The following is a 72,089-nucleotide window of genomic DNA, read 5'->3' on the forward strand; positions in this document are numbered from 1 at the left end:
ATTCTCTATATAAGGAGGAGGGAGTCTCTACATACCGCATCGGCATTGCATGTTCACTAGACCGAAACAGGTTGAAAGATCCGTTTCCCTTCCTTCCATTCCAACTTTCACAGCACAGTGTCAGGGACCCATATAGCCGAGGCGGTAAACGCACGGGTATTCAGCATGACCATGCTGAGGGTGACGGGTTCGATTCCCGGTCGGTCCAGGATCTTTTCGTAAAGGAAATTTCCTTGACTTCCTTGGGCATAGAGTATCTTCGTGCCTGCCACACGATATACACATGCAAAATGGTCATTGGCAGAGGAAGCTCTCAGTTAATAACTGTGGAAGTGCTCATAGAACACTAAGCTGAGAAGCAGGCTTTGTCCCAGTGAGGACGTTACGCCAAGAAGAAGAAGAAGCACAGTGTCAATCCATCGAATAACGTTTACGAGTTATGCAATCAAGCGAACTGTGCTGCATTATCCTCAGAGTAATAAGGGCTTGTTCACAAATATCACAACGCTAGAGGGAGCCGGGGCTACACGTTCACATGCAATACGTACAGCTTCAACAGCGTGGTTACTTGGGTGTCATATCCATATGACAGCTTTGCACCATCAGCACGTAGTTGCCGTATCAAGTCTTTAAATGCCAGCAGGTGTTTTCGCATCGACGAACTATCATCTTCAAACGGCTCAACTTCTTCCGAACCAGGTTCTGAGTTTCCAAAATTCTCCGCAAACGTGTTTATGAACATTTTTGTTCGCATAGCCTTGGCCGGCTTTTTCTCTAACCTTTCTTTTGCATCACGTTGGCAGCTGCTAACTGACGTAGTGTACGGTTTGGGTCAAAAATTACCCTAATGCCAAAGGAGGATTAATATAACTTTGAAACACTCATCAGCGAGTAATCCGATCAGCAGAAATTTTGCGCGATTCAAAATAAGCGCAAATACGCGGAAATTCTAGTTGTGAAATGAAGGTCCTCCCCAGAACTGCGGGATTCCGTTAACCGCTGCGTCTTTTCTGGCTGGGTCCATAACCTATTGGGAACTTCGGTGTACGTAAGGCAGCATCCACTTATTACGTAACGCCATATTCTTAAAGTATATAAATGGCAGAGGATATCAAATGCTTCGACTTCGGAATTCAATTTGGTATCAAATCCGCTATGAATGTGTGTGGTTTATGGGATATACGATTGTGCAAGTTTCTGAGTAGATATCATGATTGACAAATGCTAGGTGATAAAGATATAATATAACTTATTGTTCCAATTACATACTTAAAAGGCTCTTCTAACTATTAACCGATTGTAATATTTGGGATTAGTTCGATAATAAAAATAAAACTAAATGTTAAATACAAATAAAACGCATCACATGCGTTCAAAGTACGTTTCTATAAATACTAGAGTTATGTAACGGCACCATATTCCAAATATGAGCTCTACCTTAGCAGCAAAGCTTAAAATATAGCATTTAAAGTTCTATTGTCCTACAAATTAACCTAATCTCTGTTCTGTTTCTTCTGCTCCCACGCTGTTTGCATTGACCAAATACTGAGGGGTCGCATATATCCGATGGCGCGGTAATGACGCTCAGCGTACAATGCCTCGGGTGTTTCGAAGTTCATGCCAATTTTCTCGGACAAGGTCTGATACATTCCGCCAGCAGTCTGGAAAGCTTCAGTGAACATTCCCTCGTGAATCATGGTTGATGCCAAGGCATACGTCACACCGGTCCACACTTCCTCGCCTTGCACTGTGGATGCATCCGCCCTACCGTCCTTATTGGGCTGTGTGCTTGGCACGTAGCCATTAACTGCTCCCATGTTTCCGCCGCAGAAACGCATCACATTGTTATCGTAGATGGTTTTCAAAGCTGTTCGCACGTTCTCTTTCGGAACAATATCATAATCAAATCCACAACACCGTAAGTACCAATGACCGCACAGCTGGTCCGACATGATAGAATTCTTTGATGCACTTTGACCATCAAATCTATAGTAAGATCCATTCCAGAGCTTCTCCTCAAACGATACCTTACCTTTCTCCAAAATCTCACGGAATTTAACACAGTCGTCAGCTTGATCTAGTAAATTTGCCATCACAGACATGCAGTGCAGACTGGCCAGCCAAAGCCCACCGCAATAAGCACTGGGCCCATCCATGACCCAAGTATCATACGTTTGGTCTGGACATTTGCTATTCTCTATAATACCGTCATTATCCCTGTCCCACTCTAGCGTTTTCTCAAGCACCTGTTTGCATGCGGGATACATGCTCTTGAGATATGTCATGGCGTCCATTAGATAGACCTTCCCATTGGTTTCATTGATGTACATCGAAGCGGATTTCCTATTCTGTTGTTTCTCTTCTGGCGAAACCTTGTTACGATTGTCCTGAACGTACGTCTCGTATATACTTTCCTTGTCGATAAATTCTATCGAACTGAACTTACTGGCATTCTCCGCGTTCAACTGTGCGTAATGATTGAGCGTATAGTAGTCCCGATACACCTGCAGGATGAACTTTGTGTTGAGGTCCCTCCATTCGGACACGTCGTGTATCGGATAGGCGTTGATCAGGTCGAACGGTTCCTCATCTGGGAAATGGAAGGAAAGAAAACAGAATGCCGTTACATGTTACTTAAGAGGAAACAGAAGCATAACTTGATAAAAGATCAAAGCTCAATGGATGTGATTATAAAGAAACTGGTAGTATATATTTCAAAACTATTGTGGAACGGGAGTACCATACTGATACCTGATAGCCCATTATCATGGAGCACCTAAATGACTTCGAACTGACTGATGACGTTGCTCTCTTAGCTCAACAGCGCTCTGATATACAAAGCAAGCTCGACGATCTTGCCAATCGCTCCTCAGCGGAAGGTCTTACCATCAACGTCAACAAGACCATATCGTTGGATGTAAACACGGTCAACCCTTCCAGCTCTACGGTAGCTGGGTGTTGGCGCCAATGCCAAAGTGACGCCTTGACATGTCCGAACATGCTCACCGCATGTTGCCAAGTTTTGTTTTATTCCTGCCCGACTGCCTCCACAAAGAACATTTCATTCGCACACATACGCAGGCACGGCATGAAAATTATCAATAATAGGCTCCGCCTCTCCGCCAGCAAGTGGTAAACTGCTGCAGCCAAGCGGCAAACCGCTGCTGCCAACTCAAAACTCCCTAGCATATAAGACGCATAGCATTAAGAAAAAGTGTCAGTTTTCATTTGTACTCCAAGGTGTCAACATCGAATAAATAGTTGCTAAGTCAAAGCAGTGTTTTCCGTTCTTTTTGCATCCGACCAAGGCTCCAGAGAAGATTCCCTACAGCGGATCCGAAACCACACAAAGTGGTCCACCAGAGAATACAGTCCACCGCGAGAAAACTTCCATCTTGAAGCTGTGTTGCGTGCAGTATTGGCTTGAGTGGCATTTTCCCCACCGTCCTTTTCAGGGCACAAGAGTTGTTCAGAGCCACAAGATAGCCACCACCCGCTCTTGCGAGAGCATCAGAGTTATTCAGAGACTGCACTCGGCGACACAAGTTTGAGGATCGGACAGTTTTGCGTTCCCACTGGAGCCGGGCTAGCGCTCCAACACTGGGCAATCAGTGAAGAATGTTGAAAGCTTCCAATATCTTGGTAGCCAAATGGCAGCCGACGGCGGCACTAATATCGATATAGGTGCACGATTCAAGAAGGCGAGGGCTGCTTTTGCGAGTTTATTTTCAACTCGAACGTGAAATATGTGCTGCTATACGCCAGTTAAACCTGGTGTGTATCAGTGGAGAACACTTAACGGCTGCAGGTCTTCATCAATAAATGCCTGCGGTATATAATTCATGCATGGTGGCCTCACAAGATCTCCAACTTGGAGCTCCATTGTCGATGTCATCAAAAGCCGATAGCGACAGAAATTCGGGAGCGAAAGATGAGGTGGCTCGGCCACAGCAGGGGTGGAAACGAAATCAGCATGCAAGCGTTAGATTGGAACCCAGTAGGACATTGCAGCAGAGGCAGACCCAGAGGCTCATGGCAGAGCAGCCTCAACAAGAAAATAAAGGAAGTCGACAGAAATTTGATCGGGCCACAGGTCAAGGCGATGGCTGGCAATCGCCCTGGATGGATATCTTTCAATTCGGCCCTCTGCACCACCGTGGGTGCCCAGGACTGCAAGTAAGTAGTAGTGTCAAGAGCCCGTGATATGAAAGATGCTCGACGAACTCGGACAAATTCAAGTGCATCCAATGGTAATTTTCGAGGATATTCAAAGGCTGTGGTGTGGATTTCCGCCAAAATCTAGAGAATGAGCCGGAAATCGAAGTTTATCAGACACCAGACAGTCAGTCAACCAGTAATCGTATAAGATGATGCATGAGATGATAAAGTGGAGGCCATATGCGTGCATGCCTTCATTTAGGCGCATGTAAAATGTACGCATATCGCCTCCACTTTAACATCTTATTCAACATCTTATAAGATGACTGGTTGACTGGGTAGCTCGTCCAGCCGTAGTGTTCCAAGAAGCCCATCGAACTCGTGTTGTGCCGTGGTATACTTTCTAACGGCAGAGGGGATGATCAAACCATTGATATACATTGCTTGTGCTGACCACAGACATGCAAAGTTCTGTGAATGTAATGCCTTCCTTGAACAATGGAACTTACCTGGATCGCCCAAGTCATGTGGCACCGAGTTTTTAATTTTTCTAGGGATAGTCTTCCCGTCGTAGAGATGTTTCCGCCCGTCAGGAATTTCACGATTTATTGTATCTTTGTAGTCATATTGTAAGCTTACCTAGAATGTAGAGGAATACATGATTAAAGGCACAACTTTAAATAATTTATCATCAACAACTATAACCTACTTGTAGATTTGGCCAAAGGCTAGCTAGTGCGTGAGAAGCATAGAAATGTACATCGTACGTGTTGTACATGCGATATTCGTGCCCCTCAAGATAGGCGAATCTCCCATAGGCCAATCTGCGTGGTAGAAATATCGATTAAAACGCAAGACATCTCAACCCCCTAATGAGCATAACTGACCTAGGATCGTCATATGGAAGCTCAGCATCGTCTGTAGTAAGCCAAACGCTACCGCCATCGGCAATGAAATACAGTTCGTTAAAAATGGCACTCTTGTACCAATCTGGAAGGTCACTGCAAAAAAGTTTTCAATAGTTGATTTCCAAAGATGTTGGGGAAGCAGATACTCCAAAATAAGCTACCTATCGTCCAATATAGGCCGCTGCCACTCGTTGATCAGTGTTTCCCATTTTCCGAAATTTTGCAGAGCGTAATCCGATATCGATGGTCCCGCATCACCCGCTTTGCCAAAGTATTTGGTATAGTACTTGTAGTATTCTTTTGTCTTCTTACCAAACCGTATCTTTGGCATATCCCAGACTAGGGCAAACTCCAAGTCGGAGCTACCTTCTGATTGTACTAGAATTTGTGCGCTAACAGCCACAGCCACATCCTTTGCTAGAAATAATAAAAAAAAAGAAAAATAAAACACCTGAAAATTACATTAACCAATCAAACTAACTTTTCGGGGTTTCTTCAACTGAAGTCTCCGTCAACTGTCCGTTTTCCTTTAGATCATTCCAGAGTTTGTCGCCACTTCCGGTCGGGTCAAACTTACTGCACCGTGTAAGGTTGATTTCCGAGGAAGTCTTACAACTGATACAATACGTGCACTCCATATCCGCTATGGTTTGCTTAATACTGACACCTTTGGCCGAACCATGCGAGAATTCGGCCGTTTCGCTATTCCCTTCGGCATCCTGCTTTTTGTTGCCGGTTCCGTTTTTGAACGTGAACGTAATCGTGACCTGTCGATCCTTGCCGCAGACGTTTTCTACCGTCCACACGAAGACGGCCGCTGGTAGAGAGCTCTCCTTGTAGTCATGGGGAATGATGGGCGAAATCTGACGCTGAACCAGCTTGATGCCGTAATCGCTGAGATCATACTCGGACCAAGAGCGAGGGTACAGGGCCGTGTAGTTGCACTTCGAGGAGTTGATGTTGGTCTCCCAGCTGGACAGGGGGTTCTTCGGTCGGCTGAGATATAGGGAAAGTATAAAGACTCTTGTATTAAGATAATTCGAAATAAATTGTAAAGTATTTAAAATCTGGAATAATAAGAGCTCAGAATATGTCACAAAAAGGATACTCTAACCCATTCGAATCTTGTTGAAAATATTCACATTTGACTTTGTGATTGGTACACTAGTAGCTCCCATTACGGACGGGCTTGGTGGTCTAGTGGCTACCGCTTCTGATTCGTATGCAGAAGGCCATGGGTTCAATCCCTGGCCCGTCCTTTTCATCCTACTTTGTATCTTTATATCCACTTTCTCTCACTCTCTCTTCTCTACATATACAACTCATGTACACGGTGTACAATAAGTTCGGATACACAGTAAAATTGAATTTATTTCCCATCTGTAATTCTGATTTTCAAAGTGAATGTATTAATTGAAAGCTCACATAATACTGATCAAGTACAGTATATGTTTTGAAACAAACTGTCCTTTATCCTTTTGTAATAATTGCAAATGTGTCTCAAGATCCTTTCAGCCGGCACGCACGTCTGTCATTGGTATTTCGTCTAGTTTTTATTGAGTAATGGTGTTAAGTTAAATCAAATTAGGTTGTTGTCCTCAGCATCAGTGGTAGCAACTATGGCCATACGAAATAATCTATAAAATTCAGATTGGGTGAAGTACGGATTCATTTTATTTTGATCTTTAAAATTGCTAAAATTGCCGCTGTACCTGTTTTAATGATTTTTGTTTTGTCAAAAAGCAAGGCTGCGTTACATCTCAGTTTAATCTATCATTATCTTTTCCAAAACTTGATTATATCCCTATTGTGGCAAATTTTAACCAAAATTGGCTTTATATAATGTATTTATGCCTTTTTCATAGATTTAAGCATATTTTGACTAAACTTGCAAATTTATCACCATATCATCACTGAAATAGCAGTGTAAAGCTTTTGTCTATTAATTTAGTTATTCTAATTTAGTATAGTGAGATTTAAACTCAAAAGTCAACGTTTTAGACTTCTGTAGCTTGAGCAACTTATCGAAAATTATTTCAGCGTGCCGGAACTAACAAACTTTAGATACATCTAAGGCTTATAAAAAAAAAGTAGAAAAAGACTTTATTCAAAACCATATACTATATTTGATCAGTGTTATATGACCTTTCAACAAATACATTTACTTTGAAAATCTGAATTACAGATGTGAAATTAATTCAAGTTATATGGTGTATCCGAACTTATTGAACACCCTGTATATTCATATGTTCATAGCCATCGCTAGAACCAGAAACGAATTGAAAAAAGTCGTTTCCCTCCCTTCCAACTTCCACTCACAGCACAGTGTAAATATAACGCCTATAAGTTATGCAACCAAAGCGTGCTGTGCCGCTTGACCTTATTCACCTTATTCACCACACAATCTATCACGAACACTATAAATAACCCTATCCATGGATCGCATCACCGACCCAACGGTGACTCCCATATCTCCCATCCTTTCCGTCTAACAAATTTCCCAGTCCGTGCGGGTTGTGGGGACGCAGAGTGCTCTCGGTCTCTAGTAGCAACAACCAGTACACTCTAACATTCCTTTCCCTTCCCAGCTGACTATAAGGACTTGGCCGGCGCCGTTATTGATCAAATATGCATGAGCTGCAAAATTTGCACTTTGAGAATAAGTGGAATGTCCCTTATTCAGTTGGATCACAATGCAACTGGTACCAGTTCAGATCAATCACGGAGGAGCAACCATTGACATGTATAGTGTATAGTCAGAATTGATCGTTGATTGTTGATCGGTACACTAGTAGCTCCCATTACTGGACTATAAGTAAAGTATGAACATATAAGCAGCTACGATTCGTAGCCTACGAAACAATACCGACTTAATTGTTCTGCTGAGAATTTTCTCCAACAAAGGCGAAGACTTTAACCATAATAGGATGTTGGGGTCAACATGACCCAGACAGGCACGCTGAACGTGCATTACGACATCGTGGTACAAAAAAACCAAACATCTTAGGAAAACTAAAGGATTCACAAAGCAGAACATATATGTAAGCAACAGCAAGATGGGTTGCATGAAAAAGCAGCATTGTTCACATAATTGCGACTGTTACCGCCGTCGCCGGGCTTATGCACGCAATCCGCATGCTAAATTACTCATGAAGAGGGATATATGTACGTAATGTTTGCTTTCATCATCCCATTTATATTTATGTGCTAACAATCACCGAATGGCGCGGACGACGACAGGAAGTGTTCGCCGTGAAGGCGGGAAAGCGGATGTTTATTCGGAGATCTGTGCCGGGAAAATCGCATGTCTACACAATATATGTAAGTAGGTACATATACACAATAAAGTCTGTCGTCGGAGCGACAGCAGAGATGAGAAGTGTTTGGCAAAATGTTTCATGAGCCAAACTAAACAATTGTTTGAGTGTTTACGAATGTTCCATCCCGAGTGTAAGCATCCATAGAACGTTACTTTTGCACTGCCCGCTCTAGATGATTGCAAAAATCTCGTTCAAATGTATTATGTATATTGTACAGGCTTACAACGCAGCTACTATTTTATCGAACGTTTTTGCCTTTCTTGTACACCGAAGTGTACTTAAAGACTATATGTTCACTCAAAAAACGAATTTTCGATAGAAGGCTCGGAGGGTCAAGTCACATATACCAATCAACTCAGTTCGACGAATTGAGATGATGTCTGTATGTGTGTATGTATGTATGTCTGTGAACAAAAACAAGTTCATTCATATTAAGATATTTCCCATTGACCGGTTTCGGATTATAGCTCGGATAGAACCGGAATTTTATCGTATTGTTTGCTATTAAAAATGGTTCGGATCGGTCGAGGGGTTCCGGAGTTATGGCCATTTCAATGATGCGAACCAGCACCGGTGGAACTGGCCGTATATAAAACTGAACCAAGCCCCATCAAACTGTGGCGATTTTTGTAACCTTTAGCATGGTTGACAAATTTCATGCGAAAATGAACACTAGAGACCAGAAATTCCACGATGTCGGCTCCAAATTCAAGATGACAGCTGTTCAATAGAGTTTTAGGATCTAAAACCATGTAATATGGCTATATTTGCTAAGAGGAAGATGTCCGGAGTACAAAAATGGCAACCAGAATATCCAAGATGGTGGTCTAAAATCCAAAATGGCGGCTCCAAATTCAAGATGACGACTGTAAAATGGAGTTTTAGGACCTGAAACCATGTAGTATGAGCAAGGTTGCGACCATTCATTTGCAAAGATTTACATTCATTTGCTATTATCTCAGTTCAGAAGCATGCTATCGAAAAACAATGTATGGATGAATTTAACCTTGTAATTTTATCTGAAAGTTTGCCGAATAACATTGGGGTCGCAAACGTATACCAAAGTCATGAGCGAGCTGTGAAGGCAACTCTCCACGCGGTGAATGTAATCTTTGCAAATGAATGGTCGCAACCTTGAGTATGAGTATATTTGGCGACCAAAATATCCAAGATGGCGTATCAAAATTCAAGATGGCGGTATAACCTTTTGGATGGCAACTGTTTAATGGATGTTAAGGCTATAACCGTATAATATGGGTATATTTGGTATGGGGAAGACAACCGGAGTTCAAAAAAAGCGATCATAATTCAAAATTACGGCTGTTGAATGGAGTTTTGGGCTCTAAAACCATTCAATATGGGTGTATCTGGTAGAGGAAGAAGTCTGGAGTCCAAAAATGGCGACCAGAATTTCCAAGCTGCCTTACTTAAATCCAAAATGGCCGCTTAACATTCAAGATTGCGGCTGTTTTTCAAGGCTCAAAATCAAAAGCCAGATAAACGATATGATTTTTGATGCCATGAAATGGATTTCAGTAAAACATAGGAAAGTGCGATGTTCATCAACATGTCGCATTAGTTGTGTTGAAATGTGTTTTCGAAGGCACGAGAAAGGCGCCATCACCGTTAGGTGGATTAGTTTGGGTTTTTTGTAAGTGTTGTAATTAAAAAAAGATTTTGCTCTGACGTTTCCAAAACCTGTTTAAAAATGATCACATTCAAAAGATAATGTTTATGCAGAGCGTTGAATATCAAAGACCAGAATCATGATAACACAGAGAACAGACATCCAGGCTAGAACAAATTTCATTCGGAAAGTTGTGTAAGGATTTGAATCTTTACTTGAGTAAGGTTGCAAACCAATACACGATGACAATACTAATGCCACCAAACACCATATTGCCACAGTGAGTGGTGAATTGAAACATTTCAAGTGGTGAATTAAATTTGTATTAGAAATTAATCGATTGCAGCGCCACGCTATTGCCACTTGTGTTGCCGATTTCAAATGGCCGTTAAATTCCTTACACAGTTTTGAAACTGGACTTGGATGTCTGTTCTCTGTGATGATAATTGGACGATGATTAAGATATCAATTTCTTTGAATGATAATTATGATTATTTATTATTTTGTTTTCTTTTTAAGCTCCTCGTCATAACTTATCTCTGTTTAAAAAAAATAGTGGATTTAGGAGAATAGCTTCAGTTGGAAAGTTCAGCTTATCAACTATTTCAACTAGGGCGGAGGTTCCAAAACTTTTCGTAATACCAGGAGATCTCAGGAGCATTAAAAGGGGGTCCCAGAGGCTTTCAGGGGGAACGAGATCTCAGGGGCGTTTGAGGCGCTTCGGGGGCTGTCAGGGCTGTTTCGCGGGGTCTCCGGGGCGTTTCAGGGGGTCTCAGGGGGTTCCAAGGGCCCTCAGGGATGCTTCTAAGAGTCTCAGGGGGCTCCAGGGAAGTTCCAGAGTCTCTGGGGTGATTCTGATGGCCTCATGGAATTACTGCATTTCCCAGATTTCCGGGCATTCTTTTAGAAATTCCTTCAGAAAATCCAATTTCTTTAGAATTTTGAATTCTTTAGAATTCTTCCAGATATGTTAAAAAATTCTGCTGCTTTTACTTCGAAAATTTCTCTAGCGATTGTTTAAAAACATGTTTCAGGTATTCATGTTCTCCATGATATACTTCATACATTTTGCAAGAAATTTTTCAAAAACTTCTCCAGAAGTATCTCCAGCAGTTCTTCAGTTCTTACCTCAGAGCGTCCTCTAATAATTCCGCCAGAAATTTGTTTTGGGATTCATTTAAGAACTCCTTGAATACCTTTGTCTGCAGTTTATGCTCGGATTCCTGCAGAAATTATTTTAAGGCTTCTTTTAGAATTTTTCCTGAGGTTTACTTCCTCCAAAATTTTCTCATAAAATACTTATAATAGGAATTGCCCCAGAGTTATCTCAAGGAATTCTTTCAGGTATTCCCTAGGGGTTGCTCCAGAAACACATTTAAAGATTTTCAGATTTTTTGTCGTAATTTTTTTCTAGGAATTCTTCCAGAGCCCCATATCAAAGAGTTCCTTTAGGTATACCCCAGAGATTCCTGCAGAAACACCTCCTTAGATTGCTTCAGGAATATCTTCAAAAAAATTTTATAATTTTTTCTTGGAATCTCCAGAGGTATCTCATTTGAAAATTTATTTAGGAAAACCTTGAAAAATTTCTCCAGTATTTTTTGTGTCATTTCATGAAGCACTTCTGTGAAATCCATTGGCGTATCTAGGATTTTTTCCTAGGGGGTGCCTGGGGGGGTGCCAATTTCAGTGGCTCCAGGTTGTTTTGATTCTTTTATTGGAAAAAGAAATACCGATCCACCCTCAATTTCTTAGTACAATGGTATACTGCGTCGCGGGACAAAGTAGCCCGAAAGATTTAAACGCGCTATATTTAAAAGAACAGTTTTTTTTTTTTTTTTAAATCCGAACCGTTGTACTGACTTAACACTCTCCCCGCCATATGAGGTTTGAGAGCTTAATAACTTGATTACGTATAATACATGGAATTTGTATTTTCAGTTTGAACTTTACAATCATCACAACCCGTTTGTTTTGTGGATTGGATACATTGATTAAGAATACATTTTCGGAGCACTTATTAGAAGTGTATGTCTCGGAAACTATCCGTGTAACTTGTATTCATCGTGACATCCTCTTTGTTTTATTGCATGATAACAACCCTTATAAAATAGTTTTCAGGAACAATTGTAAAAGTCTTTTTTTTTTCTCCCCTGCTGTGGAAATTAAGCCACTGCGTCCAATAAGCTAAATATTTGTGGCATTGTAAGAGTTATAAATACTTGAAATTGCAAAATCGGGACATATAATTGCATTTTTGGTTTGACCACAACATTAATAGCGAACTTCGATTGTTCTCTTCGGGATTCTGATTCAATGCTATAATATAATGAAGAAATTTGTGTTTTCAGCGAAACATTGCTTTGGTAATTCCTCAGCGAATATTCCCGGCAATTTATTTGGAAATTGTTTTGCAATTTATTTTAATCAAGACTTCTTTCAGAAATCTCTCAGTAATTCCTTTGAATTTGGCAAATTTCTTCGGCAATTTCTTTAAGAATTTATTTGGTAATATGTCTGAAATTTGATACTAAACACCTTTCACGCATCCTTTGAAAATTTCATCGGAAATTACTTTGCAAATTTCTTTGGCAATTCCACTAGGAGTTTATTTGGCTTTATTTTGTTTCATTGGCAAATCCTTTTAAATGTTTTCTCGGGAGTTCCTTCGCCATTTTTTTAGTAGTTTTTCAAGCGATTAATGTTTATGTTTTCTATTGATATTCTGCTGTGGTAGTTCTTATATGAATTCTACTTTAAAAGCTCTAAAGTAATTTTGATGGATGTTTTTCCGGCAATTTCTTTGGGAATTTGTCAGTAAATTTTTCGTGAATTTCATAGGATTTTCTTTAAGCAATTCCAGTGGAGAATTTCTGAATTTCCAGTTCAGTAAATTTCGGAATCAATAAATTTAAATACAATTGAATCAAAGAATAACAAAAGTTATCACGATAAAATTGCCTAAGAAATTTGCAAAATAACTAAATAGGAAATTGCTAAAATAATTACGGAGGAATAGCCATAGAAATATAGAAAAAAATACAAAGCAATTGTTGATTGAATTCCCAAGAAACGTATCTAGCTGAATATCAGTTTCTTAAACTGAAGTTTGCTTAAGAGTGGTTTGTTCTTCTCCTATAAAGCTCAAATGTTTGTTGTGTTTCAATGAAGCTACCGTAGAAATTTCCAAAAAAAAACTACCATGCCGAACGCGATTCTTTTTCCACAAATTCATCTCTCATTTCATTAATTAGAAACATTATGTGCCTTCTAATTAAATACAAGTTTCTCCCGTACATTCCTATAGGATTTCACTAGAGATTCCTCCTAGGATTTCATTGGAAATTCCAACTATTCCCGAAATTCGTGTAGGGATTCCTCTAGAGATTTCTATTGGGATTTCTTCAGCTAGAATTTGATGAAGTAGGCCAAGAGGAGTTCCAGGTTTTAGAGTAATCTATGAATTCCTGGATGAGTCTTAAAAAAAATGACACACCAATTGTCTTGAATAACCCCAGCAAGTTTTTGAAGGAATGTCTGGAGAAATTATTTTAAGAATCCGTAGAAGAATTCTGGGAAGTATTACAGTAATAATGACTGGAGTATTCCTAGGAGGAATTGCCGGAAGAACCACAGCAGGAATAGCTTGAGAATGATGATTAACCTGGGCTTGTTAGGGGAATATCTGTAAATAAAAGAAAATCGGGTTAAGTACGGTTCCTTTGAATTCCACTAAGAATTTGCATCCTTTGACAGATACGTATTTCGACCTCAACTGTAAGGTCGTCTTCAGTGTCTTGTACTTGACTCGAGTCGAGTCAAGTACAAGACACTGAAGACGACCTTACAGTTGAGGTCGAAATACGTATCTGTCAAAGGATGCAAATTCTTAGTGGAATTCAAAGGAACCGTACTTAACCCGATTTTCTTTTATTTATAGCTTGAGAAATTTAGCTGAAATTCCTGGATGAAGGCCTCCTCTTGGCCTGTAGGAATCCCATGGGAAATTTATGAGAGAATCCGTGGACAAAATATCTTGGATAAACAAAATCCTGGAGCAATCACCGGAGAGCTTCTGAAGAAATCACAGGAAAAATCTCAGGAGGTATTCTTATAAGGATTCTGGGATGTATTGCTGTAGAAATCTCAGCTGAAATCCTGGAAGGAATTGCTGGAGAAAACTGTACAGGATTTTCTAGAGAAACCCCATCAGGAATGCCGGAATCTATTTTTTTTTGTCTTTATTAAAGAGATTTTCAGCCCTAGGCTGGTTTATCTCTGGGGAATCTAAAGAAAAAAATCCTTGGAATACCTGAGAAGCCTTTGCAAGAACCGGCAGAGGTATTCTGGAAGAAGCTATTGAGAAGGTCCTGAAGGAATCGCAGGAGGATTTTCTGGAAGAATCTCAGGAAGAATTCCAGCCATCATGCTAGGATAATTCGTATAGGAATCACTAGGAAGAATTTCGGGAGGAAGAATAGCTGGAAGAACCGCATGAATTGCTTGAGCAGTCACAGCTGGAATATCAGGAGGAATTCTTGGAATTTCGGGAGCTATTATAGAAGTTATTTCTAGAGAAATCCTAGAATCAGCAATGCTGCCAGGGATATCTTAAGAGAAGTATCACTACCAAATGCCTAGAGGAATACCTAAAGTTCTCCTTGAAAGAATCGGTAGAAGTATACTGGAGGAATCCCTGATGAAATCGCAGAAGGAATTTCTGGAGGAATCTCAGCAAGATTTCCCGAAAGTATTGCAGCAATTAAGTATGCCAGGAGAAATCCCTAGAAGTATTTCTGAAGGAGTACTAATGGAAATTGCTTGAAGAATTCCAGCTGAAAATCATGGAGGAAGGTCGATAGAAATACTTGGGGAAATCCCCTGTGGAATTTCTGGAAGAACCTCTGTAGAAAGTCCTTGATTTATCCTTGAAGAAACGTATGGAAGAATCAATGAAGGGATTTTATAGAAAAGTCTAAGGGAGATTTTCCGGAAGAATTTTCCTAGTAGAATTCCAGAAGGTACCACAGTGAGAATTTCTAGAGGAGGAGATACATTGCTGGAAGAATCGCAGCAGGAGTTGTTTGAGGAGTCCTAGCCACAATTCCCGGAGGAAGGCCAATATAAGCGCCTGGAGGAATTCCATGAGAAATTTCTGGAAGAACCTCTGAATGAAATCTCTGAAAGAATTCCTGGAAGAATCACCGGAGCAATTTCTAAAAGGATCCCAGGAAGATTGTTTGAATAATTCCACCAGAAATATCTGAAGAAATCCCAATAGAAATATTTAGAAGAATTCCGAGAAGAGTCATAGTAATAATTTCCAAAGAAATCCTTGCAGAATTTGCTGGATCAATCTCTGCAGAAATTTCTAGTATGTACAAGGGAAGTTTGTTGAAGAAATATCGGGAGGAATCCATAAAGGAAGCCTAGAGAAATCACTGTATGAATAGATAGAGGTATTTCTGGAGGAATCTATGGAGAAGTCTGTTGATTGTTCTTATAAATATCCAAAACGCCAAAACGTACAACAGTTAAGGTACCCCGGGGTAAGTAGGACCTAAAAAATGCTAGTTTGGTTTTGTCAAGCCAAAAAATTCTAAACATAAATAATTTTATAATTCCAATGGTTCTAACAGACATTGTTGGTCTATTTCTTCTTATTAACGGGCATCAAAACTATTTCAAATTTTTTAAATTTTTTATATTATGCATATAATGAAAAGTGGAGCAGATCTTCATTTACAGCGTATCACGGGGCAAGTGGGACCTATTCGGATTTTTTGTACAAATGGCTTAATATTATATTGGGAAAAATTTGTGGTATCGTGCATAAATTACGTAACACATATAATAACATTGTGGAGCCTCGTAGCCGTGCGGTTAGGGTCACCAAGCTTCTAATCGCACCATGCTGTGGGGTGAGGGTTCGATTCCCGCCCCGGGCGATGAAACTTTTCGTGAGAATAGTTTCTTCTCCGTATCCACTGGTGCATGCTCCGTGTGTCCGTTGTCTAGTGTTAAGTTTCGTTCAGTCTGTACAGCCTCTGGCTGAAGACGGTGTCCGTGTCTTTTTTTTTAAATAACGAATCACTGAGAAAAAAAAAATGATTCAACTCTAGCAGCTGGTGCAAAACAAATTGATTTTATTCATACAAAAAGCGCCCTAAGGTTGATTTCCGAAAGATTTCTAAACTTACGTTTCATACTACGTAGTTGATGAGTCTCGCCAAAAGATTTTTCAAGATTTACAGATGTTATGTTTTCCCTTACATAATTTTACGATTAATAAATAAAGATTGTTAAATCGTGAACTTCGAATAAGTCGTTTTCTAATTTTTTCATACTTTATGGCCGGCTCCCTAGCATTCAGAACCTTATTATGCAACGAAAAACGAAAAAATAATAGAAATTACTTGAACGAAAATATGAAAAAAGATGATTTCGAAGAAAATATGTTCTACCAAAAACCTTTATCATTTTAAACAATAGTTTCATCATCAGAATAGAAAAAAATAATTATAATTCAACGATTGATTACTTAAGGCGCCGATTTTCGCTTCACTTTTGTGTAAATTTCGACTTAGGCTGAAGAAAGCGAGATCAAACTATGAAATTGTGTTTGTTTACTCTCATAGGTCTCACTTGCCCCAGATACTGAAATGCACTGGGGCAAGTGAGAGCAGTTAACAAAAGGTAATAAATGAAAATAAATTACAGCTTTTTCGTTCAAAATAACTTATAAGCACTCCAAATATTATCCTGAAACCGAAAAAGTTTTACTTTATTTGTTATTCTATTTTTGAACGACGAATGTAGTACAGTACGTTAATCTCACTTAGTTAATTGAAAATTACATATGAACAACAATAACATATATGGTCTCTTTATGGTGAGAACAATAAAAATTTTTGAATTCAAAGTATCCGTTGGTGTGATACCTATGTTTTCTATGAAGAATGTTTGCCTTAAAACTAACAAATAAAAAATATATGGCTGTAGGTCTCACTTGCCCCGGATTCTCGCTTGCCCCGGGGTACCTTACATAAGTAATTCCGGGTGTGCTTAAGTTTTGTTCAAATGTGCCATTAATAAATATTGGAATTATTTAGTTTTAAATTTTAGGTGACTGTGAAGGAAAAATTCTAGGGGGTGCCAAATTTGTTCTAGGGGGGGCCAGGCACCCCTGGAACCCCCCTAGCTACGCCAATGGTGAAATCCATGAAGTAATATCTAAAAGAATTCCTGGAGATATTTCTGAAGGAATCCAAGGAGATATTTCTGAAGGAATCGCAGGAGCAGAACCAAAAAATCTAGATTTCTAGAACATCTAAAAATTTTTTCAGTAATCCTTGACGAAATTTACCAAGGGTTTCCTGGAAGAGCCCTTTAAAGAATATCCGTTCAAACTACCAAAGATAACAGTTGTTTATTATTAATATTATTAATATTTATTAAAGACACTTTACCAATTATGTGGCATTCGTGTCTGGAACAGTTGTTTATCATAGAACAAAACTTAACTCAAAACCTGTGTAAAAACTGTAAAAACCAAATACGTTGCTCACTGGCTTCCATATATATATTGCTGCAGTAATTTCTATTTAACAGGGATTATTTGCGGATCTCTGCGCCATCTCTAAATGGTTGCAAGTTAGTTTTCGTGATTGAAATGACAGTTGAAATGGTTTACACACATTTCGTATGTTAGCATAAACAACTGTGAAACTACTACAGAGACTCCTTTCTGGAAATATTTCTGGAGGAGATCCTAAAGAAGTTTGAGAAAGAATCCGTAAAGGAACTTTTAAAAGAATCCTTGAAGGATTTTTTAAATAAATATTATGTCCAATTTCTGTAGAAATCTCTGGAGATATTCTTTAGGAACAATATCTGAAAAAAAAGTCAAATTCCCGACGAAATTCTAGAAGGTGTTGCTGAAGAAATTCTTGCTGAAAAATTGAAATAATGCAAGAAAAACTGCTCGAGAAACCTTTAGTGGAATTCCTTCAGAAATTTCTTATGAAATATTCAGAGGAATTTCTTGTAGGAATCCCTCATCAAAATTAATGGATTTCATAAAAGAATACCCCGAAGAATGTCTAGAGAAACACCTAAGCTTCTGTTGGATATAATAAAAAAAATCTCATGAGGAATTTCCAAAGGCATGTACCCAAGCAACACACATGTTATAATAAAGTTACGACAGCGCAAGTTTTGGTTGTATAGAAGTTTATTTGACGTAATTCTAACATTGTGTTGAAATTACGTAAAATAAACTTCAATACAACCAAAACTTGCGCTGTCGTAACTTTTATATAACATGTGTGTTGCTTGGGTAGTAGTTCCTAGAAAAGCTATCCTGAAAAAAATTTCCGGTAAACTACATGGTGGAACACCCAGAAGAACTCCTGATAGAATCTATGCATGGATTTCTGCAGGAATCTCTGCTTGGAGCGGTATAGAAAACAATATTGAACAATCATTGAATGAATTTTTGAAGAAACTTATGGAAGAATTTCTTGGAGAATCCTCGAATTACTGTAAAAAAAAAATCCTGGGGATATTTCTGAAGAGGTAACGTCTATAAAATACGTCACGCTTTGAGAAGAGAGGGAAAATCAGGAAAGTGTGACGGTCCAAACACAGATTTCAAAGGTCTATACAAAAAGTTTGTCTCAGGGGGAACGGAGGGTTGAAAATGGATAATTTTTGCGTGACGTTTTTTATCAATTATCAATTATTTTGAAGGAATTATTGAAGGAATCTCTGGTAGAAATTCTGAAGAAAACATTGAAGATATTTCTTAACGAATCGCTGATGCAACTCTGATAAATATTTCTGTAAGAATAAAGAAGACTTTTTTGAAGAAATCCCTGGTGAAATTTGTAAGAATTCTTAACTATTGACTTTCGAAAAAATCGATGTTAGAATGTCTGGAATCCATGAATGGTTTTCTGAAAGAATGCCCAGAGACATTTTTGAAATAATCCATGGAGAAATTTCCTTGCTTGCAATCAAGGTTTTTTGGTGATTTCAATATCAGCCATGTTATTCCAAGGAGATTGAGAAACACATGGAGGCGCATGGTTGTTGATGCCTACATACGTTATCTATGTTAGGGGTTATTTCACTACGAACGATCATCGTTTAGGAGGGGGGGGGGGGTTGGTGTTCTGTAAAAATGTGACATTCCATGTAAAGGGAAAATGCACGAGAAAGGATGGACGCCATTTTCGAATGTTGTCATTAAGGCGAAACTGGAAGCATTTCCTCAGTTTTTGGTTTTTGATTTTTTATTAAATAACGAAGCAATATTTTCAAAATCGGTTTTCGTACACATGTAAGGACTGATCAATTTATAAAATGGACAACTTTACAAGACTATAAATAGAAGACGCGTAGTTTAAATTTAACCATCCTTCCTTTGTTGTTCAGTACATAATCTTTTATTATAGTAATCATTTTTGAATCTAATAAAAATAGTTTTATTTTATAGAGAATCGGCCAGGTGTTAAATGAGGTGAATTTTTCGATTGCTGAAAATTGAAAATATGTATAAAATTGTTGTTCACATATGGTATATCGTTTTTAATACCAGAAAAGTATGTGCCATGCTGCAGCAGCATGAGTAATAAACATTCTGGCACAATTTAAACTCAATTGGCTTCTTTAGCGGTGTTGAGATATTTCCATATTCTGAATCTGCATGCGAAACTGAGCCGAAATCCAAATTTTCATGAATTTTGGTGCCCGGGAACCTACTTAAAAATCAATTTAAAGTTTGTATGGGAGCGATTTGTCGAATCACCCCTCGTCGCATTTTGTACTGGGTGGAGCTGTCAAACAGTTACCCAGCTGTCAAAAGGTGATTTCAAAAAATCTCTTTGAAATTTATTTTAGGTACCAAAATAAAGTTCTAAAAATCTGAAAAAAATCATAGTGGCTCAGAAAAAGATGCTCTTTCGTATAAAATCAAAACATGGATACATTTTTCTTAATTTAAAAACCCAATTGGAAAATAAAATGTTGAGATATTAAAGTCTCAAGTGAGATTCGATTTTTTGAATAAAATTCAATTCTCGCGTTTAGTATCATACAGGCGTATCTACAATGATCGATTTCTCTTCGTCGATTTTCTCTTCGGCTTATTCCGGAAAATACGACTAATATTCGAATGATCTCTCGGTGTATTTCGGTGAAGGACGACTAGGACTAGCATCTAACACAACAAAAACAACCAAAAATGATTTCCAGGCCAAATTATAAGCCGAAGAGAAAATCGATGAAGAGAAATCGATCATTGTAGATACGCCCGTATGATACTGAGCGCGAGAATTGTTAAGCAAAAAAGGCATGAAAATATTAAATTATCAATTTTTTTATGCACCCAGTCGAAAGTGGGAATAATGTGGTTTTAAATGCAGAAAACTGCTTCTTAACAGCATTGCTGGTTTGGTTACTGTGAGCCATCACAGACACAGTATTCAAAATAGTTTCGTTCTTTGAAGGTTCTTCCAAATAACAATGCAACCTTAATGCAAATTTTGCATAACAATGATGTTGGAAATAAAAATTTTGCATCCGATTATTATTAAATAAGGTGTACAATAACATAGGACCAACTTTGTTGAAAATAAATAATAACAAGATTCGCTAGGGTCTAAAATCTACATCAATGGAGCAAAAAGTATGATATTTTTAAATATGACCATCTTTGTGGATTAAATTTTTGATGAAAAATGCAATTAAAAGTAAGTTTTTCTTCTGTATCATTCAGAGAGCAATATTCTACTACTCTGGACAAATTTTCAGCCGAATCCATGATGGTATTGCAACACAGGACCTAAATGAACATATTTTAAAAATTTCCTTGAAAACAAGGCAACTTGCTATATCAAGATGGAGACTGCTTGGTGCATTATTACTGACCAACTATAGAGCTTTAGCTTTAGTAGAATAGTATAAGATTCCAATACATTGAAAACTTCATGAAAATGTCAAGTATGTGGAAAGTTATGTCGAATTTTGAGAAATGGGTTTTTATTGATGTTTTACGAAAATCGCTTCAGTTACACAATACCTAAGGAACATTTTGCTTAATGTTTTATTTTTCCTACATTTGAGAATAAATAGCTATAGAAAGTTATACAAAAAACTGATAATGATTTTATTGAAAAATAAAAAAGATATCGTACAAGCAAGTTGTCCGTTTTATAAATTGAGCAGTTCTTAGAGTATGGATCAAGGTATCTTCTGATTTTTTTTTGTGGTGGAAAATATTTTTCGTTTTTGCAGAAACCATTTTTGAACAAAATTTCACAAAAAAATGTTTTCTGTAAAAATGGAAAACCTTTTTCACCACAAAAAAAAAAATCAGAAGATACCTTGATCCATACTCTACATGTGTACGAAAACCGAAAGTGAAAATAAAGCTTCGTTATTTAATAAAAAAAATAAAAAATCAAAATAGTGAGGAAATGCTTCCTGTTTCGCCTTAAGTGGCATCTTACCCCATGGCAGATGGCTTTTTTGCACCACAATTTCGTGAATGTTGCTGCTGAAGTATTAAGCAAATATTGTTTAGTTGCTGTTACTACTTTAAATGCTCAGCAAATGAGACTATAATGCAACAAGGGGAAACCAGTAAGCATAATTGAAATAAGAACTTATTCAGAGATTTTGGGCCTTAAGAGATTCAGAATTCATCATGCATTTAAACTTATTCAGAAAGTATGTCTTACATCAAAACTAATTGGATTAAGAAGGTGATGACGAATGTAATATATCGTTAGAATGAGCTCTAAACCAAATTTCCACGTGAATAAATCACCCTATCATTAAACTCGGTACCTACATATGTACAACATTGGCTCTATCCTGATCCCGTGTCGCGCCAACATAACCGTATAGACTAATAACCCCGTCTTAAAAAAAAACCACCATGCATACCTGTATGAGGAAAGCAAACTCTGGAAAATGGTCACGTTGTTCTCGTCCTTTATGGTGACGATGAACTGATTCGCGTGCACCGTGTTGTACTCGTACAGGCCCGGCTTGAGCTGAAACCGGCAGAACTCGCCGGCGAATCCACGTCCAATCGTGCCGGCGCCAATGCCTCCAATCGGTGCCCCATAAATCTGCTTTCCATTCTCGGTGTACCAGTAGTCCATCAGGACTTGACGGTTTTCGCGTGACACCTTCCAGTAGTAGGGGATGTATCTGTGGGTGAAAGTGGAGAGAGACGAGAAATTAGAAATCGAATCAATTAGGACGATTACGACGTAGTCGTTGAGCTCGAAAGCTATGGAAGACCGAGAAATGAAAAAAAGCGCAAAAACGGTCTGCATTTGATACCAGATTGATGCTCGCTCGTGGTTTCAAATTAGTATTAATTAACGTTGTTGTTTGGAAACGTTAAGAGGCTCTACAAAATGACCTTCCAGAGATTCAAGCGTTCCCATGGACGCATCTGGTTTCATATTCGGTTGGAAATGTAAATCAAATCATATCGACGCGAAGTCGATACGTTTAAGTGATTCCACAACAAAGATAGGATTCGATCGACGGCGTCCGATGATGCACATATGTTTCGAAGTCATCAATACGGTTATGGCGCACAGTGTTTACGAGACCTTGTGCGTTAAGCGTGCTAGAATATTGTGACTTTGGACTAAATTTTAATCTTTCATAAACAGCTCAGCTTGGGTGTCTGTTTATAATTTATTCTTTGAAGTGCGGCTTCTGCGAGGTATTTTGAATTCGTTGTTCATCGAAGTGAAGTTAACGGAAAAAGAATTTGATGATTTTCCTTTTACTTATTTTTATCCAGCTGGATAAATAAAATAACTCACGGTGATGAGGTAGATAGAAGAATGTGTCATGTGAATATTCGGATAAATTGACAAATATCGTGTCTTTGCATTGTGCAGCTTTAACTCTTTGGGAGCTGTATTTTTCCTTTATTATTGCTACAGTTTTGCTACCGCATTTCTATCTATTGTTTCTGTGCCAAAAAAAACTGTCTTTGAGTTTACATCATAAAGTGTACGGGTGTAATAGTTATTTATGTGACGAGTTGCAAAAAGTTGATTTTTTCAGCACGAGTCGTACATTTATCCAACGAGGCTTGCTGAGTTGGATAAATACGAAGAGTGCTGAAAAAATCGAGTTTTGCAACGAGTTCCATACAAAATTTTATGCAATGATTTTTTCATAATGCAACTCATTTGAGTTGCATAATGTTCATAATGCAACCCAAATGAGTTGCATTATGAACATTATGCAACTATTTTCCATTATGCAACTCATTTCAGTTGCATTATGAACCGGTACGGAAAAGTGGATCATTATGATACTAAAATGAGTAGTATAAAATAGAAATTATGACACTGAATTGCATAAAAGCAATTTTTGACATCATACAAAACATTAATATGAAATGTGCCATGCCCACCTTCTGAAAGTTTACCATTTACCATTTTACATTTGAATATCAGATGCTACAACGTCGCACCTCTTAAACTATTATTGATTCAAAAATATATGATCTACAGCGGCTGATTGCATTGAGTTGCACGATCAACTAGGCTCATTGTAGTACATAGAATATCGCATACAGACTATAAGATACTTTCGAGATATTCAGGATTATCCAAACTGTCCTGCAATTCAGAACATGCACACTCAATTCTAAATCACCTGTTCGATACTTTTTTAACGAAATTAGAACAACAGAACTACCTATTTCGGTAGATTCGGTAATCGATCTTACTGAGGCTCAATGCACAAACTTTCAAAAACAAGTGCAAAAGGTAAACAATATATACCTAAGTGCTGTCAAAAATTGAACGAACACGGTATTCACAATTAAGTGTTTGAGATCAACAGCCGTAACAACAGCTTTGCTGCTTCGCCTTTCAGGCAGCTGTACAGTTCTGCCACCGTTCCAAATGCGATAATGTCCATGTCGTCCGCAAAGCACACAAATTGACCGGATTTTGCGAAAATCGTTCCCCAGCTGTTGAGTCCGACTCGTCGCATCACACCTTCCAGAGCGATGTTGAAGAGTAGGCATGAGAGTCCGTCTCCTTGTCGCAGTCTCCGACGAGATTTGAATGAACTGGATAGTTCACCTGAAACCCTCACGCAGTTCTGCACACCGTCCATCGTTGTTTTAATCAGTCTAGTCAGCTTTCCAGTGAAGCCGTTTTCGTCCATAATTTTCCATAGCTCTGTGCGGTCGATACTGTCGTATGCCGCTTTGAAGTCGATGAACAGGTGATGCGTTGGGACCTGGTATTCACGGAATTTCTGGAGGATTTGCCGTACGGTAAAGATCTGGTCCGTTGTCGACCGGCCGTCGATGAAGCCGGCTTGATAACTTCCCACGAACTCATTCGTTTAAGGTGACAGACGACGGAAGATGATCTGGGATAGCACTTTGTAGGCAGTATTCAAAATAGTGATCGCCCTGAAGTTCTCACATTCCAAATGGTCGCCTTTCTTGTGAATTGGCCAGATTATCTCTTCCTTCCACTCCTCCGGTAGCTGTTCGATTTCCTAGATCCTGGCTATCAACCGGTGCAGACAGGTGGTCAACTTTTCAGGGCCCATCTTGATGAGTTCAGCTGAGATACCATCCTTACCAGCGGTTCATTTCCGCTGCACTGGCGTCGTCGTTTCCTCCGTTGCCTTCGTCTCCCGTGCCTACGTTCTCCACGCCATTCAGGTGCTGATCGAAGTACTGCTTGCACATTTCGATCACCTCACGTCGGTCCGTCAAAAGGCCTCCGTCTTTATCCCTGCATATTTCGGCTCGCGGGATGCGTTGAGCTTCTGATAGAACTTCCGTGTTTCTTGGGAACGACGCAGCAGTTCCATTTCTTAGCACTCCGCTTCTTCCAGGCGGCACTTTTTCTCCCGAAAAAGGCGGGTCTGCTGTTTCCGTTTCTGTTTGTAACGTTTTACGTTCTGTCGGGTCCCTTGCTGAAGCATTACCGCCCGCGTTGCCTTCTTCTCCTCCAAAATTGTTCTGCACTCTTCGTCGAACCATTCGTTTCGTCGATTCCGTTCCACGTACCCGATGGTGCTCTCAGCTGCGTCGTTGATGGCTGCTTTCACTGTACTCCAGCAGTCCTCTAGAGTGGCCTCATCGAGCTCGTCCTCGTCTGGAAACGCGACCTCGAGATTCTGCGCGAATGCTCAGGCGACATCCGGTTGTTTCAGTCGCTTTAGGTTGTACCAGGCGGTCGCCGGTACCGTACATTGTTGATGACGGAGAGTTTTGGACGCAGTTTGACCATCACTAGGTAGTGGTTGGAGTCGATGTTGGCGCCACGATAGTCCTGACGTCGATAATGTCGGAGAAGTGCCGTCCGCCAATCAGAACATGGTTGATGATTTGTGATTCCGTCTGCTGTGGTGATCTTCAGGTGTAACGATAAGAAAGGCTGTTTTGGAAATAGGTGCTACGTATGGCCATATTTTTGAAGGCGGCGAAATCAATGAGTCGTAGGCTGTTTTCGTTCGTGATGGGCGCTGTACTTTCCAATCGTCGGTCTGAATTCCTCCTCCTTGCCTACCTTAGCGTTCAAATCTCCTATGATGATCTTGACATCGTGGCTTGGGCAGCGGTCGTACTCGCGTTCGAGCTGCGCGTAAAATGCGTCCTTGTCATCATCAGTGCTTCCGGAGAGTGGGCTGTGCACTTTTATTATGCTGATGTTGAAGAATCGGCCTTTGATCCTCAACCTGCACATTCTTTCGTCGATCGGTCACCAACCGATCACGCGCCTCTGCATATCACCCATCACGATGAAAGCTGTTCCCAGCTCGCGTGTGTTGCTGCAGCTCTGGTAGAGGGTATGATTACGTCTGAACGTTCGCACTATGGATCCTGTCCAACACACCTCCTGCAGCACTACGATACCGAACCCGCGGTCCATCAGTAGATCGGCGAGTATGCGGGTGCTCCCAATGAAGTTGAGAGATCGACAGTTCCACGTATCGAGTTTTGCAATCGCAAGTCCTTTTTGTTTGCTGGGGTTGTTGCCGTTGGTCTCGATTCGTATTATTTTGTTGTTGAATTCCCGTTACAATGATTTTTTACGGCTGGCTCGTAGGACCTGACACCAATCCCCTACTTTCCGGAGGACCATAGTGCACAGTTGACCTTAGAGTCCTTAGCTGGCACTCGGATGTTGATCAGCCGCCCCTAACATCAGATGATCAGATGCTGTTGTTAGCCGCTCCTCCTAGTGAACAGACGCTCAGGTTTTGCAGAAGCAAACGACCCCTTCCCTGTCAGCCTACGACCAAAGTTTCCACCGGATTTGGTTACCCGATTTTCCCTAAGGTTGCCCATACTTTTCGGCCGGTACCACGCGGAGGTTGGGATAGGATTTTGCTGGGCAGAAGCTAGTGGATCACAATGGGATCATAATTGCGCAACATACCCAGCATTTACCGTGCCTCAGGAAAGTTTATAAGGCCCTCAATGGTCCAAAGCAGTATAGTAAGATATATCAATTTTGAAATGAGTTCAGCAACTCTAGGCAACGTAACTCTGTATAACGATGTCACCACTGTTATGAGTGTAACTTTGTAGTTATGCTTTCCTGAACAGTTTGATGGATTTGGTATATCATAAAAGTATGTTGGAATGAGTTGTAGATTCCAGTGGGTTCGTAGATCATAGTTGGATAGCAGTTCGTAGCGAAATTAACTACTGTACACCTGTAGATGTCAAGGACTGAATTCCAGAATAGTTTGGACGACTCTGAATGTCCAAAAAGTATATGATGATATCTATTAGTCTTCCAGTAGGTCTGGGAACCACAGTTAATGATTTCTCGTTAGTCTGTTAAATGGATATGACCACTGTTACGAGTGTAGACCTGCAGCTCTGTTCCGGAAGGGAAATAAAGCCGTGGGTCCCGAGATGAACTAGCCTAGGGTTAAAAATCTCGTTTATACAGACAAAACACTATAAATACATATCAAGTTTCTAGTAGGTTCAGTAATTTTAGTTGATTATTCAACGTTGCTCTGTATAGCGGATATGACTACTGTTACGAGTGTAGATCTAAAGTTCTGCTCTTCGGGGTAGTGTGGTTGATCTGGAACAGCCCAAAATTAATTTTGGAAAGGTTTGCACAATGCCATGGAGGTCATAGATAATAGTGGGATATGTGATGATAGAGTTTATAGCGAATATATCTACTGTAATAGTTATGCATATAATAATATATTTTCAAGCAGGTCCAGTAACCGTAGATGATTAAGTTTGCAACATTACTCTATATAGCGTATGCGATTACTTTTAAAAGTATAGTTCTGAAGTTTGCAGATTATGCAATATTGGTTTGGATGACCTGCATTATCATAATAATGTTAATGGGTGGCATCCGAGTTTCTAAGAGATTCGCAGAGAACAGCTGGTTGCAGATAATGCAATGTCACAATTTCCAATATTCGTCTACCTTTGTTTCCCTTATAATTTAGCACAGATTCATACAATTCGATAAAGCAAATCTTATCATCCCATTGCGAGCCACCTGCAATGTGCGATAAAAACTTCACTCCATCGCGGATTTCAATTGTTTCATACACCATGCCAAGCAAGCACTGTGTGTGTATATTTTAAATCGAGTGGAAAGGACTTCAATAAACAAAACTGGGAATGCAGCGCTACAAGTAAAGAGCCAAAACAAACGTGAGGAGATGGGTATCGTGTGAGCAAACATCAACAAATGTCTGCGACAGTCGACACAAATAGCAGATTCAAATGGGTATCTCGATAAAGGCACCTCTTACGACAAGCGAGAGAGAATTGCACTGTAGGTAATTGACACGGTGAGAGAATCTGGTTGTATCAGTTGTACAAACCAACACTTCAAAACTAGTAAAAATACTAAGCTTGAATTGAACGCATATCCGGAAAAAGCATTAGATTTACACTAGCGGTAACAGAACACGCATTGCCTCATCTTTGCCAATGCTTAGCTTGTAACGCGCTGTTATTTTTGAGGTCGAATGAGTGATCAGTTTTTGATTTCGCCCTCTAATGCTTATCCTTCCACAGATACGCATATTTCGACTACTAACGTAATCTTCCTAAGAGTCATTTATCCAACTTTTGAGTGCTTCTACTGGAGAGTAGGGGAATAAAGTTTAAAACGCCAAGGCGGAGTGAAATGGCCCAATTCATAAAATCATTCCTGAATGTGATTTGATCATTACTATAGGTGAATGGTGTCAAGATATGTTTGCATAAAACATGTTTCTAGAAGCCAGGCAGGCAAACTCACGGAAAATCTGTTGAACCCCAATGAAACTTGGCATCTGCCGGGTTTTCGTGCTTGCAATTAAGGTTTTCTGGAGATTTTATTATCTGCCATGTGTTTCCAAGGAGATTGGGTAAAACATGGGGGCGCATGGTTGTTTGATGCCTACGCTATCGATGTTAGGAGTCATTTAAAAACCATCGTTGATGGCGGAGCGGGTCTGTAAAAGTGTGACACTCCATGTTTACGAAAAAGCATGACAGAGGAGCATAAGGGGCATTGGAATGCCCGAATAATGATGGACGTCATATTTGAACGTCGCCATTAAGTGGCATCTTACTCCATGACAGATGACCTTTTTGCACCACTTACACGTTTTACGAACCAACTTTTGAAACAGATAAAAATCGTTGAAAATGCATTAGTTTCTTGAATATTGCTGCTGAAGTATCAATCAAATATTGTTTAACTGCTGTTACCACTTGAATGCCTAGTTAATGAGACTATTTATAATTCAAAACGATGAAAGTTTGAAAAATGACCAGTTGCCTAATCCTATGAACCAGATGCCTCCTTCTCCTTACTTGTTGTTGTGGCTGCTGTGAAGGAATCGATAGAGCCCCTGAGTAGGGTCTGGGACCATTTGAGCAGGAGCACCTATTTTGGGCACTTGCTGCTATGCCTCAGTCAATTTCAAACCAATTGACTTAAATTTTGGAACATGGCTAGATACTCTTCGTATCTGATCGTTTCTTAAAAATCAAGTCAATCGGTTCAAAATTGACTGGGTTATAGCAGCAAGTGCCCAAAGTATGTGCTCCTGCCCAAATGGCCCCAGACCCTATTTAAAATCAAGCTGTAACGGAAAATATGAGTGGGCGTTTTGCCTCCCACAATTTTCCAGTAAAGAATTGATAACATTAGTCTTCAGTTGTTTATTTGATTGGAAAATTTTGACTTGACGTGCGTAGACTAAAAGTTGGTGTCTTGGTGGTGGTGACAAAAGACGTTCATAGAATAAGCAAGCATAGTTGGAGGAGATGCGTAAATGAATATTGAACACATTGCATTAGGTAGGACACAGTCTCCTGCTTTTTCCTTTCTCATTATTGCTTAGTTGATGCAATAAAAAAAATAACCAATCCTCGTCAAACTTTATTTAACAATCACACTTGGGCACCTTTTAACAAAAAATGTTCTGCCTGCAACGAACACAATTTAGCATCAGTGAATTGTTCAAATACTTGGTGTTTTCTTAAGCATATGCCTGGCGCCAGTATCACCGCAAGCAAAAGAATACCGGTTTAAAAACACAACTATAATGCATTGTCGTCCCCGACTGAGAGCCGGCGTGCTAGAGCATGGTTGGAACTGAATTTTTGAGAGAGAGTCCCACCGGCGGCGATGCTAACCCTGCTTGAGCATACACGAAGAGCATAGAATAGCACGGGGAGCATAGAAGTTTAACCGAATATAAAAGGAAAAGTGAAAATCGATACATGTGTCCAAGATTTTTCACTCCCGCAATGATACTATGATAGGTATATCAAACAGGGATCTCCCGCATGATCCTATTTTTGGCAGCTGATATCCTTAAGACGCACGAAGTGGAAAATACCCGTGCAAAGGGAATTGGGTTCAATTGAATCACGATAACTAGATCGGTGGGTGGCGAAATGGGTGGTAAATCAACTTCCCCATATCTTCAATCTCGTAGACATTGTGTCTCCAGCAAGGTGTAGCACAATGGCTCTTGGCTTGAATCTTCCGCTTTCGGACAAATTCATGTTATGAATCAAAAGTGAAAGTTTATTCAGCCGCATCGATGACGTACCTCAGAGCCATTGGGATGATGGGCCATAGTTGACGAAGGGAGGGTTTCAAATTCTGGTTCCTAGTCTCCGGATAAACGTGGTTGAACTTAAGCTTTAAGCCATACTGAGGTACTGCCGTCACTTGTTGTTTAAATCCGCAGATTGATTGAGCACTATCACCATCCATTTTTGCACCACAGTGAAATTTACTTCTTTATCACTTTCTGCCTTAAAGCACCAGTTCAATATCTATAAATATGAATAGATCTATATGCTTGCTTTTGATTGTACACTTCAATGACAGCACTTTAAGCTTTTGCACCTTGTTTCGATACTAAATATTTTGCTTTGCAATTTTTGCTTTCGCGCTGCCTTATCACAGTATTAGCACATCAATTCACACGATTTCAGCAATTTAACTTCTCCCAAACCCTTTCTCCTACTCCCGTGTATGGCGAAACTCTCAAAGCCGACCGCTGAACCGAGTCGAAACAACACAACCGAACACGAAAACACTTCTCCGGAGACTGACTGCGATTCACTAAACTGAACTGACTGCCGCACAGACTGCTGCTGATTTCAGCCGGACTCGCGTGTGCGATCCCGACCACGTGGGAAAGACAAAGTTATAACAGGTTGTGTTATATTGGCAGAACAAGTTTCTAAATAACATATCTGAAATAACGAAATTGTCTTAAAATAATTCCCTTGGTCTGAATTAAACTGTATTTAATTTTTATATTTGTATAGTTTAGAATATTATCCTTAATATGTTTCATAATGTCGAAAATATTAAAGATTCACATATTATTTTTAATAATTATGACGGTAACAAACTAGGGTAATTTGCCAATTGTTGAACAGTTAGTACTGGAATTTTCGGTTTTCGTTTGTTTTGCCGTGAATAATTTCATGGTAGTGGAAACATATCCAGTGATCGTCTATATCAGTGGTCCTCAGGCGTACTGTCTACGCGGGTCAAAATTGAATTTCACAAGAAGGCTGCGGGCAAGGCATTTAAAAATTTATTTTGATAAAATTTTAATAGAAGGTTTAACTTCGACGTACAAGTCATCCTATTTATTCATTAGAATAATGTTTTAGAGTCAAAATATATGACTTTTTATATTTTTTGGGCATAATAATTTTGCAGATAAAAATTATTTTTAAAGTTACTGATTTAAAATAGCTTTTTGTTTATTTGTATCTTTTGCTTGGGAATTAATTCTTTACTTCTTAAAAGGGCTTTGATAAAAGTGTCTGCTTTTAGTTTTTGAAATCTTTTTTTTTGAAATCGCACTAAACCTTCTCGATGGCCGCATGCGGCCCGCGGGCCGCAGTTTGGTGACCACTGGTCTATATCTATAAACTAGTCAATTCTTATACGTTTGATAGAGGGTACGCTCTGGAACGTTCTTTAAACCCCTTAAAATCACCTGGAACACGCATGACATCGCTGGAACGCCACTGAAATCCCCTGTAACACTCTTGAAGCATCTTGAACCCCAGGAGCAAACCTAAAAACCCTAAAATCCCCTGAAAAGTCTCTGAAAATTCTTTAAAAAAAAATTAAACGCTCCTGAATCACCCTTGAAACCCCCTGGAACATACATGGATCGGGACTGAAAACTTCGGAACACTCTTGAAGCACCTGGAACGCTGCAGAAAAGCCCAGGAATACCCGGGTAGACGAGAATATCTAAATCATATCTCAAATCGAACACTTTTTGCTGTCATAGCTCGATGTGATTTTGATGAGTTATTCAAAAACCTAATGAATATCGCACGAATAGCTCAAAGTGATATGATATCAGTTTTTGTTCTTGTCGAAATAGCTGAAAATTTGTACATAAGAACAAGTTTAGCTCTTCTGCACGAAATGGAACACATACATCCATAGAGATGGCTCAATGTTAGTGAAATGCCATGTGCCCCTTTCTGAGCTGTGGAAACGAAGAACCGCATGCTCTTATTCTCTTGTTATTTACAGCAGCGAGCCACAGTTGAGTGGTAAGCATCGCCGCCTATGAATCCTAAGGTCGTAGGTTCGATGCTGGATGCTGACATTTTCTTATTTTTTTTTCTAGAAAAAAACTGTCAAATCTTGTCTGCTATTGTTTCGATCTTGTAATATCATAACGAGCTATTATTAAGTAGTTCACCATATCAGATTTTGCTATTATTTCTGTTCTTTTACCTCTTATTGTCTATCCGGTTGGAATCAAGACCGACATTCAATCAAAAATTGCCATTTTCTTGGTCCATAAGTGTCGCAACTGTTTCGCATCTAGTGCGCTGTGTTGCTGACAACAACGGGAAGGATGCGCACTACCTTTGACATGATTTGAAAACGTCGCGAGTTGAGTCGCGTCGTGACTTGATTGTTCGAAGTCCGGTTTGGTGGTGGCCCGACAATATATCAATCAAACCAATATCAGTTTTTGCTCTTCAGTAATTCAATCCATCATAACTGAATATGCTATTCATTAGATTTTTTCACCTACTCGGGTATGCCACTAAAGCCCCTTTAAAATCTCTGGAGTGCATTTGAAACTTCCTGAAACCCCTGGAACGGCTTTAGGACAGAAGGTCGAAGGACAAATGGTCGAGGGACAAAAGGTCGAAGGACAAAAAGTCGAATGGACAAAATTTTTAGTAGACCAAGTAACTACCTGGTATGTCTGACTTATAAGAAAAAACAATTTAATGAGTTTTTGTTATTGTTCGTTGAGAGAAACATTATAGTGCAATTATAGAAAGCATATGCATTTCAGCCACTAACATTTCTAAAGGGAAGTTTTCCTTCTTTTGTTTGTAGGCTGTTCTTTCAAGTTGTGCTAATGTCTAGTCTAGTCTACACATACACAGCCATTCATTGAAAGAATCCTGGAAAATGATAAGATCGACTACTCCTATCATTTTTCTTGTCATTATTAATGGTTGCAGTGCATCAGAGATGCATTAGAAGCATTAAAGCGGCCAGGCCTACTGTGCAGCGTTGTTATTGTTATTAAAATCAGAAAACGGGGACATCTCGTACCAACCGTTCCTTTAAAAGTGATAATAATGTACCGCATCGTTGGGAGTGACTATGCTAAGAATGTTAATGCCACTCCATGTCCTTTGGAATCCTGGGATGGTACAACGGTATTTACCCCGTATGCCCTGGCTCTTAAGTCTAGGTTTAAGCGTCTTTACCCGCTCTCTGAAACGAGATCAAAAGTTATGGTATCCAACCCTCTCCTAATAAACTTACCTCTTATACTTGAATGTTACTGACATAAAAAATCAGAAAGATCTCACAATATTGATTCTTATTGGAGCCCTGAGCATTGTCCTTTTATCACGGACAATCAGTGGGGTTATCCTCGGCAATACGGCAACATTTTTTCAAGCTGCTTCAGATAGAATCAGCATCAGTAACACACTTTAGCAATTTCATTATATTCAAACTCATTCAAAACACTTTTGCTAGTGACAGATTCCTCTCATCAACCAAAAATGATCACTTTGAAGTCCCCATGCACTCAAACTTTCATCATCATTCAGTTTATAGGGATCTGGTAAAACTGTCACAAATTGCGATAGACCCATCTACACCACAAAATAATATGGAGCAGGACCACTTTTGTGCGAAGAAAAAATATAAGTTTGGCATCAAACCGTAGCACCACCAGCCATATTGCAAAGAAAAAAAAACACTTCATACCACTGCCGCATAAACTCTTCTCTAAATCCACCGGGCAGAATCACTTCTTGGAGTAACAATTTTCTTCTCTGCCGGATGGCGTAGCACCACCACAAATTTTGTTCTATGCCCGACCGAACCAATAATAAACGTGGAATCGAACAAATCGTGACAGCTGGCTGGAAAATGTAACCGTTCGCGCGCGTAGTCTACTGCGATCTTCCTATTCTTTCAAGTTGTGCTAATGTAGAATTTAGTGGCAATTTGGTTTGATTTTTGTTCATGAATAGGCTGTTCTTTTAAATTTTGTAACTGACATAATTATTGACTCTTTAGATATTTATTTTTTAATCAGAAATTTCGCCTTCTTTCATTCAATAGCTGTTCTTCTTTACTATATGTACTGCAGAACAGTAGTAGACACTTTGCTATCTTTCAATGATGTTTTAGGTTGTCAAATAGCATTGATATCACTGGTTCTATTACTTTTATCGGAATATTAATTGTTGTTTTTCTTTTAAATTCTGATCACTTTTACATGTCTTCCAATTTGTCTTTTGTCTGTTTAACTTTTTGTGCTATTCGACCTTTCGTCCATTCGACCTTTTGTCGCATTTGACATTTTGTCCCATTCAACATGTTGTCCTTCGACCTTTTGTCCTTAGACCTTATGTCTTTCGACCTTTTGTCAAAGATTCCCTGTTACACATATTAAACCCTTCTGCATGGAAACACCCCTGAAGGCCCTGGAACGCCGCCAAAACCATCTGGAATGCTGCTGACATCCTGAAACCTGAAACACTCTGGAGCGCCCATGAAACCTGAAACTCTTAAAATCCCATAAACCCCCTGATACCCCTGGATACCCCTGAGGGTCCGGTAACACAGCTGAAATCTTCTGAAACACCCGTGAAACTTCCTGAGACCCCCTCAAATGCTCTGAAGATCCCGGGAACGCATCTGAAACCAATTGGAACGCTTCTGAAATCCTCTGGAAAACCCCTAAATCCCCTGGAACGCCACTGAATTCCCCTGGAACGCGCCAGAGATCCCTTGTAATCCTCTTAATCGCCCCTAACATCTTTTGGAACCCCCTGGACCTAATGAAACCTTTGGAACGCCCCTGAAACCCCTGGAATAGTCCTGAACCTCCTGGAACGTCCCTGAAAACCCCTGGCACAACCTTGTAACGCCGTTAACCCTTATGGTTGGGTTATACTTGCCCAGTCGAGAAAATCGACCATCACAAACGTACTCTAGACCAGCGAGGTTGCATCCAGAAAGGTGAAAATTCCGTCTCCAAAGGGTTAAGGCCTTTCAAATCCCCTAAAAGGCCCTTGAAATCCCACGGAACACCATTGAAACCCTCTGAAATACCCTTGAAACCCCTGAAGTCTACATAAAATCCCCTGGAACGCCGCTGAAAGCCGTTGCGCACATCTGAAACCCCGTGAAAATCACTGAAACGCTCACGGAAATTCCTAGAATAGGGTTTAAATGCATTCATTTTTGATATAATTCTATAGTGGCGTTCGTTTTGAATAGGTCGAATCTTCATAGGAATCACAGCAAATTTAGGATCTATTCAAATCGAAGGCCTATAAAAAAATCACGATAAAAAATCCAATCTTATTATTTGCATCTACTCGGGATGGGGTGGCGGGCGGCGATGACAGCGAAGACGCCAATGTGGCCGATATGAACACAACAGCATCGGTCGCGATGTCTGGCTAGATGGCTGCCTGCCTACACATCAATGCTTGATAGTGAATGAATAACGAATGAGGAATATGCGCGCACATAAACCAGACTCCCAACAGTCAGTGGCTAGTGCAGCGAGTATCGCGAGTTGTTAGTAAGCAAGCAGCCAGCGTGTGCGTGCACCTACACACCAAAAACCATTTTCACGGTCAACGTGGCGTCTGCGTTAACTTGGTCTTTACTGGGAGTTCGATTGGATAAATTGAATGGACTGTTTTACAGCGGCCCGATGAAGAAAGCTTGTCAGTTTTTTTAATGTTCCATCGGATTCAATAGCTGTTATCGAATAATCTGAACTTACTATCATCCTTCACCAATCTGTAAATTTCTCTCATTAGTTCCATTGAAGAGTAATCAATCCAATAATAATTATTTTAATTAAAAATAACTCAAAGTATTAATACTAGTTAATACTGAAAGAAACACACTTTGATTTTATGTTGGATAAGATCGATTCGAATCGAACATGAAGTTACTTAAAAAAAATGTTGACCTGTAAGTATGCATAGCGAAGAATTATTTATAATTGGATTATTTTGACTGGCACACGCTATGTCTGAACAAGCAGATTATAAAAATGGAATGTACATCGGATTTTTTTTCTACAGAATGTTAGAATTAATGCTATATTATCTTATGCGGAAACTTTTAAAATATTTCATCGGGGATATTTTGATTTTTTCAGCTGTTCCATACAAATTTGCATGAAATTCACATTTTCGTTCAATATCTCTCCCATACGAAATGTATGGAAAATTTTTGACCGATAGAATATTTTGAAACTTTCTGCAAATGAAAATATAGCTTGAATATTGAGGTTTGGTGGAGAGAAACCCGATGTACATTCAATTTCTATAATCTGCTGCTTCAGAAAATTTATTTGGTGGATGTGAAAAGCTTAACCGTTATGTGTCCGACAAATTTTTTGCTTTTTTCTACACCGTGCTTTTTAAATGGGCACTGGGTACCCGGGTACCCTGTCGGCCAAATAAGGGTTAACAGGGTTGCACGCAATATTACATCTCTTTTGTAAAGTTATTTTGTGGAAGATATTAGCCACTCGTTTGATATAAGTTTTTAATAGACGTACAATTATGTACATTTAAATTACATGATATTTTCTATATATGTTCTGTTAGTCAAGTTTCCTTTATGTAAAAAAAAAAAACTTACGACATCCAAAATAACCGAACATTTAAGATTGCTACGAGTATTCCTATTTAATTTTTACTTTCAGTTCTTCATATACTGAAACTTATCGAATAAGACACAAAGTAGAGCGAATAAAACTGTTCATTCAAAACCAATGACCTAGTAAAACTTATTTCTCAACATTATAAACCAAGCGTTTCTTGCTAAGCTTTTATCAGAAAAAAGCTTCATTTCTGCTTCGCTTAGCGTAACGTACCGCATAACACAATGTGCAAGCTTATTCCCGCTTCGAACGATTGAATCGGTCTGCTCCGCATAATGATAATGGTTGTTGAAGATCTGACTGGATTACACTTTAAGATGAATGAGCTATTTCTCGTTTTTCGTTGTGGAAATGGTTTTGAAAATGACCCCTTGACTATAGGATATAGAACTTCCAATATTGCGACATTGGAATATTATGTCTACCGTAGTCAGGGAGAAGTAGATCAGAGTGGTATAGTTGATCCTGATGGGGTCCACGTCCTGCATCCACTGAGGATGCTACAGTTCGAATCGAAAATTTTTTGACGTACTTCAATCATGTAATAGATGTTGAAGATTTTATGACAATTTTTGTAATGATATCAGATTTCATAAAAATGATGATTATTTCGGCAGCTGAACTCAATTTGGCCCATTCATCTTATTTTTACTGAAAAACAATAATCTATTAAGAAGATAGACAAAACGATCGGGACAGGAAAAATTTTCACTTTTCAAAAAATGGTCAAATACCTGTAACTTTTTAAAAAGTGTATCAAAAAATCTCAAAATTTTACTGTAAGTTGTGTATCAATGTTCCAAATTTGGGTAAGATCGGGCTATTCTACATGAAGTTAGGAATATTTTAGAAAAAGGCATAATTATTCCATAGCCAACTTTGAACTGTTATATCTCCAAATTCAATGAACCGAATGCAATGACATTTTCTTAATATATTCCAATATTTTTTCAATTTACTGCCGGTTATTTTGTTACTTTCTTTCAAACCACATTCATATTGAAGTCAATTAGAGGGAATTAAAAAAAATATAATTATCATCTCGAATTATGAAGCGAAGTTGAAATTTTTGATAACTTGTTGTTATATCAGACAAATTATCTAAACGCTATAATTTTCTTCCGTGTTAACATTTTTAGGTTATGTCAAAATTTTTCAAAGCTAATCATATAAGTCATGAACACTTAAAATTTAATCGCATTTGGTTCATTGAATCCGGAGATATAGCAGTTCAAAGTTGGCTTTCGGATAATTATGCCTTTTTCTAGAATCTTCCTAACTTCATGTAGAATTGTCCGATCTTTCCCAAACTTGAATCATTGATACAAAACTAGTTGACCAACTTACAGTAAAAATTCAAGATGCATTTTTCAAAAAGTTACAGCTACTTGACCATTTTTTGAAAAGTGAAAATTGTGCCTGTCCCGATCATTTTGTCTTTCTCCTGTATCTTAAAAAAATAATCCGCCAACTGGTTCAAAAGATCGGATTTTTTGAAAAGTTTTGGTTTTGAAAAACTTTGATTTTTTGGTGCACCGTGACTTTAAATTGGTCATCCTAATGAGCATAAGCATGAGCATTGGTGACCGTACACTTCGTAGTTGCTACTCCGTGATTGACCTGAGCTAGAGAAATTGCACAGAGAACCAATAGGCTTGTGATTTGCCACCATCCTCAATGTATACGTTTCGAAAGCTCAAACTTTATTGGGTCAATAACGGCACTGGCCACGTCCTTACGGTCAACCGGGGAAGGGATGGAATGTTAGTTCGACAACCCTGATAAAAAAGATCATAGAGGTACAACAGAATGTATTGTTACAACACGCTGAAATGAATGGTAGTTACCATGATTTCAATTGTTTAAAACGATAGAGTAACAACAGACCCTATGGTTTTCCACCATAGCATGTATTGTAAATGTCACTTTTACAATAGAAAATGGGGGTTGTTATGTATCTTTACCATAAAAAAAATCCAAATTTTCTGGAGCAAATTCAAGTCAACTACCATTCAATTTATGGTATTTTTATTATTGAAATCTCTAGTGCCATTCATTTTATTGTGCACAAATTATAGTTCCAATACATAATTTTCAGCAGGAAAATACGTACACAATATGATTTGTTGTTGAACAATCAACTTTATCATTATTCAATGGAAGTTTATGGCGATTTTATTGTATATTTTTATCAGGGAACTGTTGCTAATAGAGATTGTATGTACTACTGGACCCTCCACAGTTGTCACGGGAAGGAGTTTTTTAGTAGGGGAGGGATATTGATAGTTGCATAGATCAAGGATTCACTTTGGTAAGCGATGTGATCCATGCCAGCATACAGTATACACACAAATGTGTCCCCTCACAATGTGGAAGAATGGTGAGACCATGATCATTTTAAATGAAAGTTTATGGAATGAATAAGATTTTGCGTCACCTCGCAATTGGGAGGACTGGTGAACCAAAATGCTACTTGCCATGGAATCGACGTATTGAAACAAAACTTTGTGCCGACACTAACAGGATATTCTAGAATAGACCTACCCAACCTTTTACGACCGCGATCCACTAGTGACTCTTTATACAACTCAACGGGCCAAAAATATAAAATTCGACAATCCTACGCATTTTTCTTCAGAAACTTTTCTGAGCATCGTTGGCCAAAGTAACTTCAACCTGGTAAAAAATTTGAAACTCTGAAGATCAGATTGACACGTTCTTTTTCTATATTTTTCGATTGGTTTCTAATGGAATGTTGAAGATTATAATAAATGAAAACTGTTGTGGAACTTTGGAGTTCGTGTGAACATTACAGGTGATTCAACGGCATTTGTACATCAGGATTCCAAGCCAGATTCCAATAATGTTATACCAGAGCTTACTGAAATCTATCTTGATTTTCACACATATAACATTTCTGAAAGCTTTAAAACTCTGGTTGATTTTTTATCTTTTTTTTCAAAATTACTCGAAATTTTAACAAGGTGCGTAATTTGTAGAATGGCTAAAGCAAGTGACTAAGTAAACACGCCAAGTACCTGGAATAGGATTCCACTCCAAACATCCTTCTTTTGAGATGACTCTCAAAAGACATGGGTCCCATAATACAATAACCCCCGGTTAAAGTCAACAAACTCTTTCAATATTGATATGATATGATATGATATGATATGATATGATATGATATGATATGATATGATATGATATGATATGATATGATATGATATGATATGATATGAAACCACCACCAGTGCAGGACTTCCCGATCAGAAAGGCATAACAAAAATATAACAGAATTATATCAGCGGTTGATAGATATATCAACGTTTGATATATTTAGATATATTTGACAAAAATGATTTGAAAACCTGATTTAATTATATCAGAATTATAACAAGGTCAGTTATAATACAAAAAAAATATATTTTGATCATCTTTATATGAACATTATAACAAACTCAGTTATAGTTTTGAAAATGCAGTTTGTGTCAAATGAATATTTTACAGGTGGTGTTTGGTACGCAATTACACCGCTGTGTGGCGGTACTGCGCCTGTGAAATGCAGGATTTTTAACAAGTTCGAATCATGATCCAGACCTTTAAGAAAATTCAGGTTATTCATTAAATTTATTTATTGACATAATTGTATTTAGATTCAGGGTTATCCCTCATTGGAAGTTCAAAATCAATTTTTTGATTATCTTTCAAATTCACTAACACAAATTGAAATTCAAACCTTAAATAAACAAATGCAGTATTTTTGACATGTTTGAATCATGATCCAAATTTTTAAGAAAGCTCAGATGGATATTTTCGCGCTAATATTCACTGTACTTCACATGATTAATAGAATGCAGTGAATATATTTTCATGGTCGATGTTTTGATTTACAGCGAGAAAACTGCTTTTTATTTTCCAAAAAATGATGACGGATGCTTAAAGCCTTAAGATCATCAGTATCTTAGTGATGAGGCCACAATATTTAGTTCCTTAGCGAATGATTCTATATAGCATCACACAGCAACGTAGTTAAAAAAAATAAGAAATGAGTATCCCAGCAGTTGTCATTGTAGGTGAGCCACACTAGAGCATCTAGTAAAATTTAATGCCCAGCGTATGCAATGATTTAACCCTCCTAATATGTTAGTGTTTACGCGTATGTCCTTCCCCTCAACAATTTGAACTGGTCCTGTCCTTCCCCCCATCGATTTCAAGCTAGTCGAATGTCAACAACATCCGCCTCCGTTCGAGCATAGTCGACGGCGAAACCCAGAGGAAAAAAATTGTTAGTTTTAAGCGCAGCCATTGTAGAGAAACGATGCAATAAAACTACAGTCCGCAAAATCGAGTGTTATTCCACGTTTTATTTCGTTTTCCGACTCGGATTTCGGTTTCCTCCGTTTCCTGCTACGGTGTTCGAGCTTCGTGTTTGGCATTCCCGCGTACAGTTAGGCTTTTGCACCACGAAGGCGTAGCGTACGTTCAGCGTGCTTGTCTGGGTCATATTGACCCCAACTTCCTACTAGGGTTGATGCAACTCTCAAACGGTCACATGAAGCTATGATAAGTGAGGCAACAAAATGGATATTAAAAGGATGACTTTCATTGAAACTGTTAACACTCATGAAGTAAGTTTCACAAAACTCCATAGGTTTTGCAGTATGTGGTCCCATTCAAGATTATTCTAATAAATTATTCTGAAATTAGAAGTTTTATCATTAACATGATACAACTGGAACAATTAGTCGTCTGCAAATGAAAATCACCTTAGTTTTTGAAGAATTGATTATTATCTAAATAATTTGTGGAGCTTTGAAATTTAAATCTAATTTGGTCGCGCCATGTCGTTAGTCACGTTTCATTGCCATGCAATTAACGTCCATATCAATTCAGTAGAAATACAGCTGCTTATTATCTGCAAACATGTGGTGTGGATGTTACATACTCAAAGATGAAGGAAGGCCGTTGATAAGTAAGGCTAACATCAATGGTCCTGAAACCGATCTTTGTGGCACGCTCGATAGGGTACCGATCGGGCTTCAATGATTTCCTTTAACTTCCATAATTTTAAAGCGGTTATTCAAATAGGATTTACTTAATGAAACAGAATCTCAACTGAAATCAAATAGATGTGATAATCTGTGCAGTAGTTCAAAATGAGAAACACTGTTGAAAGCTTTTAAAAAACCAATCAATAGCAGAAGGTTATTTCTTTTTTACCGATGTGTTGATGGACATCGTCATGCATGCCGAAGCAAATGCCGAACACGTGCTTTCAACTAGTGGGGGAATTTCTTGTTTAAACTATTGTTGCTGAAAATAAAAACATTATATGATATCACGAGGCAAAGCAAACGCCACAGTTTGTCAATTATTGTACCATGTAATGTTGAAATTGTGCTTTAAACACTGCATTTTTTTTATTTTATAAGCCATCTAAAACTGACAATCTTTAGAAATGCACACTAACGCCACGATGCGGTGAAATTTTAAACCACCAGACTACTGCATAACTTTGCCATAGGCAGGAACTTTCTTGATGGTGAGGAACATTAGATAATTATTTAATAACACATGTCGAAATGTTCTGATTTAATTGCTCGCTAGGGGCTGTCCATTAATAACGTAAGGGTTTTTGGGGGGAGGGGGGTTTGAGAAATCTTACGCTACATACAAAAATATTTGGTTTCTCATACAAAAAATCTTACAAGAGGAGGAGGGGGAGTTAAAAAATCGTAAAAAATCCCTTACGTAATAAATGGACAGCCCCCTAGCACCGAGAGAAGGTGAAATTTAATACCACTCTTTTCACTGTTTAGCCATTAACTATCTCTACAACTTTGATGAAGATACGACATGTATTTCGGGTCTGAATCATGAGATAAAGCATGCCAAAATGCAGAGCAAATTATTGAGTTACAATTATAACCAAATTATATCCACTTTTGTTATATTCTAAGATGACGTAATTGCGATCAACTGTATCAAGAACACTTTTATGTGACGTCATATTTTCTCTCTCCTGTACGTTGGACAAATGAGTCTATTTATAGACCAGCCGCCAAAACGAAGAACCACTTGATCGTATACCGCCTTTCACTTCAAGTGCTGCAATGGTCTCATTGATAAAGGCGCCGGATTGCAGTTAAAGGCTGGCGTCCTTGGTTCGATTCCCGTCTGGGTGAGGGTTTTTTATATACTACGTAGGGCAAGTTTTTTATACAAAAAACTTTTTGCTAAAAATAAATAACACTCTTAACAAAAATTACCCAAAAAATGAGTTAAAATTTACCCAACTCAATTTTTACCCAATATATTTATATCTAATTTATAACAACATGTGTTATAACTTTTTGATCATTCCAATATTTATTATATCTCACGTTGTTATAAATTTGTTAAAATTGTATCAACACCTGTTATAATTATGTTATGGCTAGAGCAATTTTAGTTATATTTTTTGTTATTTTAACACCTAACCGGCGAATTTTATAACTCATTCTGTTATGAAAAATCTTTGAAATAAATAACTCAATCGGTTATAATTTTGTTATGCCTTTCTGATCGGGATTGCCATGTCATATACTTCCTCTTAATAGCAAGATCAAGATGCTGAGTAATACAATGTTTTCCAACCGTTGAATTTAGAAAATGAACCCCTAATTAACCACTAGATCTGTATACAATCCACTATAAGCAGTGATTCGCCATCCAATATGTAGAAGATCAGTCTTACTCTTCAACAACATGCAATGCTCATTAAGATTTCCGTCTGGTGGTTTGAGACAATTTTGTTGATCTAGAGGGTGCGTCAAACTTATAACAGACTGCTAGAAGACTTCATCAACTATGGTCAAGATCCTCGAATTTTAACCGTAGCAGCGAATACCTCCGTGAATTGGGCCTGATTTCAACGACTCCCACCTCATTCAGCTTATTAGTTTGATACCCTCCCTTTTTAACCCCCATATGGTATAAATAATGTTCTGAAAGAGATCAATATTTTTTGTCAATATGACTCACTTAGGCGCTTTTGAGATATACGATTAAAAGCACCAATGTTGTCCGTATCCTTACCTTTATTTAACCGGTGAAATACACTTAAAACTATCCTGCCTAAATGCCTCCTTTTAATTTTGAGTCTACTGGATTGCTTTAGTTATTCCTAAATTCTTGTATATAATGAATTATGTGACCAATAACTAAAATTGATTGATCTAATGGAGGGCGCCATTAGTCCTTAAGTTGACGTATTGTTCTTTTCAAAGGTGATCAACAACTTTAACACTTATTTATTCGTTTTTGTTTGTTAATTTTGTCGTGTTATCATTTATTAAACTTCCTCTTCCAATTGTTATCATTTTTTTAATTGTTCATTTGCTCATTCATGCGTACGATCAACTTTAAATTATTAAACTAGCAATTGAATAATTAATACATTACCTAATAAATACTTTAATAAATATATAATTAAATTAATAAATATACACATTAATAAAAAATTAAATAATTAAAAAAAATAAATAAAAAAATGAATAAATAAATAAATAAATATGCTTTGCAATAATTTATGAATGTTTTAATAATTCATTAAATAATTATATAATCAACTAGCTGTACCCGACAAACTTTGTCTTGCCTACTGCGTTTTTTGACGTTTCAAGTTTCTATCCAAGACCAAGTCCCCGGTAACAAAATGTATGGAAGATCGATTGTCAAAAACTCCCAATTTATCCATGTTTTATGCCTCATAAACCTTCCTTGGGTGAAAACTAACAGAACAAAACTAAGACGATCAAAATCGGACCTTCCGTTCGCAAGTTATGCGCGGTCCCACGTATGCCACTGCATTTTTATATATATAGATGTTTCTCTATTGATAAACATGAATAAAACGATATTTATTCATACTCATTTGAAAGATGAGCAAATGAACAATTACTTTGACTAATTATTTATCAAATAACTACCACCTACCAGCTAAAAATTACCTCTGCATGCACTCACAATTATGTTTTTTCTTTCTTTTTTCTTTCAATTTTAGTCTTCTTCTCCGTCTGAAATTTCACTCTTTTCCCGTTTATAGATTTCTTCCGCTTTTTCTTTCAACTTAACTTTATCTTTCGCAGAAGCTTTCCACTCATCTTTGCTTATGCATCTATATTAGGCCGTCCCTTATTTTGCAAAATTTAGAAATGTTATAAGTTCGTTAGTGGAAAATGATCGTTTTAGCTAAAAAATGATCGTGTCAAAATTTGAAGTCCGTATCTCAAGGCTAAGTGGTCCCTCAAGGGGCCTAAAGTTGTCAAAAATTGTATGGGACCAAAAAAACATGAAATTTTTTTCGACAAAAAAATACGCTATTCCACTGAAACCGGTGTTTTTGGGACCCTAAAGGGCCAAAAATGTGCTTAGATTTGCGATATTTCTACTCGTTTCCAAGATATTGACAAAAAAAAAACAACTGAAAAATCAGCATTTTTGACCATTTTTTTAGATTCCGAAGGAAACTTACCTTATTTTGTTCAATAACTCAAAAACGAGAAGAGATATCGCAAATCTAAGCACATTTTTGGACCTTTAGGGTCCTAAAATCACCGGTTTTAGTAGAATAGCGTATTTTTTTGTCGAAAAAAATTTCATGTTTTTTTGGTCCCATACAATTTTTGACATTTGAGGGACCACTTAGCCTTGAGATACGGACTTCAAATTTTGACACGATCATTTTTTAGCTAAAACGATCATTTTCCACTAACGAACTTATAACATTTCTAAATTTTGCAAAATAAGGGACGGCCTAATCTATATCTTCCCAGATCCTTATTCAGCGAATCCTTCATGCGGTTTTTAGTGAATGATTTTGAGGTCTCCTTTCGATATGACCTAATAGCTTATTCTTCCGACTCGAATCCATTATACCATTCAATTCTTTTCTTATATTCAACTTGTTATTGTTTTCTCTTCTGCAGTTTTGCCAAATACTTTTAACTATAACTTTCTCATATTTTGCTATCTGCTGTCTACTCTTCTTTGTCAGCGTTGATACTTTTGTACCGTATAATATTGCCGGTGTTATCATAGTATTTCAACATCAACTTTCCAATGTTCCACGGAGGTTTGAATTGTTTACAGAAGTCGATTGCTACTCTGGCTGCTTTTACTGCATTTACGCATCTTTGTTTTACTGTTGCTGGCCTATTCAAGCTTTCCGTTAAGGTAATCCCCAGATATTTTAGTGATTTACATGTTTTTTTTTCATTCTTCAATCACTTAATCTAATTTACAGCTCTATTGTCCACTAGGGCACGGCGTGATTCCAATTGGAAGCTGACTTACACTTTCTACAGCCCCTAAATGTATTCTAATTCTATTCTAATTGTACAATATCTAACTGGTTGGCGTTGTGCTGCTTTCACTTTCTACCCTATCATGGTAGAATGATGAGCACGAGAATGTTGATGTGTGGCTGTTGGTTGTTCCTGTTTCCAATCCGATTGGGGGTCCATTATGGGTTACTGTTCGCCGATGTCCAAGTATCCGGGTTCGTTTGAGCCATGGGCTCAGAAGAGGGTCAGTGTCAGCTGCTCTGAGGGGGAAAGAGCAACTGACGAAACTGCCGGGGCTGGGATCGAACCCATGACCATCTACTTACGAGCAAACGTGTGACCAATTGCGCCACGGGCCCCGGCGATTTACATGTTTTGTGGTTTTTATTTTTTAGCTGAATTGAAGTTGGAATGTCTCCTATTTTATTTGGCACTCTTATTATTACACGGCTTTTCTTTTGATTGATTTCTAAACCTACTGTCGGTAAACACTCTTCTAACGTTTTCACTATTTTCTCTAATTCGCATTCTTGTTATAATTAGAACATCATCTGTAAAAACTAATATTAAGAGAAGTTCCATTAAATCCATTTTCATCAGTTTGAGTCCGGTAACTTTATCCACCTTAACATTAACACTTTCTGCATGACTAGATTAAATAGAAAGGGTGAGAAAGGGCACTCTTGCTTAATTCCCTTCCCTCTGTTGATTTCTTCTGACCACTGATTTTGCCATTTTACCCTTGTTCTATCTTCATTCAAACACAATAGAACTCTAATGATTACGTGTGTGGGTACCTTTAAATGTAGTAATTTATCCTTTAACTTCTCTATCTTGACATTATCAAATGTTTTTTTTATGTCTAAAGATGTAATATATAATTGCTCTCCAGCATTCCAGTACTCCTCCATAATTCTTCGTGTGATGAAAATGTGGTACTGTAAAACGGGGTATCATTGATCAGCGGGGTAACATTGATCGGCTTGACCGACCCACATTGGAGTAAATCACATCTAAACCTGATCATAAGTGGAAAAACTCAAAATGAAGTAATTGAGTTTCCCGTTGTGTTTTCGCTAAGTGTAGTTATCGTGTAATCGTTTGACAGCTAAGCAGTGTCCAAATGTTTTGTTTGCGCTTATCAGAAGATGTTAAGTGAAGCTGAAGTTTAGCCGTTTTCTTTGATATGACTCACAGCGCGTGCTAGTTTTGACCGTATAAAGTGAATGAAATTGATAGTCAATCAATTCAACGATACAGTTTGTTAAAGAAGGTTAATGTTGTTATTCTGTTAATTAGAAACCCAAACAAATTGACGTTGAATTTACATATAAAATATGAAAATATTGAAAATAATATTTGATGGAATCCTTTACCGTACATTCAAAATGAAACAAGTTGATTTTCCGGCTGTTTCCGGGAAATCTGCTTTTAGTGTATGATAAAACTATTGTTCCTCTTTCAAATGCAGAAAGAAAACCTTCCGGATGTTTCCGATTTCAAAAGTTGCAACACTTTGAAAAAATCGTGATAATTATATTATTATATGATATTATTTGCCTTAAAACACTGTTTGGCCCTCTGAACGTATTTTTGCTGAAAACTAGAATTCAGCAGCTTTCAAGCAAAAAAAAAGAAGTTTAAAATCGATCAACTGGTTCAAAAGTTGTGATTTTTTGAAAAATTTTAGTATCGAACATTTTTGACTTTTTCAATCATAAAATTGGTCACCCTAATGACGAAATAAAAAAATACGAAAACTATGAAATACGTTTCATTACTAATTTGGGTTGCATTTGGGTTGCGAAATTGCGTCAAAATTATTTTGATCAGTTTTGATGTACTAGGTGCTCCACTGTGCGACCTCATAAAATGTTCAAACAAGCATTTTACATTAAATCAGTTTCTGCTATCGAATGATATATCGTTATCTGCTATTATTTAGCTATTAAATGACATGTAATTTATGAAAATTGAGCTTCATAAACATTGAAATAAATCGATTTTTCCATAGAGTAAGGTGAGGCAAAAGTTCGACCCTAGTTGATAATTCAACGTATTTCAAAAAATCGAAGCAGATAAAAATAAATAAATACCGTGTGGTGATTCTACCATCCATGAGCTAAAATTTTGCTGAACAAAGTTACGCCAAATGTCTTCTCAATTTTGAGTTACAACACTATTTGTATGTGTGTGTTTTATTCGAACTTTTGCCCCACCACTGGGGCAAAAGTTCGAATCTAGTGTTTTTAGAATTTCGCTAACCGTAGCACACTATTTTGACACTTTGGTGATAGAAATACCTGAAACCACTTAATATTTGATGTTAGAACTGGAATACACTTTAAAATTCGATCTGGAATATACCCAAATCAGGGTTTAGTTTACTACACCAAAAATTAGTAGTTTTCCGCCAAATTCAGATAAAACAACATTTTTTTTCAACTTTAATCGAATTTTCTCATTAATTCCATCAGTCTTAGAGATAATATGTACATTTTGCAGAATTTTAAGTTTATACCTAAAGTTGCCACATGACTCGAACTTTTGCCCCACAATTCGAACTTTTGCCCCACTATGTGTAAAATATGATTTCCAAATATTATACATGCTAAAGCATCTTCAAAATAAACCTAGTTACGCCCCAAAACAAAATATCGAATTCAATTTCATTACAATTCCATTTCATGCGTTGGATGGACTATCGCATGTTACAATTTTTTGATCAAAAACCAACATTTTGTCATAACTTTTCGAAATATTGATCAATTTTCATAATTTTTGGAGTGAAAGACTCTTTTTCAAAAAGGGTTCGAACAACCTTGACACCCGAAAGAAATATTTTGAATTGAGCTCAAAAACTTCAAAAGAAACTCTTGCCCCACTCGAACTTTTGCCCCACTTTACTCTAACTATGTTTCGTAACGCAATGAGATACATTGTCATACATTCATGCACGGCACCAATACTAGATACAGTATAAGGTTCAAAATGACTGTATTACTTCAATGTAATATCCTAGGGTTGGATTCAATAACCGAAACTTTTATGAAAATGCTACTTTTCAAGAAAATATACGATTCATTAAAAGTAGGCTTAAATTTATTAAGCTATTGCCTGCCTTTAGGCGTTATACGTGGTTTGGAGGATTTTAATCCTAAAATAACTCAAAAAGTACATAACTTGTTAAAATTTGGACAACATATTCGAAATCAGCAAACGATTGTACGACATTTCCCCGAAAACCAGTTCCCCGAATGAAGTTTCCCCGAAAGTTTTTTCCCCGAATGTACCATTTCCCCGAAAAATGTTTCCCCGAATGTACCGTTTCCCCGAAAAGATTATTGCATATGCCATTTAACATTGACCCAATGCACAACTAGGGGCATCCGGTCTTTAGGACGAAGTACGCTTAACCAAAGTACGTCAGACCGAAGTACGTTAAGCCGAATGGGTTGCGAAGCTGAAGTTCATAGGGTAGAATGGGTCAGTAGGCCGTTATCTTAATTTTCTTCATAAACGATGTTAAAATTTGTTTTCGAAGGCCTAGAAGATTGAGGCCTAGAAGATTTGAGTTCCTTGAGTGTTTTACATTTCTCGAGTCTAGGGAATTCTTTAGATACTGGGATGTACTTCCATGATTTTACAATATTCTTTTATCCTCTTCCTTTTTCTCACATAGATGATTTCTTGATGTTGATGTTATACTGTTACTAAAGAACCGATGATCAACCCAAGTAACATGTTGATAGGCAATTAGTCTTGTAGAGGTTTTGAAAACCGCCATAAACCTTTCTATCTATGATTTTTGTTTTATTATGATTCTAAGAACCTCCTCTCCTCTTCTTGGCGTAACGTCCTCACTGGGACAAAGCCTGCTTCTCAGCTTAGTGTTCTATGAGCACTTCCACAGTTATTAACTGAGAGCTTCCTCTGCCAATGACCATTTTGCATGCGTATATCGTGTGGCAGGCACGAAGATTTTTTTTTATTCCTGTTCGGGTTTGTCACTGCGACCAGTTTTTAGATCTATTGTGACATTACCCGTATCCTTAGTGTAGTGCATGTCGCATTACTCAATTGCCATTGAGGGACAATAAAGTATCGATTTTGATACAGTTTTTGTTTTGTTTTCTTAGAAAACAAAACAAGAGTACTGATATTGGCCATGCATCGGAAACCTAGCATCACCCTTGTTTTACTGCTAAATTCTCCCCAGTAGGACCCGGGTTTTAACATTAGCAGCAATATCATTCCAATAATGGAACATGTGTTCAGCAATAAGGATTCTAGTATGTTCCTTGCGTACTAGCACTTTCCAGTCTTCGAAGAGTTAGTACATACATGGATCCCTAACCCAATTTGATTTCCTTTGCATTGAGTTTAGCCTCAGATGGTGAGGTTTTTAACTATATGCAAAGTAAAGTTGGTAAACTTAGTTTTATTCAAAGTCTGGAAGTCATCACAACACCAGAAGCAAGGACTAAATACTATAATACCTTTAATTACCAGAACACATATTCCAAAATTGAAAAATAGGACGACACTAGATTTCGGTTTGGTAGATCTATCACCGCAACGCAACCCAAAAAGGCGATCTACCCACGCTACGGGCTCCGTTAAAGATTGAGCATCTTTTAAACCCCCTCAACCATTAATCCCTCAGCACGGGTCGCCTGACACCTTGGATTGGGGTTACCTGTTTGGTGGACTTTTACCCCCGGAACAGGTGGTCCGTAGTGCTATTCTAAGCCGGCAGCTACACGGGAAAGGCACGAAGATACTCGTGCCTTTCCCGTGTAGCTGCCGGCTTAGAATAGCACGAAGATACTCTATGCCCAAGGAAGTCAAGGAAATTTCCTTTACGAAAAGATCCTGGACCGACCGGGAATCGAACCCGTCACCCTCAGCATGGTCATGCTGAATACCCGTGCGTTTACCGCCTCGGCTATATGGCCCATATTCTAAGAACCTCTTCTAGTGTATTTGACTAAACAATATTACTTGGGAAGTGATCACTCTGCCAACATTCCATCTGAAAATTTGCCTCGTTTTATAACACGCAGTTGTTTTTAGTTGTATCATATATAACCCAATACTCAAAAGAATAGCCGACTTCTCAAAGAATGGTAATATGTCATGAGACAGTCAGTGGTTTGATAAATTACTACCGTCAATAAGCTATGCAATATATTGACGGTAGTAATTTATCAAACCACTGACTGTCTCATGACATATTACCATTCTTTGAGAAGTCGGCTATTCTTTTGAGTATTGGGTTATATATGATCAAACTGGGGTTTTTCTTGGCTTTCAACTCAATCGTAATGATGCTCGTCCAGCGTAATGATACTTTCGGCCTCATGATTGCAGCCTAACGTACTTCCGCCTGACATACTTCTGCCTAAAGATTCAGCAGCGTCTTTTTGGCTACATTGATAACCTAGGAAAGCTTTCATTTGATAAAATTTTTCTTCTTTCAAACATAGGCTGTTCTTTCAAGTTGAACTGCTCGCTCGATCAATCATCAGTAATTTAACAGCTGCTATATTTATTATTATTTTTTTGTGACCGACTGTTCTAGTATGTATCTATAGGCGTTATAGTAGAAATCTCCATCGAAGATTCTCCCTTCTTTCATCATATACTGTTCTTTCAAAATATTGCCGGCGATCTAACTTCTAGTATGTTCTGTAGAAATGTCAATTCCAAATGTTACTTCGGTCATGATTGATCCATTGATTTACAAAAAACTGAAGAGTGCTTAGCTTCAAATCTGTTTGTCAAACAAATTGAATTACATTGACTTTTGTTTTAAAGCCTGTTCATACACATTAAAATTGTGCTCCTTCGCTAGCAAGAATACTTTAAGACTTAAATTTGATGTCATCTGGATCATGTGTTTTACAATGATTACTACCACAATCACGATGACTCGTTTTGAAGGTATTATGCGTTTAAACGGCGTTTTGATCGATTGAAAATTCAAAAATAAATAGAAAGAACAGCCTATGAATGAAAGAAGGGAAAATTATGATGAGCGTGATCTTAATTGAGTACCATGTCATTTTCAATCAGTACAACAGAAAAGAACGACCCATATTTTAAAACAATCAAACCTCATTGAAGCATCATGAAGAACATTATATCTCGAAAAATTCATGGTAAGAGGGAATGCATAATATCAATGAGATGTGAAAGATTCCATGATTTTGATATCTTTCTAAAGACTACACATCGGCACACTTTGTACTCAGGCTAACTTTCCGCTACTTCGTTTCAATGACTAGTTCAGACAATGGAATTAATCAAGAAAATGATTAGGAACCAGTACTAAAAATAGTATTTTCAATATTTCGGGGAAACGGTACATTCGGGGAACGGTTCGTTCGGGGAATCGTTTTTCGGGGAAATAACTTTCGGGGAAACTTCATTCGGGGAACTGGTTTTCGAGGAAATGTCGTACAATCCCCCAAATCAACAAAATCAAAAATTAGATTTAAAAGTCTATTTAAACATATTTTTAAGTTTCACAATACTTTTTCAAGTAGCTTAACACATACTCAGTGGGTCAGTACTTGTTTTAAAAATATAAAAAATGTAACGTTTGCTTCAACAAGAGGATTATTCAAGAAAGATCGAAAATTCTGATCAATGTTACTCTGATTACGGTAATCTGTTGATCTTCCTTCCGTAAATGCTGCCTGATACAGCCCTGGGTCTCCCGAAAAATCTCTTAATCTATTTTTAATCCACTTTGCATTAAGTTTGTGAAAAACATTGCATAGACTGATTCTTCCGAAATCTTCGACTTTCTTTGGACAGATGACAGCTCACCTTGGGAAAGGTCTCTGGGCATTACATTCTCTATCCACATTCTTTGTCAAATTTTCATCAGGTCATTGAAAGTATCCTCATCAGCGTATTTTATCATTTCCAAACGAACCCCACCCAGACCTGCTGATTTCCCATTAAAAGAATTAAAAATTATCATACGCATTTCTTCCTTCGGTCAACAAACTCTTTCAATATTTCGCAAAAACTTAGAAGTTATTGTCGAGAGCATCTGGCTCTGACTTTTTACCGAAGTATGTCAAAAAGTGTGTTATGGAATTCAGTATCATAATTTCTATTTTATGCAATTCTGTATCATAATATATATTTTATTTGACTCATTTTGGTATCATAATCACCCATTTTTCCGAACTGGTTGATTATGCAACTGAAATGAGTTGCATAATGAAAAATAATTGTATAATGTTCATAATGCAACTCATTTGAGTTGCATTATGAACATTATGCAACTCAAATGAGTTGCATTATGAACAAAATCATTGCATAAAATTTTGTATGTAACTCGTTGCAAAACTCGATTTTTCAGCACTCTTCGTATTTATCCAACTCGACAAGCCTCGTTGGATAAATGTAAAACTCGTGCTGAAAAAATCAACTTTTTGCAACTCGTCACATAAATAACTATAATATTCCATAAACCATTCGAAAATCTTTCAAAACTCACCTGATTTGTCCGTTTCTAATTTACGTTTTTGGAATTTATGAAAATTTCTACTCGGCTGGTTTAGCCGCAAAAATCGATAGATAATATGATTAAATAATTATAACACCAAAATAATGCTAAATTTAATTTTTTTATTAAGTTTCATTTGAAACAAAATTTGATGCTTTTCGAGCCGAATTCTTTTATTTTTCATCATAAGTAAATATCGCGGGCCGCACGAAATGTCCTCGCGGGCCGGATGCGAACACTTTATGCATACCAACCTTCATTTTTGAACCCAAACAAACGCCTTGCATAAAACCAAGTTGTTTACGTCTGTTATCAGCTGTACTATGCCGGTATCGACCGGCTTACCAGAGAACTGAGAGAAAAAATCGCATTTTCCGTGAGCATGAGAGCACAAGATCTCGTTCGCGCTCATAAGGAGAAGATCAAGTCAAGATCGTCTGGTCTGGTCGGTCGACCGGTATACCTACAAGAAGCATCGATCGGTCCTCTCACTGTAGGCCTAGATGCTGCATTTTATCCTGCCTCATGCCTGGCTGGCTGCCTGCAGCTTACATCTGTCGCATCCCAGCGTAGTCAAGGCGCGCGAATGGCAAGATCAATCAGCGCAAGCGACTACGGTTCAGTCTTCGTCGGGATTCCAAACTGTTCGGATGTAGTTTGTGCGCGTTGGCGTTTTAAGGGGCGTCGAGTCAGAGTGTGGTTTTGCGGTTTTATGAGCTGAATGGGATTTTCTGGATTACTTTTGCGCGGTGTTTTGTTTTTCGTTCTGGCCGAGTGAAGTGCCGCTGCGATGGATACGGTTTTGTAGTCCTTTTTGGACAGGCTGCCTTGAATTATCTCGTATGCTCGTGACTGAAGGAGGAAAGTTTAGTGAAACTCGTAGACTTGTTACGATAAATTGCTTGGCGGTGTAGTATTTAAATAGATTGCGCGTTTCGGTGCACGTTCAAAGAGTCATACGAGTTGGCTTTTTTTTGCTTCATTTACCTCCTTCGAGAGGTGCGTATTTTGTTCCTTTTTGGACGCCCCAAACGGACCGAAATAATACGGTGTTAATATGTCATCGGCTTTTTTGTACTGTCGACGGCCGCAAATGACAATGTGCGTCGGTCCATTTAGAGTTGGTGCCAATCAGTGAATCGCCTATAGTTTGGTTGTCGAAAATAAAAATAAATGAAAATAGGTGTTCCCTCCGCCGTCGTCGATTTGGTTTGAAGTTGGCGCAGCCAAGTGCGAAAACGTATCGACCGACTTCGTGGAAAATGATCCTTGCTGCGTTCCTTCGGTGGGAAACAGAAGAAAATAATTATGAGATTTGAGCTAACGAACGGCCGTTTTGTCGGTTTGAGATGTGAGAAGGTGCAATAAAACACAGAAGAAACAACAAAAGGGCGAGTGGAAAGTGCAAATTGAGATTCAGGAAAAAATAAATTTGGAAGCTCGAGTGAAGTGCAGATCCACAAGTGCCAAAGGTAACACGTGGTGAGAAGAGTTTGAAAAGTGCCGTTTCATTGAGTGTTGGTGTCCAGATAAGTTCCGCAACTTTTGGATGCTGCTCGACAGTGTTCCGATGTAAGAAAGCGACGGCAAAAGCAGTTAAGATCGTCGTTGGTGCGTCCTGTCGTTATTATTGTTCGGTTGACGCTGTGCGGAGTGTTTCGAAGTGAGTGTAATTATAGTTTGTCCTCTTATCAACGTAAGGCCATTATTCTTCGTTTTATGATTGACCATAACTGAAGAGGGAGGGGTGTTCGATATTGATAGTGAAATTGTTGGATTGCTTTTCACATTCAGTCATTATTTAATTTGTTCTATTTTTATATTTAAAGAACATTTTAATTATGACACATTCTACGGACCCCGTATCATCAATACTAAATTTTCAAAGTTGAAATTTGGCATATTTCACATTTTTATAACATTCTACACTACTCTTGTCGTCCAAAAATGTATGCAACATGATATTAATGTAACAATAAATATTTATTGAACGACGGTTAAGATTAACAATAAAATCGTGATTTAAGGTATTTAGACACACTTTTCATCAAAGCTGCCGTATTTTAAACACCAATGCACTGATTTTTCAAAAGTCTTCCATGATTATCAGATAAATGTATGTAGATTGTTTAGCATACAAATAATTTTAATTGTAATACTTTACAACTATGAGGTATGGTTGGTCAAAGTATAGGTTTTTAAAGCGTTGTAACGTCACGGAAAATCAACCTTTATGAAATTTATTCAAATTCGGAACAAGTTTCAAATTTGTATGGTCTTTGTACTCCAGAATATCTTTCAAGTGAGATTAAAACAAAGGAAATCGGTTCACTGACGCCTGAGTTTCACCTGGTTGAAGTTTGCGTTGTAACGTCACGAAAAAAAGTTCTGTGGAAAAGACCAAATTTCTCTGGCGTGGACGGCTTCTGCAGTGGACAGAGGTAGTTCTATACAGGTATTCTTCGATATAACGTACCCTCGATATTGCGTACCCTCGATATAGCGAATTCGATATAACGTACATTTTGCTTCGATATAACGTACAACAATGAAAATTTTTATTTTTCCCAGGAATAACTCTCAGATAAACTACGAAATCACTCAAATCAATGCTGTGTTGCAGCATTAGCCTTGTTACCCAAAATTAGCGCAATTTGGGGAAAAACTTTGTGTACGTTTTATCGAAGCAAAATGTACGTTTTATCGAAGCACAAAAAACGAAATGGTCGTGAAAACTCATGTTTTTCATTATTGGTTTCGTGAATTTCACCGAAATCATTATCATGGGTTAATTTCACGTCAAATACATCGACACTACTAAAAAAAATATTAAAATTTTCTCTGCTTCGATATAACGTACACTTCGATATAACGTACAAAGAGAATTTTTTTTTGTACGTTATATTGAAAAATACCTGTATTCCAAACCAAATTCTTTCTCGTTGTGTATGAGCCCTTTTTCAAGGTATCATGCATAAATTGCGTACCATTAAGTCCCTTTCATAAACTACGTAGACTCTTGAAGGACAGAGAGGGAGGTGATGTTTGGCCAAAATCTACGCTCTATACAAATTCCAAAAAAGGTTTAAATTGTAATTGTACTGCGATCTTGTAAAAATGCCACTCAAACCAATCATTTTTATGATATCAGAGCCAAACAGACGAAACACTGACAAAATTACCATCTCGTATATCTCAGGGAATTGATAACTTCGAGAGTTGGTGTTTTCAGCAAAGTTGTTAGGTTGGTCAAAGACATACAGTTGATGGATAGTATGGTTTAAAGTTCCACAAAAAAGCGGCGGTAGAGAACTTACAAATTCCAAATTTCATGTATCTCAGGACCCCGATTACTTGGAAAGATGGTTTCTTCGGCAAAATTTGGTGAGTCGAGGACTTTCAGTGGATTAACCATTTGATGCGAGATTTCGCCACTAGAAGACCCTAGTTTCCATTTTGCAAAAGCTGGTAAATGATTAGAATTTCTCAAAAAGTATTCTACAAGCTGGAACTTTTTTCACTTTGGACATATTGTATTCGAATCAAATGGTAATTAAAGACCAACATATTACTAATAAATGTTCAAAAATTGATTTGATTTGTTTCACTTGGTGCCAAGATACAAGAGTTAATAAAACAACAGTCAAAAAGATGTATTCTGCTTGAATCACTCCATCTCCGTGTAGAGCTTACCAATCAAGTCCAAATTTGTAGCATTTACAGATAACAAAATGAGAAACTATCAGTCAAAATTTGGAAATTATTGGTATTTTTTAAAGTTACGGCTTGTTGAATGTTTTCAAGATAATTAATAAAATTGGTATGCTTTTGTAAATTTGCAACTAGCGCCACGGTGCGACAGAAATCAAAACCAAACAGCTATTAAACTGAAAGTTTTTGATCTACCAAACAACTTTACCGAAGCAACAATATTTCTAATTTCAGGATCCTGAGATAAACGAAACTAAAAATGTGTATACTCTCTACCGCCTCCTAGTGGAAGGATTTGAAATCATACGGCCCATCAATTGAAAGTTCTTGACCAGCCAAACAACTTTGTCGGGGACACCAACTGTCTAAATAATAAGGATCTCGAAATACAGGGGAGACTGAGGAGACTTGATCCCTGGGGAGAGTTGTTCCCCCATGTTTTCTTGGATTCAAAAACAGTTTTCTTCTAACATATTTTTTCCAAAACTACGTCTGGACAAATTGTCCACTATTTTTTAACGACTGACAGTTTGTTTTCAGTCCTTCAGAAATCTTTTAAAAGATTACTAAAAGTCTAAAAACTTTGTGAAAATGAACCAAATCGTGTCAAAGTTCCACAGCACATAGTTGAAATAAAGTACTATCAATCTTATTTATCCAACTAAGATTTTTATAAACATGCTTTAGGTAAATTAGCTTAGTATATACAATATTGATATGGGGAGACTTGATCCTTCGAGGATTACACACATATTATATGTATGAAAAATAAAATTCTATTTGGAACCCTCGATTTACTTGGAATTCTAGTATATTCAATGATAAAATGTGTCAGATAATTATTACTTTAATACACATCATGGAGATCAAGCCTCTGCAGTTATTTGTGCTTAAAAGGGGATCAAGTGTCATCCATTTTTGTAAAATGCATCATAAGACATGTCCCAAAAACATAGTTTTTTTTTTAATTTTAAATTTTTAATTTTCAAAACATAGTTTTGAAAACTTCAACAATAAATTTAAGCCTTTCTGTTGTGTATAACTTGCAATAGATGCTTAAAACTAGATCCGATTTTCGTACAGAGTGACAGGTCTGTACGAAAATCGGATCTAGTTTTTTGTTTTAATTTAAGATACAGGCAAATCAAGAAAAAGGGATCAAGTCTACCTAGTCTCCCCTATGGAATGGAAATTATGTCAGTGTTACCTGTCTTTGATATCACAAGAACCACCGACTCATGTATCTCAGGAGAGAGTTATTTAACTTTTTAGGTATCTTCAGTTTAAAAGTCGTTTGGTTTAAGATTGTACTTGCCTAGTGGTAGTTGAAATTTTGGAAAACCATGCACATTATATTTATTTATAAAAGAAAAGTTGGAACTTTTTAAAAAGTGCCCAAAAATTTACCAATTTTATACGAGAAACTAGTCAATTAGTGAAAACTTGTAGGACTCTTTTTGAGAAATCATTTGCAAACTATTACAAACTTTTAATAAGCATCGGCCAGTGGCAAAATCTTACGTCAAATGGTAAATTAGCTGTAAGTCATTGATTTATCAAACAAATTTTCCAAAGACACCAACTCTCTAAGTAATTAAGATTTTTTATCACTGTTAGGTCTATTTGTCTCTGAGATCACAGAAGTTGATCTTAGGGTCCTAAGTGGTATGTAGATCCTCTGGTATGCTTTTTATTCAATAAATTCTCGTAAACAAATAAAAGCATTTTCACTTGAATAGATGACATTGCATAGATTATTGAAAAAAATGTTTATCTCGATAGCGTGATGCTAGTTATATGCTGAAAAATCTAAATATCTGGCGGTGTGAAGTAATGGATCTCAGCGCGCTAGGCTTTGGGACAAAACTAGAAGAATATGGGTGGTACTAAACCGAAGATGGGTGTCGTTGTCATTAACCTTTATGAAGGAATATTCATACTCCTCTTCTCTTCTCTTCTTCTTGGCGTAACGTCCTCACCGGGACAAAGCCTGCTTCTCTCCACAGTTATTAACTGAGAGCTTCCTCTGCCAATGACCATTTTGCATGTGTATATCGTGTGGCAGGCACGAAGATACTCTATGCCCAAGGAAGTCAAGGAAATTTCCTTTACGAAAAGATCCTGGACCGACCGTCACCCTCAGCATGGTCATGCTGAATACCCGTGCGTTTACCGCCTCGGCTATATGCGCCCTTCGGCTATATATTCATACTACTGATAGCAATAACTTGGCCCTCCGAGCCATTTATCACAAAACGGATTTTCAATAGTATAAAGTTTCCCTTGAAGCAGTGAAGATAATGCAATAACATAATCACAATTTCGGGCAGATTTGGCTGATTATTCTGATTCTTACATGATGTGCATTTTCGTGACGTTACAACGAGAGCAGAACCCTGTTTGAAACTAAACGGGCGTTGTAACGTCACGAAATGTAAAAGTTGATTATCCAAAAACAAATCCGAAATTTATATGTTTTATTTCATTGAATTGAAGAACCAACTAATAAATTTTAATGGTAGAAAAAAATAGAATATCATAAAAATCCGAGCAGAGTTTTTAAGATGTTGGTAGCGCGGTAGAGAGGGTTGGATTCTAGCGCGTTGTAACGTCACGCTACAAATACGCATTTTGAACACGTTTTTCTAATGCAAACTAAAGTTCAATAGGTCAAATATATCAGAAATTTTACAAGGAATCCGAATATGAAAAAAATATTTTGAGGTTTACAATCGTTTTCATGAGTTATAGTGGAAAATCTTGCTACGAATGCGTCAAAACGTTGTAACGTCACGGTAGAATGTGTCTTATACATACAAAGGACTGTTTTGATCAGCTGGCAAGACCTATTCTATTCTATTCTAGCGCTTGCACAGCCAGTATTGAAAAGCATACTGGAAACACCAAAATTTCTTCTGATATTTTCTTGTCAGCATTATGTTTTGATCAGCCGGCAAGGCCTCAAGCAAAACTATCAGTTAGATTTTGATTGTTGAAATTTTGTCATTGGGTTAGGTGATAAAACGTCGAGTGCCAGAGCGTCGAAGGGACAAAACATCGAAGGGACAAAATGTCGAAAAGTGAAAGAATGTGTTACTTTTAAACGAGTAAAGCAAGAGCAGTGAAATTTTCTTACATTACTCGTTTTCGACATTTAGTCTCTTTCAACGTTTTAGTGTTCAACGTTTTGGTATTCGTGATTTTAATCTTTCGATGTTTTGCCTCAAGCTTTGCGACTATATTCACACATCTAAGCCTAAGGTTTATCAAATATTGAGTATGATTACGGTTTTGGTTTATAGAGCGCCCATATGTACCGTCATTTGGGGGGTAGTTGATCAGCGAGGTGAAGTTGATCACTATGGAATAGCCCTTTCGTGACGAACCAACACAATTGTGCTGTTGAGCGGTAACAGTTTTGCATATTTTTTTTTATCTGTTTAGACTTTGTATTATATGATGTAAATTGTTCCACTATTTCAGCCATTACTTATACTTGTATGTGTGAAAACAAACTTTTGTTTACGTTGCCTGTGAAATTTACCACATCAAGGTAAACAAAAAGTGGGCAAAAACGGTAAAACATGAAAAAGTTTTATCTGTCGCATATTTTTTATTTCCGATTTATCTACGTAGTCAACGCTAGAAATCAAAAGATAAAGAGTAGTTCTTTCAAATGAGGAAAATTAATAATTGCTTTTTTTTTGGGAAATCTAAGAGTTCTGGAGAGCCAAAGTTGAGCAATTTTTATGGAGATTTCACTTTTCTGCGCTCCGTCACGAAAGAGATAGACGTTGTTCAACTGCTGAGGACGCTACAATTCTGTTTCAATGGAAGAACTTTTGACGTAAATCAATCGTGTGAATATATTTGAATAATATTTGAAGGTTTTTATGTCAACTGTGTCAGATTTTACATAAATTATCGACTTTTTGCGATGTGTATTTAACCTTTCTTTTACATCACGTTGGCAGTAGCTCGCTGACGTAGTGTACGGTTTGGGTAAAAAAATGACCCTAATGCCAAAGGAGGGTTAAACTCGGTAACAAGATTGTCTTTCTAAAAATCGCCTTTCATCAACGGCTTGTATATCATACACCTCACATTTTTTTTTATTCATTCATAGTAGGCTTATTGAATATAGCGTTAAGTTAAAATTTTTGTTAACATGCAAGTTTTATTTGAAAATAGCAAATTTTTGCGAAAGCAAGTAAGACGATTTTTTAAAGAAATTGTCTACCTTTAGGTACCGCCAAGGCGCCATTCACCGTGGGGGCTCCATTCACCGTGTGCCATCGAAAATGTTTTCATTATTTCCATATTATGATTGAATGATATGACAATTTCCCTTCAATTTCACCAATACAATGTTGTATTGGTGAAATTGAAGGGAAATTGTCATATCATTCAATCATAATATGGAAATAATGGAAAAATATTCGAAGGCACACGGTGAATGGAGCCCCCACGGTGAATGGCGCTGTGACGGTAATTTATGTGGGTCATTCTGTAACTTACTAAACTTTATTTTATTTTTGACATACAAAATACAATAGTTTCAAAAATTTAAAAAACTTATTCAGATTCAGCTCCATCAAATTTAGTTTGTTCAATAATTTTCCAATTTTAGAATTTTAAGTCATTGATTGATCAACTTCACTCCGGATTGAAAGTTTTTAAATTTAAACATTTCTTACAAAATGAAAAAGTTTCTCATAAGAATTTCGTTTACGGAACTTGGTACAGGCACACTCAGTATATGTTTTTCATACTGGAGCAGGTTATCGAATTCCAAGAGTCCCTCTATATAATATTCATTGACTACGATAAAGCATTCGATCGTCTAAACCACGAAAATCTGTGGGCGCCCTGAGACGCAAGGAAGTTCCGCATAAAATCGTCAACCTCATAGAAGCGCAGTACGAGGCTGTAACATGTAGAGTCCTGCATAACGAAGCTTTGTTCGACCCCATCTGGGTAGTCGCTGATGTGAGACTATCACCGCTTACTGTTTCAAATCGTGGGCTACTTTGGCAACCGATCACTGTGGAGCATCTGAACGACTTCGATTTGGCCGATGATGATGATCTACGAGCTAGCTGAACGAACGCTCCTCTACGGTGGGTCTAACCATCAACGTCAGCAAGACCAAATCGTTGGATGTCAACACGGACAATCCCTCCAACTTTACAGTCGCTGGGCAAGCAGTGGAAAAGGTCGAAAACTTTCAATATCTTGGCAGCCAGATCGCGACAGATGGCAGTACCAAGGTCGACATAAGAGCACGGATTAAGAAGGCTAAGGCTGCGTTTGCGAATTTACAAAATATGTGGAGATCTAATCAGATCAGTCAAATCAGTGCTTCTGCAATAGCCCTGCAAATGATGTGTATTTTTATTTGTATTGGCTTAAATACAAATCATTTTTTTTTTCGTCACATCCCTAAGCGTTCAGGCACAGGACTCCACCATACAAAACGTTGTAAACTTTCAGTCTCGCCACCCGACCGGTATCGCTTTCGATTGAATACATTAATTCGGCTATTATATCCCTTCCATATTCGAAACATATGGTTATTGACATTTTTGAATCGATACGACCCCATGTTCGAAAGGTTGATTTTAATTTTTTCACACAAAATCGAAAAAGTGCAGCATGCAAAACATCGAAACAACGACGTATAATTGAGCGATTAGCAGCGAAGAATGATAATAACGCTCGGACGGCGCACATCATACCTACGTGTTTCTTGTGTCGTTTTTGTGATTATTGTCGGTTTTTCGTTCGTTGTTGTCTCAAGAAGCACTTGAACCTTCTGGCATGTCAGTTGTGGTGGTGTTCGTTGGTTGCTGCTTCGGTTTGAAATTCTATATTCTTGTTTGGTGGGACTGTGCTCTTTACCTGGCACTTTCTTTGGCCTGCCATGCAAGTGTTGGGATTTTTATTGCAGGGGGCGTATATCCTTTTACACGTATTGTTCACAGGTAGGACAAAGCAGCGGAAATTCCTGTACTTTACGATCAACACCAGCTGTAAAATTGGGTAATGGTTTTATGGAAGGATGTTATTTTGCAGAGGAATGGCTCTATCATCACACGGTCGCACATGCTCCTCGGTTTTGCGGACGATATTGATCTCATCGGCATCGATCGTAGGGCAGTGGAGGAAGCTTATGCTCCTCTGAATAGAGAGACAGCGAGGATAGGCTTGACGATTAACTCTACCAAGACGAAGTACATGATAGCGGGTAGAGACAGAAGCAGGCCTAGTGGTGTTAGTGCTGAGGTAGTGATTGATGGGGAAGTGTTTGAAGTTGTTGAAGAATTTGTTTATCTTGGAACACTTGTGACATGTGACAATGACGTTTCCCGTGAAGTGAAAAGGCGTATTGCAGCTGCGAATAGGGCCTTTTACGGATTGCGTAGCCAGCTTAGGTCCCGTAACTTGCAAACGCAAACAAAATTCGCTCTGTATAAGACGCTGATTCTTCCGGTTGCCCTCTACGGTCACGAAGCGTGGACGTTAAAGGAGGTAGACCGAAAAGCTTTTGGAGTTTTTGAGCGCAAAGTGCTGCGGACAATTCTCGGTGGGAAACAAGAAAATGGAGTGTGGCGCAGACGCATGAATCACGAGTTGTACCAAGTGTACGAAGATGCGAATATTGTGAAACGTATAAAATACGGCAGACTTCAGTGGGCTGGACACGTAGTGCGAATGTCGGAAGAAACAATAGCGAAAACAATATTCAGCAGAGAACCCGGTAGAGGTAGGCGACTTCGTGGGCGGCCGCGAACTCGCTGGCTGCACGCGGTTGAAGAAGATCTACGATCCCTACACGTTCGGGGAAACTGGAGGAACATCGCCCAAGACCGACGAAGATGGTGCTCTACTATACGCTCGGCATTGGAGTAAAGTTACTTTGTAGCCAACAAGGTTATTTTATTCATTTCGGAGATTTGTATGTTTATCCTTTGTTATATTGTGGAATCTGGGGAGCTCATAGGACGAATCACGATAAAGCGTTTTGAGCCACTGTGTGTATTGAATTAGGTAGGAGAATTTCAACTTGTCGACAAGTTGTTGGGACACAAATCGAATCGAAATTTTTAACTTGGCGAAAAGTTGTTAGAACAAATCGAACCCACAACGATCTCATTGTAAAATAACAACCCAACTTATTCTATTTATCTGTTTTTAGAGTACATTACATTGGCATGAATATTTGCTCCCTTTAGAAGGAACTGGATAGATGGATCTGACAGGTGGTCCAAAATATGTCCACATCTGATTATGTTGAACATATTTTGGCCATACCTCAAACCACCATTTTAGTAAATATTATCGCTCCACCGAGGTTAAGAACAGTTTATTTTGAGTTCATACAAGGCCCTAACTACATTCACAAGAAATAAATATTTATTTGTAAAATTTAATACCTCTTCGAAACCGACTACAAATTTGTCACCTTCTTTGTTTTTGGTGCTTCTCCGTGCGTTTCATTGGAAGTGAAAACATTTTCTCTATTTTTGATACTGAACAGGATATTTAACTAACATCCAAAATAAAGGTCATTACATAATTGAATACTTTTCGTGTTCCAATAAAAATTTACCAAGATTTAGTAGAGATTATGTGATAAATATCGTAAAACTCCCTAGGTGGGCCAAAATACCTGCCCGGTCCAAAATACCTCCACTACCTATATCAGTAAAAGTCATTAAAGTTTTTAAATTGCTTAGTTATTGATGTAACAAAAAAATATTTTAAGTTTAGATTGCACTTAAGAAGCTAGATAGCTAAAATGTCTATTTAGCAGGGCCACCATGGTTTCTGATAAATCAAATTGGCTGAAGCTGATAGCTGATTGGCTATCTACTAATTTGCACACGTTTTATGCCAAGTTATTATCGAACAACAAATGCAGCATTAAAATCAATAAAAATTTGAACACCCGCAGTGTTCTCCAGTCGTCTGATTTGCCTAAATAAAACAGGGGTGCCGTACCGTACCTGTCGTGATAACCCGTTCCTCGCGTTCATATGAATGTGAATTCGCACAGTGGGAGCTGTCAGGTTACTAATTTTGAATATCTCATAACCATATATATGAGGGGGTTTCTGAACAGATGTATCACATAATAAACGGACATGGAATTCTTCCCGAAAATTGAGTGGCAGGTTGCTTAGCCTTGGCTGGTGTGAATTAGTTTTGGTTGGAATTTGAAGCGAGCTTTATGTGGTGCAATAAACTATACGATGATATATTCAGAACTTCTTGATTCTTCACTACATTTTTCAGTTTGTTTTTCTAAAATTGGAATAGTTATATTATGATTTCATACGACTTAGGTAATAATAGTATATAGGATTGTCATATGATTTTGGATTTTTTGATTATTATTTATTAGTTTTATTTAATATTAATTCAATAACACATGGGTACAAATAAATTACACGAGCTGAGATATGGGTAACCTTTCAACAGCTATATAGTTCAAGAATTGCAGACTATTGGCGATTTGGAAACAAATTCAGGTAAAAAAAAATCAACTAAAGGAAACAATACGAAAAAACCTTTGAATTAGCTAATAATTTGGAAATTTGGAAACAGAAAACATATGTATGTTTTCGCTTTCTTAACTATTATTGTTTGATTGACTGCCGAAGCCGGGCTGCAAAATAATTAGTCGACACAGAGCGTGTAACATGGCTCTAGTCCTCACAAGTTCCTACTTCATGTTTCCGCTGTTGTCTTTCGGATTTCAGCCATATTGAGGAGGTATGTCCTGAGCGTCTGTTCAGCAGGGATGTGTGCCTAAATTCTCCTGCACCGGAAACTCGACCTAAGATAACAGCCCCATCACGAAAAATAGCAGACATTCGGCACACATCCTACTGTCCCCGAATCGCAACAAACCGTTCAAGAAACCAACAGAGGAAGATCACCATCTGATTTAACGGCATATGATTTTTCGGGAGGTTCTTTGGGATTTATTTACATTTTTTCAAAATTAATCCGTTAAAAACGGAAACGATGGGAAGTGAGTAGAGTGAGCCGTCTGTTTGTCTGTGGTGAATGGTTAAAACAGTGATTATCCGGCCCATTTTTACAATTGCTGGTATTGTAATACCTTGAATGACTTTGGTGACCGCCGGGTTGAAATTTTTTTCTCAATGTATTTTTATTGGATTGATGAGGTATGCATAGTTTATGAGATATGATTTTTTGAAGTTTGGGGTGTTTTAGAAAATTTTGAAAAATCATGAATTCTCATCTAGCGTTTTTCGAAAAAATAGTCCACTATGATTTTTATGAATTCTATATATGATCATATATCCACGACCGCTAGCACTAGAATTTTCATGAAAATAGGCCCAAACCTGTTCAGTAAAAAAAAATCCCATAGCTCCGTTACTGAATATAATTCCAGGGTGGCCACAGACTCGGGAAATTCGGGAAAAAGTCGGGAATTGAAATTCATCGGGAAATATGCGGAAATAAGTCGGAAATTTTATTTATGATCGGGAATTTTTGAAATTGTGTAACGCCTCTAGCATATAAACTCAAACCTAGATTTCTTGAACCTTGACTCACTTCAAATCCAGATTCTTACACAGTTTTGGAAGGCTCACGCAGGGATTTCAAAATCCTGATGAGCGTTTCTGAATAACGAGTGATTTCTTGTTTGATAGAGACTATCCGGGTGACAGGTTTTTATTGTCCGGATGCTCGAATACAATTTGGGCACAAACATATTTTAAATCAAAATTTTTAAAAATTAAGTTTTGAAATCTAAACACGTGAAAAAAGTATCGCAAAAAATAATAGCCAAATTTTGAATGATTTTATCAGAAAGCTATGAAATACTGCTCCAACATTTTCTTTGAAAAGTTTTAGCTTGTTACATTTGTATCAAAATGGAGAAATTAGTGACATAGTTTTAGGGATTTTATCCAGACTTTTTTTCTGTAGTAGTTCCTTGTAGTAGTCAGGATTTTTTGCCGGAATACCTGGCTGAGTTTTAGGACAAGTTTCAATTAATGTTTTCCTTGGAACTTTTTAAAATAATTCCTTGATTCGCTAGTGGAGGACTTCCTGAAATTAATGCTTTGTTGGAGTTTTTAAAGGGTTTTCAAATAATTTCAGTTCATAGAAAAGCTCCATGCAATCACAAATTCCATCACACTAACAATTTGGCATTTAAAAAAAATGGAATAATTACTAAAAGCATTAATAATTCAGTCGTCTCTGAAGAGTCTCTGATGGTTCTTTTTTATGGAATTATGAATTGATGACGAAATACTGGAAGAAACTCTCAAAGTGTTTTCTGTGTAGCGATTTGTAGAATTACTGGATTACTTTATAAATGAATGCCTAGAATCCTTGCAATTACTGATATTACAACGGAAGCAAAATTGCAAGTTGGAAACCAGAAGACTAGACTTTTTTTTATGAAATCTTTCAATATCTGTTGAAGGAATTCCTGGTATTACCAATGCAAAACATGAGAAGCTTCTTGCATTATTTCCTTAAGACAGACATGTGAACATTATAGAAGAGCTTCCAACCTTAATTCTTAATGCAAATCTGAAGAATTGCTTCTTGGGGTTCTGCAGAGTTTGCTGATGAAACATTGTCCTGAATCTTGAATGTCAAATATGCCTTATACTGAATTAATGTTAAGCCCTTCTTGTAGGTACACTCCCGTTCAAAAGTTTGGGGTCACCCCCTCGAAAACATGTCATTTTTTTAGGCCCATATCTCCGCCAATTTGCGTCCGATTTCAAAACCCTAGGTTTCATTCAAAAGATAATAAGTCAAAGAAACTTTGAACATGACCTCAAAGAAACTTTTTCAAAAAATTTTGTATGTAAACTTAACCCAAAGTTCCCAAATTTTCTAAAAAATGAATATAAACTTACGGCAGTGTCGCTGGAAATTGGGTCGACCAAATTTTAAGATGAGAGCGGTAAAATGACCTATTTTCTATTAGCTTTCAACTGCTTTTTACAGAACCTAGCTAAAAAATCTAGAAAAAAAGTTATTAAGCAAATTAATCCTTGATGTCATCGACCAAAAGTTTGGGGTCACCCCTTAATATGATGTATCGGCCAAAAGTTTGGGGTCGCTTTCGTAAAACATGGAAAAGTGATTTGGTGATATCTTCGTCATCTATAGTTCAATTTTAATTATTTTTGGCTCATTTCAAAGATAATTAGCTAAATTTACGTTTGATGTCTTAACCTTAACGTATTTAACGATTTTTGTATATAAAAATGTTATGTAAAGTTAGCACATTTTACCACGCTTCAAAAAATGAGGCAACTTTACGTTAAGCTTTAGTATGTAAATTTCAACAAATATGTGTGGTTCAATGTCTATGCAGTAAGTATCATTTATTTTGTTTCAAATAAGCCAAGAAGAAATAAAATTGAATGAAAGATGACAAAGATATCAACAAATCACTTTTCCATGTTTTACGATAGTGACCCCAAACTTTTGGTCGATGACATCAAGGATTAATTTACTTAATAACTTTTTTTCTAAATGTTTTAGCTAAGTTCTGTAAAAAGCAGTTAAAAGCTAATAGAAAATGGGTTATATTACCGCTCTCATCTTAAAATTTCGTCGTCCCAATTTCCAGCGACACTGCCGTAAGTTTTTATTCATTTTTTAGAAAATTTAGCAACTCTAGGTTAAGTTTACATACATTTTTTTAAAAGTTTCTTTTAAATCATGTTCAAAGTTTCTTTGACTTATTATCTTTTGAATGAGACTTAGGGTTTTGACATCGGGCGCAAATTGGCGAAGATATGGGCCTAAAAAAATGACATGTTTTGAGGGGGTGACCCCAAACTTTTGATCGGGAGTGTAAGTTTCAAAGTACAATTAAACCAGAAAAAATTGCAATGAACTGGAGGAATTCTAGAAAAAAAAAAACATCATTCGAAAAATTTCTTGAGGAATCCCTAGCAAAATCTCTAGAAGAATACTTGAAGAAACCCTCGACGTATACTCCGTAACAATTTCTGAAAATATTCTCGGTGAAGCTCTCAAACTATAACCGGAAGGAACTCTGGGAATCGTGAAGAGAGCGTATGGAGATATTCCTGAGGGAAATCCCTGGAAATATTCTCAATAGGAATTACTAAAGGAATCCATGCGAAAATTCTTGAATTCACTTGAATGGATTCTTTGAATAAGCCCCGAAGAAATTCCTTCAGGAATCCCTAGAGAAATTTCTGGAAAAATCGCTGAACAGAAATCTGGATTACTGTTTGGGGGATTTCCCGATAGTATCTTAGCTAGAATTCTCGAAGGAATCCCTGAAGAAATTTCCAAAGGCATCCTGGCAGAAATTTAGGAAGCAATCTCAGGCTTCTGAAGTCAACCAGCCTCGGGAGGAAAGTTATGAGGCCAATCGTAATAGGAAATACCAGGAGGAATTCCTAAACAAATTCCTGATGAAATTCCTGAAATTATCTCAAAAAACCTTCGTGAATGAAGCCCTGCAGGAATTCCCCACCGAGTTCTTGGTGGAATCTTGTGAGAAATTTCTGAAGGAATTCCTGAAGGAATCCTGGGAGAAACTCCTGAAGTACATCAGTAATACTAGAAGATATAGGAAATCCCGAAGCAATCTCAGGAGGTTTTCCCAAAGGATTCCCGGAAGGAATTCCTGAAAATATGCCGTGAGGAACTTTGAAAGGAATCCCTTAAAAAATCTTTAATAGAATCCATGAAGTAGCAATTCGTGAATAAATCCCTGAAGGAATCCCACCCGAGCAGAGGGGAATATCAAATCAATAACTACGAAATCACAAAACCTGTATTTATATCTTGTTTTGTTATTATTGAATTATCAAGGCATTACGTTTCCATAACATGTTTTGTTGGACAATCTTATTTTGTTATGACCAAGCAATTGGTATGCAGCCCTTAAATAACATTTCAATATTACATTCTGTTGTGGAACAAGTTTGGTTATTATTGTAATATTGAGAGTGCACAAATTAAGTTGATATTGAAACTCCATACATTTTGAATGGGATGAAAAACTGGTGAAAAACTTCAAAGCTCATTTACTCGAAAGTGATTTTTTGTAACTTACACCCCTTTGCCTCTAAGCTACTCTATTCTAATATCGGCGTTGTTGGAGTTAGCGTATTGAAAATATATGGTCTCTCGTGAAACATGCTTCGTAATTACACTGTTGAAAACGCTTTGACATCCACGTGCAGCACAACAGAACATGTGCTCGATGAACAAATTGAGATTTGAATTATGAAAATGCTACGGTCAACCTTGGCTTGGTCAGCCAAAGCAAAATCAAGAAATTGACATTTATGCTTCGTAATGATTACTTTGAAGTCAATACTTTGGGCCTAGGCTGGGCAGATATGCTATTGGTGATTTGATGGTGCATGAAGAAGAAGAAGAAGAGCGATGGTGTTTTGAAAAATCCTATCCCTACCACACAGGAGAAGATTATAAAATGCCTCTATAAAATCTAAAACAAAATCTAATTAAAAACGGTTTGATGTACGGTATAAGACCTTGGACGGACTACATATTGAACGTATAAATTTAAATTTATCATTTTTTTCTTGGTAAGGTACTTAATTTGTTTGGGTTTTTGAAATTAAGAATAATATATTGTTTTTTTTTGGTTTTATTCGAAAGAGCACCTTTTTTTTAAGCCAATACATATGATTTTTTCAGATTTTTTAAACTTTATTTTGAAACCTAAATTCAATTACAAAAAGATTTTTTGAAATCACCTTTTGACAGCTGGGCAACTGCTTGACAGCTCCGCCCAGTACGAAATGGGGTGATTCAACAAATCGCTCCCATACAAACTTTAAATCGATTTTTAAATAGGTTCCCGGGCACCAAAGTTCATGAAAATTTGGATTTCGGCTCAGTTTGGCATGTAGATTATGAATATGGAATTATCTCAACACCACTAAAGAAGCCAATTGCAGCTGGTCTATGGAAAATTCCACGTGTATGGCAATCCGGGTTTTTTTCTTAACTCACGATGACCAGATCGGTTCAGTCGGATTTGTTCTTGATGGAAAAAATAAATCTGGATCAAATGAGATCAATATTGTTAAAATCGGAGAAAATTTATCGCAGATATAACCATTACATAGTTTACCTTCTTTATTTTATTGTCTGCTGTTTCATATTATGAAGTAAAAAATAAAGGCATTGCAACTTCTAGAAATTTCATCAGACTCTTCCGTATTTTTTTATTTTATTCATTGCTATAATTTGAGTTTTGGGTAAATATAGCATCATAGCTATTGATATGTTTATCTTTGTATTAATTTCCTTCTTTCAATATCCCAGTCTCGTTACGGTGCCAAATTCCTATCACTTTTCTACGATTCCCAATTCTAATAGGTTAAGTAAAATTTTAGCTTCTGCAAATGAGTTGTTTTTTATCTCAAAATTGAGTAAACTTATTTGAATTTATATGTCATTTTAACAGTACTGCTATTCTAACCTCTAATTATAACGTCAAAAAGTACCGAACAGACTATGTATTATGAAGTAATGAATGTTAGTGAGAGTGGAGATAGCAAATATGGTACCTACTAAATAATTCTAATCAATAAAAATGTCAACTATACAGACAATTCTGCTCAATTGATAATTGCATTTGTCTATGTATTATAACTTTTTTCTTTCGATCTATTATTATTCGATCATATATTGTTTGACATTATGTCATAAATATCTTTTTTTATTACTAAAAAT

At 37.6% G+C, this 72,089-nt stretch overlaps 1 protein-coding gene across 1 annotated transcript; it reads right to left on the bottom strand.

The window, feature by feature from the left end:
* Positions 1-407: 407 nt before the first annotated feature.
* LOC109432905 (non-lysosomal glucosylceramidase) lies at positions 408-30,656 on the bottom strand. The gene is made up of 8 exons (XM_029853790.2): positions 30,135-30,656; positions 21,966-22,235; positions 5,548-6,062; positions 5,228-5,483; positions 5,046-5,159; positions 4,868-4,982; positions 4,668-4,797; positions 408-2,590 (listed from the first exon to the last, which is right to left on the bottom strand). Exons 1-8 carry the CDS (start codon positions 30,299-30,301, stop codon positions 1,494-1,496), a joined length of 2,664 nt encoding a protein of 887 aa, XP_029709650.2. The 5' UTR covers positions 30,302-30,656; the 3' UTR covers positions 408-1,493.
* Positions 30,657-72,089: the final 41,433 nt, after the last annotated feature.

This window comes from Aedes albopictus, chromosome 2 (genome assembly GCF_035046485.1).
Source record: "Aedes albopictus strain Foshan chromosome 2, AalbF5, whole genome shotgun sequence".
NCBI classification, from domain to species: Eukaryota; Metazoa; Arthropoda; class Insecta; order Diptera; family Culicidae; genus Aedes; species Aedes albopictus.

Coding starts and splice junctions, on each gene's coding strand:
- LOC109432905 (XM_029853790.2), bottom strand. CDS start 30,301: ATGGATGGTGATAGTGCTCAATCAATCTGCGGATTTAAACAACAAGTG. Junction 6,063..21,965: donor AGTTTGCTTTCCTCATACAG/GTATGCATGGTG, acceptor CCTATATCTCAG/CCGACCGAAGAACCCCCTGT. Junction 4,983..5,045: donor CTTCCATATGACGATCCTAG/GTCAGTTATGCT, acceptor TCTACCACGCAG/ATTGGCCTATGGGAGATTCG.